The 58,976-nt window shown below is 43.0% G+C and overlaps 2 protein-coding genes across 2 annotated transcripts in view; one reads left to right on the top strand and one right to left on the bottom strand.

The window, feature by feature from the left end:
* Positions 1 to 7,728, bottom strand: part of LOC110537450 (spectrin beta chain, non-erythrocytic 4) — a 25,122-nt gene extending 17,394 nt beyond the window's left edge. The window contains exon 1 of the mRNA XM_021623508.2: positions 6,635 to 7,728. Within this exon, the coding sequence (XP_021479183.2) occupies positions 6,635 to 6,763 (129 nt within the window). The 5' untranslated portion in view covers positions 6,764 to 7,728. The remainder of the gene's footprint in view (positions 1 to 6,634) is intronic.
* A 24,315-nt stretch (positions 7,729 to 32,043) lies between these two features.
* Positions 32,044 to 34,176, top strand: LOC110539140 (class A basic helix-loop-helix protein 9-like). Its single transcript, XM_021626107.2, has one exon. The coding sequence runs from the start codon at positions 32,586 to 32,588 to the stop codon at positions 33,495 to 33,497; it is 912 nt and encodes a 303-aa protein (XP_021481782.1). The 5' UTR covers positions 32,044 to 32,585; the 3' UTR covers positions 33,498 to 34,176.
* The last annotated feature ends 24,800 nt before the right edge of the window (positions 34,177 to 58,976 follow it).

Below are 58,976 nucleotides of genomic sequence, written 5' to 3'. Positions count from 1 at the left end.
CATAGGGGAGTGTAGATGTGGAGAGAGAGATCAAAGATTGTGGCGTTTTCCTTCTCTCTCTGTGTATGTATGTATGTATGTATGTATGTATGTATGTATGTATGTATGTATGTATGTATGTGTGTGTGTGTGTGTGTGTGTGTGTGTGTGTGTGTGTGTGTGTGTGTGTGTGTTTGTGTGTTTGTGTGTATGTTGATGGAGCTCTCTCTGTGGCTCCACTCCAAGTCTCCTGAAATAGAATCCGCATGCAAAGTCTCCTCCCATGCTCCGACTGAGAGGAACAGGAGGTGTTTCCTATGACAAGCGTTCATATCAGACGTTTCCTCGTCATCTCTATCAAGGACCACTGAATGTCAGTCAGCCATAAGGAAGCAAAGGGAAAATGTGCAGTGAAACTGACAAAGTCCTGTATTGTACACACGTAGCAGACCTTCAAAACCAAAAGTCTAATAAGAGACCTGCCTAGTGCAATGTTTGTTTTCAAGTCAACCCCGTTTGAAGAAAAGCTTGGATCAAATTGGTCCTTTGTTCTGAATACCTTACTAAATGATAATAACTGGTGTTGCTATCTACTGGACTATTGCAGGGAAATGCATAGTAACCCAGAATACAACATATTTCATCCTGTAAATCTCTCTCTCTCTCTCTCTCTCTCTCTCTCTCTCTCTCTCTCTCTCTCTCTCTCTCTCTCTCTCTCTCTCTCTCTCTCTCTCTCTCTCTCTCTCTCTCTCTCTCTCTCTCTCTCTCTCTCTCTCTCTCTCTCTCTCTCTCTCTCTCTCTCTCTCTCTCTCTCTCTCTCTCTCTCTCTCTCTCTCTCTCTCTCTCTCTCTCTCTCTCATAGGTTTCTCAGAGCAAGCTGGGCCTATCCTGTGGCTTTCATAATGCAGTGCTGCATTTCTCCTCTTGGCACAGTCTCTCTGCTTAACTGCTGTTAGCGCTCTCCCTCTCTCTTTTTCTCTCTCTCCCTCGCTCTCTCTCCCTCTCTCTTTTTCTCTGCCTCTCTCTCCTCCTCTCATAATGCAGAGCCGGCAGAAAGCAGGCTAGGTCTCTTTCTCTCCCCTCTCCCTCGTCTTCACGGACACACAGGGAGAGTGAAGGAAGAAGAGACATCAGTGTGAGGGGAGAGGAAATGGAGAGGAGAGAGAAATGAGAAAGACAGAAAGATAGAAAAAGGAGGAGAGGGAGATATGAGAGGAGAGTGAGGAAGAGCAAAGGAGAGGAGGATGTCAGGGCAATACATTAGACATGGGACCAATACATTCCTACAGTACATACACATATACACCATGTGTATATGGCACGATTGATAAAGATTAGCAAAAAATAATGTATAAAACAAATAACACAAATACTAAGCAATATTGTATGCAAAAAAAAAAATGTATATATTATTTTACACTAATACAATTGCTCATATAAAGACATTTTCTTTAATAAGTAATACTTTTGTTCTCAAAAAGAGAGGTGTCCAAATGATTGGCCACCCTAAACATTATTATAAATGAAATCAAACAAAATCAAATCTCTATTAACTTAAGACATTGAATTGTGGCTTTACATGGCTTCCTGTTTCACTTAAATCAATTTAAGAAGTGTAAACCAACTGGAACAGACATAAACGTTCCTGATAGAGGATGCATGTGTATCTTGTCCCCACGGTTCTGGAGGCAAAGAAAAATCCAAGGGCCAAAGTTGGAGAATTGCAATACTTGGTCCCATCTCGGGGTCACCAAATCCCTTAATTTACAATTCGATGCCACCTCCATGCCAATATGCTCTTTGTAAGGGTTGCCAGAATTTTTTATTTATTAAGAGTGACCAACAAATGTTCACACTGGGAGTTTGCTAAACAGCATTGGATTGGAAACAGGCGCTATGGTCATATTAGACGAATGTAGAGGTTTTAGCCACATAGCAGTGGCAGGTATGTATCAAACGAAGGATGCATATACAGAAAAGAACATCATACCTACTGTAAAATATGGTGGTGGATCTTTGATGTATGGGGCTGCTGGTCCTGGAGCCCTTGTTAAGGTCAACGGCATAATGAACTCGACCAAGTTAATAGTAACTAGGACATTTTAGCCAAAAACCTGGTTGGCTCTGCCAGGAGGCTGAAGCTTGTCCACAGGTGGATCTTCCAGCAAGACAAAGACAATAACCCCAAACACACATCAAAATCCACAAAGAAATTGATAATTGACCACAAAATCAACATTTTGCAATGACCATTTCAGTCTACGAACTTGAACCCCATTGAAAACCTGTGGTTTGAAATGAAGAGGGCAGTCCATAAGGGTAGACGAAGGATATCAAGGATCTGGAAAGATTCTGTATGGAGGAATGGTCTAAGATTTCTCCAAATGTGTTCTCCAATCTAATAAAACATTGTAGAAAAGGGCTCAGTGCTGTTATCCTTGCAAGGGGAGGGTGCACAAAATATTGAAAACAGGGGTGCCAATAATTGTAAAAAAATAACTTTTTGAAATGCAAATACTACTCATGGGAAAAAACTGGTTAAATCAATGCTGTTTCCACATAATTTCAACACCAAAAAACTATGTGATGACATTGAATCAACGTAAGAAATTAATTGGATTTGCAAAAAGTCATCAACACAAGGGTCATTTAGTCTTCTATTCACCCAACCTTCAACCTAAATCCAATGGCATGGTGACATTTTTTGTTGATTTCACATTAAATTCACATTAGTTGACAACTCAACCAAATGTAAATCCAAACTAGACATTGAACTGATGTCTGTGCCCAGTGGGATATGACACTAATGTTTGCTTTGTAGCACCTACAGATGAAACACTATAGAGTATTAAAGGAGGCCTGGGTAAGGCCAAAACATAATTAATATGGCAACTTTAATAAAGTATTTCTTAATTATGCTTTGAGATACAAATGTCAAATATTTGTCAACAATCCTTTGTTTAACGGACTATTCTATGGATTCCATTTTGTGAAAATCCCCAAAATCATGGTCTTCTTTTGTCTGGGTTTCGTGAGGAATCACTCTACATGGCTTCTCAAGTGGGTGTGTAGCAGTGGAGGCTGCTGAGGGGAGAACGGCTCATAATAATGGCTGGAATGGAGTAAATGGAATGGTATCAAAGACATAGTTTTCATGTGTTTGATACCATTCCATTCACTCCATTCCATCCATTATACTCCATTCCAGACATTTTTATGCACCATTCTCCCCTCAGCAGCCTCCACTGGTGTGTAGATAGATTCTAGCTACTACTCTGAGAAACCAAAACAACACCATGACTAAAATTCAGGCTCACAAACCAATATTTAAAAAATAGCTACACCAGACCAAATCAACGGACATGAGATCCTGTCGTCTGCTTATGTTAAACAGTGTAAAATGCTCGAGATGTATAGGTATTTTTGTGTTGTCTCTATGTTTACACAGTGTTTGACCCCTGAGCCATTGGCAAAGCATTGCCACAAGGTCAGCCTTAAGTAAAAACCCAGAGTCCTCTCTTTGCTACAGACAAGCGTCCCCAGGGGACTGAAGAGGCCTCCACAGAGAGAGCTCCAGTTCAGAGGTCCGAGCTCAGTCCTAAGCCTCAGATCAGAGCTCCGAGCTCATGCCCAGCCCCAGCTCAGAGCTCCAAGCTGGGGCTCAGGCCCATCTGCTGAGTAAGTACAGTGGGAGAGCAGAGGCATGGGGCCGGGGCGGTAACCCTTCCAAAAGGACACAGAGTTTTCTAATCGCACCAGGTCGCAGCATAATCTTTTCTCCCCAGTCTCCCAGGTAACGAGAGAGGGAGAGGAAGAAGGAGAGGTGGGGGCCGATTAAGTGATGTTAGCGAGAGTAGCGAGACATGAGGGTCTCTGTAACACTCTGTGTGGGGCTATCAGAGACAGAGCCCTTGAGAAACCCCGCTAGTCAGCCTTGTGGATGCATTCACCACAGACAGAGCAGCCATCTTCTGCACTCCATGTCCACTCATTCGATGTACTGTATCTATCTGGTGTCTGGCATGAGAGGTTAAACGAATAGCCTGACGATTCCGAAGCAGAGCTGGTATCCTTTTTCACTCCATTTTCACTTTGACCAGAGCTGTTGTTCTAGAGTTAGGGCCTCTCTGTGCCACTAGTAGACGTTTCACAGCCATTTGTAGATGTATGTAAATAATAAACAATGCATACTTAATTGTAAGATGCTTTCATCCAAGATAGTAAATCTTACACAGGTATGAAATGTATGTCACTAACATCCGATACTGAATATGAAAGGGCTTTTTTATGCATGTACATATTATAGCTACTCTACAAACCAGCACCGAGTACATCCTTACTCCCAAAAATCAACCATTTAAGAACCAGCTCCAATCCCTACTCTTCAAGACAGAGAGGCATGCCTGTTCAGTAGAACGTTATGTCCTAGTGAACATGGCCCTGGCCTTTCCAAAGATTCGTCAGTGTTGGACGGATGGAGATGAACTGTTTGGTACTACAGCTCCAACTAAGGACATCTCCTCTGACTACTTTTATTCCCTTTTGGATTGATCAGTTATTTCACTGCACCTATTATAACATAATCCAATTTAATTTTACAGCCACATCTAGAATAAACAAAGACGTGCTTATGAAAAGGGCGTCAAACCTGGATCCTCTACAAAGCCCGGTTGGCTTTGGCTGCAGGACAGAATCTTGAGCAGCATCAGGCTCATGAAGGGGGGCCGACTCTTGCATGGTACACTGCATGACACATTTCATGCATGGACAAGCAAGATGGCCATGTGAGCATTCTGATACGTATGGTATGGCGAGGGGCTCTCAGTCTCAATCATTCATTCACCACTTCACGTTTAACCTCTGCTATATCATATTAACATCTTAGTGGCAAATCATTTAGATTTAAATGAAATGTGTGAACAATAACTTCTGCATTTGGATATATAGCAACAGAATCATTTTAGTAAATTAGAGATGATCGAGTTTATCATGCCATAACATTCAATGTAATTTTGGAAGTGAAAAGATAAATACTCTGCTTATGAGCTTGATGAATAAATAATTTCTGTACACCTCTACAATAACAAAACAGATTTACCAGAATGCATTGCAATCCGTTAAATATCAATCTTAAAATGTACGCCAACTGAGGTTAAATCAAGTTCTTGCAAAAAAGCTCAGAACATTTAATGTTTAACGTCAAGACATCTAACTAACTCATAGAGCTTTTAAAATACTGTTATCCACAATAATTAGTTAGCTAGATCCTACATACCATGTTGATCAAGTGCTGTTTTCACATCCAATCTATTGTATTTCTCTCTTGATGAGCCTCAATAAATTGACGCAACAGTGGTCAAGAAAGCATTCAAAAGGGTATGTGGGCTAGATAAGCTAATTCTCACAGTATTGCCTAGCCCTCAATCAAACAACTTGCACTAAAAACTTTTACAAACCACACAGACCATTTCCTGGAATGGGTACATTTATTCTAAATAGACTCTTAACCCTTGTAGATCTGAAAGGATTGGGTATGGCAATTGCTTCACCAGGCCTTCTGATTGGCTGTGTGGAATTTGTGTCATATTACTTACACCTATACCATCCTCCAGTTCCACAGGAGTGCCTTAGGTGTAGGGGCTAGGGGTCATTTTGGAATTCTGGGTTAAATCAACTGATTCAAACATGGATCACCCACATGAGCCTCCCACCAGGCCTCTCTGCAGCAGTGTGGTTCAAGTACGCTTGTTCTTATTGGACAAGTTCAGCTAGTACCTCCCAGTTTCTTCCTGTTTTGAAAAATGTTCTCTCTACTGAACACAACCCAGGTATGGGTTCTATTCACTGTTGACAGCAGTGGAGAACTGGGATGCTGGCATTGGGAATCCCATAGGGCGTTGCACAATTGGTCCAGCGTCATCTGGGTTAGGGTTTGGCCGGGGTAGGCCGTCATTGTGAATAAGAATTTGCTCTTAACTGACTTGCCTAGTTAAGTAAAGGTTAAATAAATGTTTTTGCTGTAGGCCTATCTAGTTACCATACAAACAATTTCCTATTGTACAGAACTACGCTATTAATAAAGACTGGGCGGTATATTCATAAAACAAGGCCATGAATGTTGGCAGTATCACACAGGTTTGAGAGATTGCCCACTTGCTGTTAAGTTGTTCACAGGTTTCATCCATTCTTAATAAGAAATATTTTGAGGAGGAAACACTGCGCAAATAGAATCCAATGTTAGGACGTAGCTGAAAAGGCAATGGAAAAATACCTTTCTTATGATTTACTGCACCATTCATGCAGAAAACAATACGGCTTTCACATTTCTAACCTTGAACTTGAAATTCTGGATGTCCTTAGTAGTAGCATATAAGAAAATGTGTTTACAGTTTACTCATGGCTAAGTAATCAAAATGGAGTAATGACAAAGCCCCCCCCCCCCCCCCAACACCCCATCCACCGATGTGTCTTATCGCCCATCATCCCTTTTACACGCACATACACATACACACACACACACACACTGCTACCCCCCACGCACACACCCACTACCCTCTCTCAATCATGTGCTCACACTACCCTCCCCCAGCACCTTCCATTCACCTGCCCTCTCTGACCTCCTCCCACTATCCTCTCCCCTCCCTTCTCCACTCACCTGCTCTATCTTGGCCAGCCATTCTTTGTTGCGGGCCAGCTCGGTCATGAAGGCCTGGTGCTTCAGCCATTTCCGGTGAAGCTTCTGGGCCTCATCCCGCGCCGTGTCTCGTCCCGCACCCATAAGCATCTTTCCCTTTACCGGCTGTCCCCAATCACTCAGCTAGGGGAGATAAAAATAGCCACCATCAGGGGCCCGAGCCTGAGCCAGCCCTTCTTCTTCTCTTCTCTCCTCCTTTCCCACAGGACGTCCTGCCTCCCTGCCTGGCTCCTCTATGCCAGAGCCACCCACTCCGCTATGCAGGGTCCTGAGTACCTGCACTGTCACAACCCACCCCAACCAGCCGCCCTTTCTGGAGAAAAAAAATCAAGATAAGCACCTCAGCAGCAGCAGGGGCAGCAATGGTAGCTCAAGCCCTTCCGCTGGCTCGCCCCTGGGTCCTCATGCCCTACCCTTCACGGCTCCTGCAGTCCTTCCTGGTGCTGCAGTGCCTGCTAGCCAGTCTCAGAGAAGATAAAAACAATCAAGCAAATAGAAGAAACGAATCAACTACCCAACAGCGCCGACAAAGATCGTCACAAACATCTAAGACTCCTTTTTCGTTGTTTGGGGTGGTTTTTCTTCTCCTTGTCTCCTGAGCTAGAATAGAATCCGGTTGTTAATGGAGGTAATGATGATTTAGCATCTCCACCACGACTCCTTCAGAGAGGGCAAACCTGAGCATCCAGTGATTGCCGTTGGTGATCCCGGACGGTCTGTAGTCCTGCCTAATGATGCCGTTGTTGGGAGGATGAGGAAGAGGTGGAGTGGGAGGAACAGAGTGAATGGGATGGATGCAGAGGCAGTGCAGTCAGAGGGGGAAGATAACATAAGCTGTCCGCTCTTGAAATGCACCGTTGCCACTGCTGCAGAGCAGAGACGTAGCTACCGTACGCATGGGGGTTGGGTTGTGTAAGACGCTGCTACGCTATATCCTCTTCCCAGTTCTTCTTCCTCATGTCACCACACAGATCAGACACGGCTGGTGCATGCTGCTGCAGTCCCTGTCTCTCAGCTACACTCCGCTGTGTGAGAGCGTGTGTGTGTGTGGTGTGTGACGTGTGTGTGTGCGCGTGTGTGTGCAATCACAACCAGCACTGCAGTGCCGGGGAAGAGGGAGAGGGAGGAAGAGAGAGTGAGGAGAGAGAGCGAGTGAGAGAGCAAGGAGAAAGGGAGGAGTGAGAGAGGGAGAACAAGGAGGGAGATATAGAGCTATTGGGAAAGAAGGAGAGAGAGAAAGGAAAAAGAAAGAGAGAAAGAGAGAGAGAGAGAGCCTGCGTCATCCTTCAGTGTCACCAGGGACATGTCTCTGCACTAGAAATGACTGCACTCGGAGCAGAGCAGAGCAGAGCGGGAGCAGGAGCAGGGTTTAAGAGGGAGGGGGAGGTGTTGTCGTTTGGAAACAGCTGAATGAGAGGGGAGGAGGATGCAGGGACACATGGCCGACAGTGCAGCTGACTGATTCGGATCACTGTTCACTCTCACCCATTTAAAGGGACCAGCATGCATTTGGTTCACCATCAGCAAATTGAGCTATCTCATTGGCTAGCTACAGTAACACCATTTCAAGGGGTAGAAGTGTAGTTACTTTCAACACAGGCATAACCTGTAAGCAATTCTAGACCTCTGAAATAAATATAAACCGTGAATATTTGTTCCACATGAATCACAAACAGTGATATTTTCATGAGACAAACGTTCAATGACAGTTTATGTCATGTATATGGATTAGATTTGTGTAAATGTACCCAAATTATATTGTAACATCTTTCTGTCGTACAGTATGATAAAGACTATATACAATGAAAGATCAAATGTTACACTTTACTATAAGAACATAAGAACAGGATAAGCAATTTGAGTAACTTTACCCCGAGCACTTCAGGGTATATTTTTTTCAGAATGAAATATATTCATAGCTCCCATGAATTAAAGTGCAGTCTAAAGAACATTATGGACCTGTATAAAGTTATAACTACATCACAGCTAACATTTTTGCTTTATTATGATGTTCCCTGATGCTGGCAGCATCTACAGTATTAGGTGCCATATCTTGGCCACATTGTAACGATCTATACGTACGTCATAAACATGACATTATGGCTACATAGAGCATTATTAAAGCTTAATTCATCTTGTTATGTCAAGGCCAGTTAGCCCTGAAATATGTGATTGCATTATAATATATGATATACTATAGGCCAGGCTCCAGTCCGTCATTGCCGTCACCCTCGTCTGTCTCTGTCTCCCCTGCTGCTAAGCAGTTTTATTGACAGAGGGACAAACAAATGTTTATATCTGTCCAGATTGCATAAAGGCAGTGGCACCATATAATGCCTCCTCGATGGCACCAGCTGGAACTCTGTGTTCAGTGCATGTGATGGGTTCGATACGACCTGTCTGGCCTGTCTGATGATGGTCTCCTCGAAAATGTCATGGACAAGAGGAAGAAAGTGTCATGCATATAATCTTCCCTGCTGTCTTGGTCAGTGTCAATATGTGGGCTTATCAAAACAATGCTGACACAGGAAGTGCAAGAGCAGTTGGATGCGTGAGCACACATTCTCCATATGGGTGCGCCAGCACAGCCCACTGTCAATGTGGACCCCCAAGGTATTTGTGTGAGTTCACCTGTTCAATGTTCTCTCCTTGTACCTCTATGGGGCTGTGGTCCCCAATGGACTTAGGGTCAAGGATCATCTCCTTTGTTTTTTTCTCCAGATTCAGTTGTAGGTGATGTTCATCAAACCATCTGTCTAATCCTTCAATCTCTGCCCTGTAGCCGTTGGTGTAAGAGCCTTTGTTCAAGAGCCCGAGGAAACCAATGTCGTCCGTAACTATAATGCCATGTTGCCATGTTTTTTATGTGTTTATAGTTGTGCAATGTAACCTATGCGTTATAATGTAGCCTAAAATACAATACAGTGTGTTATAGAAATCCTTATTCAAGGCTCAGAAACAAGCCTCAATCAGCATTACCACATTTTGCATTCCTGGTGCCACTAGAGGGCATTCTTTCTAAAGGTTTTAGTAAATTACTAGTAGACAATCCATATTTTGTTATCATTTGTGAAAAATAATAACAATTTGTCCATTGTCAATTTTTTTGGGGGTGTTGAATAAAAAGTTTAAAGTACATTCTAAATGTAGACTCAAGTTGAGTAGATCTTTGGGTTAACTAAATCATTTAACCTTGGCTTCTATTTACTGAACTCAAAAGTAGCAGGCCACTTAGCCACAATCATGGTTAATGTGTTTCCCCCATATAACTGAAAAACATAAATAAAGAGTCACTTTCTCATCTAGAAATCTCTTCACTGAATGGGAACTTCAACACTTTTAAGTAATGTCACACCGATGTCAACAGCCAAAGGCAACAAAAGGTCATGACCTCCACAGGAGTGACCTGGAAAGTAAAGCTGCAATTATCAATAACTGCCATGGTTAGTCAGCTAAATACATGCCTTGGTGTGCTAAAGATATACAAACAAGTTCCTAATACTTCTTCTGGTGTGTGTGAAGAGGCTGATGACTGCATGAACTGAACAACTTGCAGCAATAGCAGAATGTGTTCTGTGGTGCTTCTTTTCAAATTATGTTATACAGTTTTATACCATTTGTATATTGGGTGCAGTGGTTTGTGTGGGAACAGAGAACTGGGAACTAGCCTACAGACACTTAACCTTGACCAGTGGTTCTAACACTCCAAATGGACCACTTAATGATAACCCAGCATAATTACTGAGTAGTCCTCACAAGGAATGCACCATGAGAGCATGCTACCTCTGCCTTTGGAGTTTGTCTTCAGCTAAAATCCTCTCTTCATAAGCTGACAGACATACAGACAATGGGAGTGTTTTATAGGAGCTGTCTATGTATCATAAAGCTTATCATTGACATGACATGATACATGGATAAACTGAAAAAACAATATACTTTTTTTGTCCAAGCAATCAATCAGTAATTCACAGCACATTATTATGTTTGGAAGATCCTAGTAAATGACTTATCACATGATTTCTCATTAAGCTCATGTCGAGCTTAAATTTCACACGTGAAACCATATTTTCACATGTATTACATGTTAACTCTAGTTTTTCACAAGTGGGGAGAATAACATGTTTTCACCTCAGATGTTGCGGTTTCACATCTTCAAATCTCACTTTCACATGTGGAATTGCAAGTGCACACGTGAAATTCAAATGTGCAGGTTCACATGGAAGAGAACACTACATGTGAAAATCTCACTTTCAGATGTGGGATTGTATTTTCACATGTGAAAAACAATCATATGTGAATATCACATATGAAGTTTCATATGTGAAAAACTTCCACGGGATTGTTTTTCACACGTGAACTTGCAATTCCAAATGTGAAAATGAGATTTTTGCATGTGAAACTTTTTCACATGTGAAAATACAATTTGCAGTTTCACATGTTGAAAATCTCATTTCACACGTGGAATTGCAAGTTCACAAAAAAAAAAAATTGAAAAAATGATGTTAACATGTTGCAGAAGCAATGTTTCCACTGGTGGAATTAGGTTGAACCACATCTAAAAAGCCCAAATGCAGGGGAATGATTTTGCAGGACATTTGCGGAACAGTGGACAGAATACATTTCTGGGGGGTTTAGCGGGTTAATGGATCATGTTCAAATGGCGACATAGCTTTACTGTTTGAAGGCCTGTTAAAGTGACAATCCTTAGTTGCTTCATCCATTTTCGACTTATAAATGAATGGTATGTACCCATTGATTCTTGAAGAATATAACGTATAAATGCCTCATGAGCTCAGTTCAACTGTTGTACGCCATCAGAACCCATACTATAAGCTTGTTTTACTCCCATGTTTGGAAACAAATTAAATGTAAACATGGTTAAAACTATAATTTTGATATCATGGATGGTCAGTCCTTGCATCCATAGCGTAAACTATGGATTTGAGAGTAGTTGCATTTCACCAGCCCCTTCCCTCAGCTTTTTACTGAAATTGTGGTGAGGATGATGTTATAATTAATTAAGAATTGCCGCTTTAAACACCTTTAATAGAGTACTAGTGTTATTATATGGTGCATTAAGCTAGTGAGTAAGTAACATTTGTGCCATTAATATCAAGCAAAACTTATATATTTAAATTTGTATATCTCCTCATACAAAACATTTGATCTCAAATCCAAAATTCTGGAGTATAGAGCCAAATTGAAAGTTTTAGCTTCACTGTCCAAATAAATACGCAGGGGAGTATACATGCTGTTCCAACGATCATAAAGACACCAGTCACACAACCAGGGGACTCTGCTCTTGCAATGCAACAATAAGCAGGTAGACAAAAATGTTGGGCATCTTTAGTATTGAAAGATGTATTGAAAATTATTAGATTTTTTTTATGTAGAAGACTAATTAATTAGGCCTACCTGCTACCTGCCCAACCCTAAAGGTTTTCTTTAATACACAATGTGACCACAAATACTTATGAGATAACACTTATCATTGAGGACTCCAGCACTGTTTTCTGCCATGCCAGAAAAATCTGGTTACCATGGAGAAAAAAAAACATTGAACACAGCAGTGATATTCAAGTACAGTATTCTTAAAAATAACTCTATGATCAATAGTCAACATTTTGACAAACATCCTGAGTATGACACTTTCAGTGTTGAGTTGTGTGTGCTGAAGAAGCCACCATCTTTATTTCCACTCAACATTTCAGTTTTTATGGCCGGTGCGCTATCTGAAAGAGATTACAGCAGCTGAACTTGAGTAATTGCCAGTAATTTCAGACAGAATGATTCACAATGTTGCACATCAGTAACCTTCCAAGTTTTCACGTGTTGTTTAGAATATATTTGGAGGGACCTTTGATGTACTCACACTGTATGTATGGTATGGGGCCCTGAGCTCTGTCTTGGGAGACAAGTATATCCCTCAAGTTTGGTAGGTTCTCTCAACACGCAACTACTGCACACACAACCCCACCTCAACACTAAACTTGACAAAACTACATGATATTGAACTGATCTTTCTGAGTGTGTATACTGTATGTATGTCTCATATGCAATGTGGCTCACTCTCTCCGTTCACTAGGGAGGAAAAAGTGACACAGTAGACTGGAGGCCTGCCTGAGTCAGAAAGGGAGGGGGATCCTCCTCCCCTTCAACAACACATCTCTGATCTGGTTCAAGAAATGACACCATTGCCTGTGACAGACAGCATTCGTCAGTGTCAGCAGACATCAAGAGAGAGAGATGGGCCCAGATATGAAGGGAGATGTGGCCTGAGAAGTTATAACTCATTGCCTTACTAACGGCACTCCACTCCACAGAGCACTACAGATGAATGTTGAGTGGCTGCCATCTGAATTCTATAGTGCCAGAGGCATCAGTGGACTCTGAAGTAAATTTATGGTGTATTCAATAATCAATACTAATTTCTGCATGTGCACACATCTCTTAATTCAGAGACACGATCCAAAAGTAACTAAACGTCAATGCATATATTATACGCACATCACAGATATGGATAGGCCTATGTGCCAATTCCTTGAGCAGTGCTACAATATAATAAACAGAATAGCAACTATTAGGCTTACTAAGAAACTATCATAAAAATGACAAAAATATTGTTGAGTCTACAGGTGAAAACATCCATCATCTTTTAAGACATTAACAATTCCTCAGAAATTGTGGTGTGAGAAAAAGGAAGTGCCTAGAATAATGGGAGCCCTCTTTTTTGACTGCAGGCTTTTTATTGAGGTGAGAAAATTCCAGTGGATGCCAAAAACATGCATTAACATACCACTGCAAAGCCAAGGTTAGCGAACCCGGACCTTACTCACTTATTACCCCTTTAACTACCCCTTTGGAAATATACATCTATAACGTTTGGCACACAGACCTCTAATAACGAGCAGGTAACAACCAGTCATTATGGGGGTTTGTAGCAGGAGATTTACAAATCTCAGGTTCAGTGGCGTTGGGCAGGTTCCCGTCGCTTGAAAGTGTATATTTAGTCAAGGGCATTGTGAGGTAGGGGAGGCAGGGGCTAAAAGTAACACGGAGTCAGCTGTCACAGCTAAAAAATATATAATTTAGAAACCACTTAGAACGTTGTTATTCAATGTGATACTTCTTGATTATTGTCTCTAAACACATAGATCTTTTTTGTATTGACAAATATTGTTTTTGAGGCCTAAAGTAAATATTCTTGCCTCCTCTCTTTCTCAATTACTGACCTGTGGAACATTCCCCATGTACAGTTGCGGCCAAATATATTGGCACCCCTTGCACTTTTCTTAAATAATTCCCTGTTTCTTCTCAAATAAGTTTAATTTGAAAAAAAATGTTGTCTCCACTCCTTGTAATTGGATTTTCAACATTGCAGAACCAATTTTATTATTGTAAATTTATTTTACCAATTTAATTTAGAAAATAAAGACAAATGGCATGGACAAAATTTACAAAATTATTGTCACCCCAGACCTAATACTTGGTTGCACAGTTAGCCAATATACAGTTGAAGTCGGAAGTTTACATACACCTTAGCCAAATACATTTAAACTCAGTTTTCCTGACATTTAATCCTAGTAAAAAATCCCGGTGTTAGGTCAGTTAGGATCACCACTTTATTTTAAGAATGTGAAATGTCAGAATAATAGTACAGAGAATGATTTATTTCAGCTTTTATTTATTTCATCACATTCCCAGTGGGTCAGACGTTTACATACACTCAATTATTATTTGGTAGCATTGCCTTTAAATAGTTTTACTTGGGTCAAATGTTTCGGGTAGCCATCCACAAGCTTCCCACAATAAGTTGGGGGAATGTTGCCCCATTCCTCCTGACAGAACTGGTGTACCTGAGTCAGGTTTGTAGGCCTCCTTGCTCTCATATGCTTTTTCAGTTCTGCACACAAATTTTCTATGGGATTGAGGTCAGGGCTTTGTGATGGCCACTACAATACCTTGACTTTGATGTCCTTAAGCCATTTTGCCACAATTTTGGAAGTATGCTTGGGGTCAATGTCCATTTGGAAGAGCCATTTTCGACCAAGCTTTAACTTTTTTTAACCCCTTTTTCCTACAAACATAATGATGGTCATTATGGCCAAACAGTTCTATTTTTGCTTCATCAGACCAGAGGACAAAAAGTACAATATTTGTCCCCATGTGCAGTTGCAAACCGTAGTCTGGCATTTTTATGGCGGTTTTGGAGCAGTGGCTTCGTCCTTGCTAAGCGGCCTTTCAGGTTATGTCGATATAGGACTCTTATATAGATAGGACTTTTACTGTGGATATAAATTATTTTGTACCTGTTTCCTCCAGCATCTTCACAAGGTCATTTGCTGTTGTTCTGTGATTGATTCGCACTTTTCGCACCAAAGTACGTTCATCTCTAGGAGACAGAACGCATCTCCTTCCTGAGCGGTATGACGGCTGCGTGGTCCCTTGGTGTTCATACTTGCGTACTATTGTTTGTACAGATGAACGTGGTACCTTCAGGCGTTTGGAAATTGCTCCCAAGGATGAACCAGACTTGTGGAGGTCTACAATTTTTTTGCTGAGGTCTTGGCTGATTTATTTTGATTTTCCCATGATGTCAAGCAAAGAGACACTGAGTTTGAAGGTAGACCTTGAAATACATCCACATGTACACTGGCAATTGACTCAAATGATGTCAATGAGCCTATCAGAAACTTCTAAAGTCATGACATCTTTTTTCGGACATTTTCCAAGCTGTTTAAAGGCACAGTCAACTTAGTGTATGTAAACCTCTGACCCACTGAAATTGTGACAAAGTGAATTATAAGTGAAACAATCTGTCTGTAAACAATTGTTGGAAAAATTACTTGTGTCATGCACAAAGTAGATGTCCTAACCGACTTGGCGAAACCATAGTTTGTTAACAAGAAATTTGTGGAGTGGTTGCAAAACGATGATTAATGATTCCAACCTAAGTGTATGTAAACTTCCGACTTCAACTGTAGACAAGGGCACTCAACACTGCACTGACACAAATGACTGATGATTGGTTGAAAATTATAATAAGAAGATTATGAGAGCTGTACTGTTAGATTTCAGCGCAGCCTTTAATATTATTGACCATAACATGTTGTTGAAAAAACATATGTGTTATGTGTCTTCAACCTCTGCAATAAAGCAGTATCAGAGCTACGCTATATATACAAAAGTATGTGGACACCCCTTCAAGTTTTTGGATTTGGCAATTTCAGCCACACTCATTGCTGACATGTGTACAAAATCGAGCACACAGCCATGCAATCTCCGTAGACAAATATTGTCAATAGAATGGCCTTACGGAAGAGCTCAGTGACTTTCAAAGTGGCACTGTCGTAGGATGCCACCATTCCAAAAAGTCAGTTAGTCAGATTTCTGCCTTTCTAGAGCTGCCCCAGTCAATTGCAAGTGCTGTTATTGTGAAGTGGAAATGTCCAGGAGCAACAACGGCTCAGCCGCGAAGTGGTAGGCAACACAAGCTCATAGAACGTGACCGCTGTGTGCTGAAGTGCGTAGTGTGTAAAAATCGTATGACCCCGGTTGCAACACTCACTACCGAGTTCAAAACTGCCTCTGGAAGCAATGTCAGCACAATAACTGTTCGTCAGGAGCTTCATGAAATAGGTTTCCATGGCCGAGCAGCCGCACACAAACCTAAGATCGCCATGCGCAATGCCAAACGTCAGCTGGAGTGGTGTAAAGCTCACCGCCATTGGACTCTGGAGCAGTGGAAACGTGTTCTCTGGAGTGATGAATCTGGGTTTGGCGGATGCCAGGAGAATGCTACCTGTCCCAATGCATAGTGTCAACTGTAAAGTTTGGTGGAGGAGGAATAATGGTATAGGTGTCACGTCCTGACCTTAGTTCCTTTTTTATGTCTCTATTTTGGTTTGGTCAGGGTGTGAGTTGGGGTGGGCATTCTATGTTTTTCATTTCTATGTTTTGTTCTGTGTGTTGTATTTCTATGTGTTTGGCCTGGTATGGTTCCCAATCAGAGGCAGCTGTCAATCGTTGTCTCTGATTGAGAACCATACTTAGGTAGCCTGTTCCCACCTGTGTTTGTGGGTAGTTGTTTTCTGTTTTTGTATTCTGTACAGACAGAACTGTTTCGTTCATTCTCTTTTGTTGTTTTTTCATTCAGTGTTCAATTCATAAATAAAGATGAACACGTACCACACTGCACCTTGGTCCTCACCTTCTTCAACCCACGGCAGCCATTACAGAACTACCCACCACCAAAGGACCAAGCAGCGTGAAAGGGACCCTGGGCACAGCAGAAAGAGTATCGCCGTCCGAAAGAGGAGCTGTAGGCAGCTAGAATGGAGCGGCCACACTACGAGGAATTGGCTCGAGGTGACGTGCACGAGAGGTATCCCCAGAATTTTTGGGGGGGATCACACGGGGAGATTGGTGGAGTCAGGTAGGAGACCTGAGCCAACTCCCCGCGCTTACCATGGCAAGAGAGTGACCGGGCAGGCACCGTGTTATGCGGTGAAGTGCAAGGTGTCCCCAGTGCGCACGCATAGCCCGGTGCCCTACATCGCAGCTCCTCGAAACGGCCCGGCTAGAGTGGGCATCGAGCCAGGAGTAATGATGCCTCCTCAGCGCATCTTGTCTCCAGTGCGTCTCCTCGGCCCGGGTTATACGGCACCAACCCTACGCACGGTGTCCCCGGTTCACCAGCACAGCCCAGTGCGGCCTGTTCCAACTCTCCACACTTGCCGGGCTACAGGGGGTATCCAGCCAGGATAGGTTGTGCAGGCTCATTGCTCGAGACTTCACTCCGGAGCCGCCAGAGTCGCCCTTCACTCCGGAGCCGCCAGAGTCGCCCTTCACTCCGGAGCCGCCAGAGTCGCCCTTCACTCCGGAGCCGGCAGAGTCGCCCTTCACTCCGGCGTCGCCAGAGTCTCCCGCCTGTCCGGCGTCGCCAGAGTCTCCCGCCTGTCTGGCGCCGCCAGAGTCTCCCGTCTGTTCGGGGCCCGCTGTAAGGGTCCCCAGTTCGGGGTCAGTGGCGAGGGTCGCCACTGAGTGGGGTCTACGTCCCGCACCACAGCCGCCACAGCGATGAAATGCCCACCCAGACCCTCCCCTATAGGTTCAGGTTTTGCGGCCGGAGTCCGCACCGTTGGGGTACTGTGACATCCTGACCTTAGTTCCTTTTTTATGTCTCTATTTTGGTTTGGTCAGGGTGTGAGTTGGGGTGGGCATTCTGTGTTTTTAATTTCTATGTTTTGTTCTGTGTGTTGTATTTCTATGTGTTTGGCCTGGTATGGTTCCTAATCAGGGTCAGCTCTCAATCGTCTGATTGAGAACCATACTTAGGTAGCCTGTTCCCACCTGTGTTTGTGGGTAGGTGTTTTCTGTTTTTGTATTCTGTACCAGACAGAACTATTTTGGTTTCGTTCATTCTCTTTTGTTGTTTTTTCATTCAGTGTTCAATTCAGAAATAAAGATGAACACATACCACGCTGCACCTTGGTCCTCACCTTCTTCAACCCACGACAGCCGTTGCAATACGGCTGTTTTTCATGGTTCGGGCTAGGCCCCTTAGTTCCAGTGAAGGGAAATCTTAATGCTACAGCATTCAATGACATTCTAGACAATTCTGTGCTTCCATCTTTGTGGCAACAGTTTGGGGAAGGCCCTTTCCTGTTTCAGCATGACAATGCCCCTGTGCACAAAGTGAGGTTCATACGGAGATGGTATGTCGAGATCGGTGTGGAAGAACTTGACTGGCCTGCACAGACCCCTGACCTTAACCCCATCGAACACCTTTGGGATGAATCGGAACGCTGACTAAAAGCCAGGACTAATCGCCCAACATCAGTTCCTGGACCTCACTAATGCTCGTGGCTGAATGGAAGCAAGTCCCTGCATCAATGTTCCAACATCTAGTGGAAAGACTTCCCAGAAGAGTGGAGGCTGTTTGTGCAGAGAAGGGGGGACCAACTCTATATTAATGCCCATGATTTGAGAATAAGATGTTCAACGAGCAGGTGTCCACATACACTACATGACCAAAAGTATCTCTCTAATAGAACACAAAGGATTTTCTTTAATGGAAGCTTCTCTAATATTAAACATGTTAAGTGTGGTGTATTGCAGGGAAGCTCTCTTGGGCATCTACTATTTTCCATTTTTAACAAAGCCTGTGTGTCCATATATGCGATGAATCAACCGTATATGCATCTGCAACCACAGCTAGTGAAGTCACTACAACCCTAAACAGAGAGTTGCAGTCAGTTGTAGAATGGGTATCCAGTAATAAACTGGTCCTGAACATCTCTAAAACTAAGAGCCTTGTGTTTGATACAAATCAATCTAGACCTCAATTCTAGACCTCAGCTGAATCTGGTAATGAATGGTGTGGTTTTTGAGCAAGTTTAGGAGACTAAATTACTAGGTGTTACAGTACCTTAAATTGTCAACTGTCATGGTGAAGAAAAATATTGATTAAATGTTTGTAAAGATGGGGAGGGGTCTGTCCGTGATTAAGATATGCTCTGCTTTTTTGACACCACACTCCACAATAGGGTTAAATGGAGGGAACACAGTTACCAAGATTTACTGGGATTTACCACCCAAATCAACTGCCTTTGCCCGGGATAAATAACTGCGAGAAACAGGTAAATTATAAATAAATTATTTATATGAATAGCATGGTGTGAAATGGAACTGTTAAATTATGTCTAAATCTAGCTTCACTACGGCCTCTGCATGATGAATCTACGCTCAGGGTGGGGACAGACAGCCCATCTCAGTATGGAGTGCAGTTTACAATGCATATAAACCTATTATCTCATCATGGTGACGTTTTCCTTGTGACAGGTAGGCCTACATTTGCTGCAGCATAAATCAGTACACTCGCGAGAACTCTCTTGCAGTCTTTCTCTCTCACCATCAACTCAATTGATCAGATCCTCTTATCCAGAGTGACTTACAGTGGTATACAAATAGGCCCTATTATAATTCAAATATGTAAATATGCTAGCCTTGTAAACCGCATGTGCTGCACCAGAATTGCATGTTCTCTTCTGCTTTATCAGGGATTGAATGATGTGCGTAATTCCAGTCCATATAATACTGTATAATACAATACAGAACAGTAATACAGTTCACACTAAAAAATATTAGCCTAATGGAGCTAGTTTCATTTATTTACACAAGAGAGCATATAGCTAACTACATCTATGGGCTTTTATGTTTTTCGGTCGTAATTAATGTGCATTAACCTATATCACATATGTATTGGATAATGGCACAATCATTTGGGCTTTTTTAGGCTTGGGATCATTAAATATTGTTAATGTAGGGCTCATAAAATGTATTTAATATATGGCTCATCAGGCTTAGGTAGCATCAGGTTTGAATTTTCATTCTGATCAAAGCTATAATCAAATCCAGAAATATTGATATACTTTAAAATACTTTTGAATGACACTTCCTGTTTTGGCGGGAAATACTGGGTTACCTGGTAGAAAGTGATTTATTCTCAGGATGGAACATTTGTAAAATACCGGGAAAATATTCAACCTTACTCCACAAAGCAAGTCCTGCAGGCTCTAGTTTTATCTTATCTTGATTATTGTAATTATTGACACAATCATATGGTCAAATGTTGCAAAGAAGGACCTAGTTAAGCGGCAGCTGGCCCAGAACAGAGTGACACGTTTTTCTCTTCATTGTAATCAGAGGGCCAATATCAAATATGCCAGTCTCTCTTGGCTAAGAGTTGGAGAAAGACTGACTGCATCGCTTTTTGTTTTTATAAGAAACATTAATGTGTTGGAAATTCCAAATCGTTTGCATTGTCAACTTACACACAGCACTGACACACACTTACCCCACCAGACATGCCACCAGGGGTCTTTTCACACTCCCCAGGTCCAAAATTACTGAGGATAATAGCGAACAATATTGTCACTCCTATTTGCCATATCTTCAATCTAAGCAAAGTGTGTGCCTTTAGGCCTGGAGGAAAGCAAAAGTAATTCTGTTACCCAAGAATAGTAAAGCCCCTTTTACAGGCTCAAATAGCTGACAAATCAGCCTTTTATCAACCCTTACTAAACTTTTTCAAAAAATTGTGTTTGACCAGATACAATGCTATTCTACTGTAAACAAATTGACAACAGACTTTCAGCAAGCTTATAGGGAAGGACATTCAACAAGCACGGCACTTCAAATCAAATTGTTTGATTGGTTGAAACTTTGAAAATTGCTATACTAGAGACATAATAGATCAGAAGTAATACTATAGTATCTGAGGGGTGATAGAGAATGCTTGTAACATCAGAAGTTAATGGTTATCTGTAGGAGACAGGTGGCTTTGGAATGTGTAGGGGAGACGGGTGGAGATCTTAGAATCTAACAATGTTACTGAGGGAGAGAGGGTTGCAACTGTAGAACCTTTTGAGGATCTCAGGACCCATGCCAAATCTTTTTAGTTTCCTGGGGTGGGAATAGGCTTTTCCGTGCCCTCTTCGTGACTGTCTTGGTATGTTTGGACCATGATCATTTGTTGGTGATGTGGACACCAAGGAACTTGAAGCTCTCAACCTGCTCCACAAAAGCCGCGTCGATGAGAATGGGGGTGTGCTCGGTTCTCCTTTTCCTGTAGTCCACAATCATCTCCTTTGTCTTGATTACGTTGAGGAATAGGTTGTTATTCTGGCACCACCCGGCTAGGTCTCTGACCTCCTCCCTATAGACTGTCTCGTCATTGTCAGTGATCAGGCCTACCACTGTTGTGTCGTCTGCAAACTTAATGATGGTGTTGGAGTTGTGCCTGGCCATGCAGTAGTGGGTGAACATGGAGTACAAGGGGGACTGAGCACACACGCCTCAGGGGATCCAGGGTTGAGTATCAGCATGGCAGATGTGTTGTTACCTACCCTTACCACCTGGGGGTGGCCCGTCAGGTGGTTGGCTGAGAGAAAGTGACGATAAAAAGATTGTGGGAGCTGTTTTGTTGGACTTCAGTGCTCCTTTTGACATTATCGATCATAGTCTGCTATATTGTAGATAAAGAGTTGCCTGTCTAACAGAACATAGAGGCTGTTCTTTAGTAGAAGCCTCTCCAACACACTCAAGGTACAGTAGAATCAGGAATTCCCCAGGGATGCTGTCAAGGCTCCTTACTTTTTTCAAACTTTACTAATGACATGCCCCTGGCTTTGAGTAAAGCCAAAGTGTGTCTATGTATGTGGATGACTCAACACTATACTCGTCAGCTACTACAGTGAGTGAAATTACTGCAACACTTAACAAATAGCTGCAGATAGTTTCAGAATGGGTGGCAAGGAATAAGTAGTCCTAAATATTTCAAAAACTTAAAGCATTGTATTTGGGACAAATCATTTATTAACCCTGAATCTCAATAAAATCTTATAATAGATAATGTGGAAATTGAGCCAGTTGAGGTGACTAAACTGCTTGGAGTAACCCTGTATTGTAAATTGTCATGGTTAAAACATGTTGATACAAGAATAGCTAAGATGGGGGAGAAGTATGTTAATAATAAAGCACTGTTCTGCCTTTTTAAAAACACTATCAACAAGGCAGGTCCTACCAGCCCTAGTTTTGCCGCACCTGGACTACTGTTTAGTAGGGGCCTCGGAAAATTACAATTGGCTCAGAACAGAGCAGCATGGCTGGCCCTTAAATGTGCATGGAGAGCTAACATTAATAATATGTATGTAAATCTCTCATGGCTCAAAATGGAAGAGAGATTGACTTCATCACTACTTGTTTTCACAGTTGTAAGTTAGCCTAGTGGTTAGAGTGTGGTGCCAGTAACCAAAAGGTTGCTGAATCGAATCCCTGAGCTGACAAGCTAGAAATCTGCTGTTCTGCCCCTGAGCAAGGCAGTTAACCAACTGATCCCCGGGCGCTGAAGACATGGATGTCGATTCTGGCAGCCCCCCGCACCTCTCTGACTCAGAAGGGTTGGGTTAAATGTGGAAGACACATTTCAGTTGTACAACTGACTAGGTATCCCTTCCCAAACAAGCATGTAATGATGCATTTGGCTGCTCTACGAGTGGTCTGGATCACTCTTAGATGTGCAAAGGTTTTTAAGAGTCATGTTACTAACAAAGGTTCTGGAAAACACCTCAACGTCTGAAGATACATCGTAAGAAGATTTTAACGCACAAAGGCTTTGGGGAATGAGAACCAGATCTAAATCACATCCAAAACCTATGAAAAACAACAGTTGCTACAGGGCACCCCTTAAACATAGCAGAATTAGAGCAGTTTTTTGCTGAAGAGTGGGCCAAATTACCAGTGGAAAGGTGCAGAAAGCTCATTGATGACTACAAGAAGTGTTTGTCAGCAGTTATCTTGACCAAAACCTGTGTAAGCAAGTTTTGGAAGCCATGAAGCCCAAAACAAAATAATCTAAAATAGTTAAGACTCTTGGAAGTATCTCATTTGAATGACTTAAACATAAGGGAAGAAATAATCTCAAACTGCAGGGGTCAAATGATTTGCAAGTACCAACCAGCTTCACATGTGCACTGAGCGTGGGAAATGCGCTGTACAAATGAAATATTATTATATAGACAGAAAAATACACATGAAAATCTTAATTACATAAAGAAATATTGGTGGGTATATGGCCATAATATAAACAAGAGAAATATACTGAGATTAAGCCGTCTACGTGTGTTGATGCTATTATTTTTTTTTTGTATATTTATTGCAGTGTCTATTGTGCTATTTTCTATTTTATTTTATTGGAGAAATAAAACTAGGCTGCCAGTATTGTGCAATAAACTTTACTGAGCTATTCCACATTTTGTTGTGTTACTGTTACGTTCGTCGTTTCAATGAGGAGACCAAGGTGCAGCGTGCTAGGCGATCATCTTACTTTTATTAAAATGAACACTGAAAAAACATCAAAATACAACACAAACGTAAAGTTCTGCAGGCTACACAGCAACTAAACAAAATCAAGATCCCACAAACTGAAGTGGGAAAAAGGCTGCCTAAGTATGATCCCCAATCAGAGACAACGATAGACAGCTGCCTCTGATTGGGAACCATACCAGGCCAAACAAAGAAATAGGAAAACTAGTTGCCCACCCTAGTCACACCCTGACCTAACCAAAATAGAGAATTAAAAGGATCTAAGGTCAGGGAGTGACAGTTACAGCCTGAATTCAAAATGTATTAATTTATTATTTTTCTCACCCATCTACACACAATAACCCATAATGATGAAGTGAAAATATTATTATTTCTTTTTTTTAAGCAAATTTATTGAAAATTAAATACAGAAACATCTTATTTACATACAGTAGATATTCACACCCCTGAGTCAATACATTAGAATCACTTAGGGCAGCGATTATAGCTGTGAGTCTTTCTGGGTAAGGCTCTAATCGTCCTCATGGTGAAATCCCTGAGTGGTTTCCTTCCTCTCTGGCAATTGAGTTAGGAAGGACACCTGTATCTTTGTAGTGACTGGGTGTATGCGTTGGAAAACCTCCCTGGTCTTTGTAGTTGAATCTGTGTTTGAAATTCACTGCTTGACTGAGGGACCTTACAGATAATTGTATGTGGGGGGTACAGAGATGAGACAGTCATTCAAAAATCATTGTAAACACTATTGTTGTACACAGTGTCCATGCAACTTATTACAAGTTATGACTTGTTAAGCATATTTTTACTCTTGAACAATTACAGTGGGGAGAACAAGTATTTGATACACTGCCGATTTTGCAGGTTTTCCTACTTACAAAGCATGTAGAGGTCTGTAATTCTTATCATAGGTACACTTCAACTGTGAGAGACGGAATCTAAAACAAAAATCCTGAAAATCACATTGTATGATTTTTAAGTAATTAATTTGCATTTTATTGCATGACATAAGTATTTGATCACCTACCAACCAGTAAGAATTCCGGCTCTCACAGACATGTTTGTTTTTCTTTAAGAAGCCCTCATGTTCTCCACTCATTAACTGCACCTGTTTGAACTCGTTACACACTCAATCAAACAGACTCCAACCTCTCCACAATGACCAAGACCAGAGAGCTGTGTAAGGACATCAGGGCTAAAATTGTAGACCTGCACAAGGCTGGGATGGGCTACATGACAATAGGCAAGCAGCTTGGTGAGAAGGCAACAACTGTTGGCGCAATTATTAGAAAATGGAAGAAGTTCAAGATGACAGTCAATCACCCTCGGTCTGGGGCTCCATGCAAGATCTCACCTCGTGGGGCATCAATGATCATGAGGAAGGTGAGGGATCAGCCCAGAACTACACGGCAGGACCTGGTCAATGACCCGAAGAGAGCTGGGACCACAGTCTCAAAGAAAACCATTAGTAACACACTACGCCGTCATGGATTAAAATCCTGCAGCGCAAGCAATGTCCCCCTACTCAAGCCAGCGCATGTCCAGGCCCATCTGAAGTTTGCCAATGACCATCTGGATTATCCAGAGGAGGAATGGGAGAAGGTCATGTGGTCTGATGAGAAAAAAATAGAGCTTTTTGGTCTAAACTCCACTCGCCATGTTTGGAGGAAGAAGAAGGATGAGTACAACCAAGAACACCATCCCAACCGTGAAGCATGGAGGTGGAAACATTATTCTTTGGGGATGCTTTTCTGCAAAGGGGACAGGACGACTGCACCGTATTGAGGGGAGGATGGATGGGGCCATGTATCGCAAGATCTTGGCCAACAACCTCCTTCCCTCAGTAAGAGCATTGAAGATGGGTCGTGGCTGGGTCTTCCAGCATTACAAAGACCCGAAACACACAAGGAGTGGCTCCGTAAGAAGCATCTCAAGGTCCTGGAGTGGCCTAGCCAGTCTCCAGACCTGAACCCAATAGAACATTTTTGGAGGCAGCTGAAAGTCGATATTGCCCAGCGACAGCCCCGAAACCTGAAGGATCTGGAGAAGGTCTGCATGGAGGAGTGGGCCAAAATCCCTGCTGCAGTGTGTGCAAACCTGGTCAAGAACTACAGGAAACGTATGATCTCTGTAATTGCAAACAAAGGTTTCTGTACCAAATATTAAGTTCTGCTTTTCTGATGTATCAAATACTTATGTCATGCAATAAAATGCAAATTAATTACTTAAAAAGCATACATGATTTTTTGGATTTTTGTTTTAGATTCCGTCTCTCACAGTTGACGTCTACCTATGATAAAAATTACAGTTGAAGTGTACCTATGATAAAAATGACAGACCTCTACATGCTTTGTAAGTAGGAAAACCTGCAAAACTGGCAGTGTATCAAATACTTGTTCTCCCCACTGTAAGTCATTCTACTTCTACTCATTCTACTCAAACTACTTACGAAAATAAAATTGGTTTTGCATTGTTGAAAATCCAATAACAAGGTGTGGAGACCAAAATTATTCCAATTTCAATGTATTTAAGAAGAAAGAAACAGTTTGTCCACAACTGTATCTAATCTTATATCATTTTTTTAAGCAAGAAGAGGTCTTTTGATTGGTATAGTTAATGACAACAGTTATTGTTGTATTTCTTACAAGTCTCAGATTAGTAATGGGGGTTAGTTGTAAGGGGGTTGGTTTTAATGCAGTGTACCTATAATTGTATGGTATTTGATATGGTATTTAAACACTTGATGTCACTTCTTCACATCAAGTATCCATCCCAGGTCAAACAAAAACAGAAAAAAGTAAAGTTCATACTTTTGAATGCTATTATAAAACATTCATTTTAGTTACTCCATTTTGGTCAATATGGCATGACTGAAAGATCAAATGAAAATAGATTTTGTACATTTTGTGTATTTTCATAAAAAAATCTGTTTCAAATCATGTATGTCCTAGAAACGTAGTTGCAGTGTGTAATGGCAACTGAGAAATGTATGTTGTTTGTAAAAAATAAATAAAAATTCATCAAACTACATAACTACAGTACATCATACATAAGCAAAACATGTTACATTTAGACCCGGTCTCCCTTACACAGTAAAGGCCTGTGATTTACTCCCAGCGGCCAATAATTACTGCTGTCTTGTCACCTGTCAAATTGAATGGACTGGGAGAGTCAGAGGCTCAAGTCTCTCCATGCTCTCTCTATAACCGCAGCAGCAAATCTGATGTGCTCTTAAAGACATAAATCACATACAACTTGTGAAGAGAGGCCTAGCTTGCTGCTCACTACTTCGAGCTGCATGAGTTATGACTCCATGTTGCAAGTAGGCAGTTGGACACTTCAAACACTTTCAATTACAAATGTATGTAAAGGAGTATTGTGGTGTATCACCAGGGTAATTGTAGGTGTGTGGTGTTACTGTGTGGACAATATGGTTGCCTTAAACAGACAATTGGATCAGCAGTGGTCTATAGAATCAGCCAATCACAGGGAGAGCAGGACACATACAGTAGGCTGGGAACTATTGGCGGCTTAAATCAAAGTAAGTAATATTGCATGGCAAAGTCTGCATTCAGCTTTCTACAATCTTTAGTGAAAGTTTACACACCCCTTGCACTGTCTTCACTTTTTGTTGCCTTCAAATTGTATCTAAAAAGGGATTACTTTGGATGTGTTTCCTTCCGATCTACACAACCTACTCAATATTTTCGAAGTGAAAGAAAAATTATCAAAGATTTTCCAAACGAATAAACATTTTAACGTGAAGTTTTATTGATTGCGTATGTCTTCACACCCCAGAGTTATTACTTGGTGGATACACAGTTGGCAGCGTTTACACCTGTGAATAATTTTAAATAAGATTCTACCAACTTTGCACAACTCTTAGGGCAACATATATTACCGCTTTTTATCCACAATTTCGTAGTATCCAATTGGTAGTTACAGTTTTATCTCATCGCTGCAACTCCCGTATGGACTCTGGAGAGAAGATCGAGAGCCGTGCATCCTCCGAAACACAACCCAACCAAGCCGCACTGCTTCTTAACACAATGCCCATTTAACCCAGCCGCACCAATGTGCCGGAGGAAACACCATACACCTGGCAACTGTGTCAGTGTGCACTGCGCCTGGCCCACCACAGGAGTCTCTAGTGCGTGATGAGACAAGGACATCCCTGCCGGCCAAACACATAAATGTAGGTCGCTCTTGTGCAAAGCTCTCCTCCTATCCAAGTATATGCGCAAAGCGTACTGGACACAAACGGTGTAGCCCCTCCTCTTCAATAGAAGGGAAAGGCGGTGGGTTGAAAGCCACAAGCTCCAAGTCAAGACAATTCTAATTGCCGCTAACCTTAGGCATAAAGGTGGGGTTGGGCAACAAGGTATCCTTGGAAAAGCCCCAGGCAAACTGTAGACCCGAACGAACAGTGCATGTAGCTCACTCACTCGATTTATGAATGTAAGGGTGACCAGTAAAGCATGTAAGGGTGACCAGTAAAGCGACCTTAAAGGAGAGATATTATATCTCCAAACTTTCCAGCAGCTCAAAAGGCTGCTGTGAAATAGCCTCACGCACAATAGACAAATCCCATGATGGAAATTAAGGCTTAAGAACTGGACATAAGCGATGTGCCCCCTTCATGAAACATACATAAAAGTGGAGTTTTCCCATCGTGCTCGTGTTGGAGCCTATATTACAGGCCAAGATAGCAGCTAGATAGACCTTAACAGTGGAGAAAGCCTTCCCTCTGTTCAAAAAGTCCTGCAGGAAGCATACAACCTTGAATACAGAGCATTGGTAAGGAATTATTTGTTTTTGGTCACATCGCTTCTCAAAAACCCACCACTTATTTCCATTCAGTGATCCTGTAGAAGGGGCCCTAGCACTCTATATAGTAACAATGACTCCGAGAGGCAGGCCTGTCGCATCCAGATTTAACCTCTCACGGGCCAGGCCCAGAAGGAAAATCTATAAGTTCACTTCGGTCAGCAGATCACTGCCTAGCAGCAAGGCTTGTTGTATAGTCTTGAACGTGACAGAGTGCCCCCTGTTTACAGGGAGAGGCACTGTCGGAACGACGCGATGCGGTCTTCTGAGAGTGTTACCTTATAAGAGAGAGAATCTAGCCTTATGCCTAGGTATTCTATTGGCACCAAACAGTTATTTTTCTGATTGATCTTGAACCTTAGCTCAGAGAAGTGGGTTACAAGGGAAGTTGTGTCTGGTACCACTTGTTCTCGGGATGGGGAGCAAAGTGTCTATGTAGGCGGAGACCTCGAACCCACCTGCTGAACAGGTGAATCAGTCGCCTCCACGAATAGAGCGAGACGGCACATTGAACATAAGCATATGGAACGTGAACTTCGTCAGATAATGTTGAAGACCCTTAAGAGATGAAGGAAGAAAAGCGGTGATGCTAATTCATACCTGAAGCAGGTGAAGTGGTGAACTTAACTCTTACCTGAACCTTATGGTAAAGTCACCCAACACAAAAGACGAGAACTGATAACCCTGCGCATGAACAGTAAACAGGAAAACAGATCAAGTCATGCTGAAGAAAGCGAAGTAGAACTCTTCTGTGAGGAAGGGAAGTGAGAATGATCAAAAGCCAACTGGCATTTACTCCTGAGGTGTTGAACTGTTACACCCTCTATAACCACTGTTGTTATTATTTGACCGTGTTGGTCATCTATGAACGTTTGAATGTCTGTAACGACTTTCCTTAGAAGAAGGTGAAGACCAAGGGGCAGCGTGGTACATGTTTACATTATTTATTCTGACTGAATACAAAATAACAAAAATAATAGCCGAAACAGTTCTGACAGGTGCAACAAACATTTAACAGAAAATAACTACCCACAACTAACAGTGGGAAAACAGGCTACCTAAGTATGGTTCTCAATCAGAGACAACGAAAGACAGCTGTCCCTGATTGAGAACCATACCCGGCCAATACATAGAAATACACAACCTAGACATACAAACATAGAATGCCCACCCACATCACACCCTGACCAAACAAAAAAATAGAAACATACAAAGCAATCTACGGTCAGGGCGTGACAATGTCTTGAAGAACAATTTGACCTTATTGGCCATGTACTCTTATAATCTCCACCCGGCACAGCTAGAAGATGACTGGTCACCCCTTGGAGCCTGGCTCCTCTCTAGGGATTTTTTCCTAGACACTGTGCTTCTGCATCTGCATGGCCCTGCTCTTTGGAGTTTTAGGCTGGGTATTTGTATAGAACTCTGTGACATCTGCTGATGTAAGAAGGGCTTTATTGAAATAAATGAAATGTTGTGTCATTTTCTCACTGAAAAATAAAACTCTGTCTCAGGGTTAGATTTTCAGAAGATAATGGCAGGTTTTCCTTTAACTTTTAACCTGGGCTTTGCTCATGGATTGTGGAGTTCGTCAGGATCAAAATAAATATGAAATGAGTAAAGCCCAGGTAAATAGTTAGAGCAAAGAAAACCTGCATCAGTCTTCTGAAAACCTCATTCTTGGATAGTTGTATTTTTCAGTGGAACAATTACGCACATTTTAATGACAAAGATACACAAGAATCAAACAAATGTATTTTTAATCAATCAAATTCATTTAAAAAAGCCCTTTTCATATATATTTTTGTGATATCAAATTGGTAGTTACAGTCTAGCCCCATCGCTGCAACTCCAGTACAGGACTCAGGAGAGGCGAAGGTCGAGAGCCACCTGTCCTCCGAAACATGACCTCGCCAAGCTGCACTGCTTTTTGACACACTCCTCGCTTAACCCGAAAGCCAGCTGCACCAATGTGTCAGAGGAAACACCACACAGCTGGCACCCGGCCCGCCACAGGAGTCTCTAGTGCACGATGGGACAAGGAGATCCCTGCCGGCCAAGCTCTCCTCTAACCCGGACGACGCTGGGCCAATTGTGCACTGCCTCATGGGTCTCCCGGTTGTGGCCAACTGTGACACAGCCTGGGATCGAACCCAGGTCTGTAGTGACACCTCTACCACTGTGATGCAGTGCCTTAGACCGCTGCACCAAGCCTTATAAAGTCCTTTTTACCAAACAAGTATGTTACCATGCACCACTGATCCACAGTTGTGATTGGAAAGGACTTTGTAATTGTGCTAATGGTTGACTTCTCTCAGCTGCGACATATACCTCAAAACGAAGAGGGCAGGAAGAAAGCAATGTTTATCACCGACCTCCAGTTCTCCGTGTGAGGGCCTATCCTTAAGTTACCCAACACACACATTTGGCCAGGAGCCTTTGAAGCCTTAAAAGGTCAGGCCAATCACCTTTCACTGTGTCCACCAAAGCAACCAACACAAAGGTCAATCCTGTATATGCAGGGCTTTCCCCAACTCTAAAACATTCACCCCACACGGTTTAAACTACTGGGGGACATAATTATGTGCTCAGCTGGTCATATTCAGATAATAGTAGCTTATTGTGCCAGGTTGACCTATGAGAAAAGCTAGCAGCTAGCCATTTTAGACCACAGGTCTAAACCTCAGGTATAAGCAAAAGTTTGTGAGTATGGCCCCCTGTTGTTTTCTCTGATGAAGTGAATTAAGCACTTTTACAATTTGCTCTTTTCAATCTGTTCAATTGACATCTGATGCAGATAATCTAAATCCTTCAGAATATCGTCATCTGTATCTGTACCTGATTTGACGCATGATCAACTCCATCTTGACACAAAACACAAACTGAAACTTCCATCCAACCAGTTTGGACTAGGCCTGTCTATATACTAAAATAACAAACAAACAAAATTATTACCATAGAGAAGTCGAGTCGATGGCCCCAACCCAGCCCAGTCAGCCAAGTCTGCCCTAATTTTCCTTTGCTTTGATGTCCAGGCCGTGCTGTGTTCCTGTCCTCAGGTGCTGCCCAAGCCTGATTTATGAGGATAGGGTTCCACAGGAGCCCCCCTAAATTACATGTCTCTTAAACATAGAGCAGATAGAGAGAAGGAGAGAGAGGGGGATTGCCACTTTGGATAGCTAATTGTATGGACAATTCTAACCCAAAGTAGATAAGAGAATTCCTCTTTCCTCCTTCCCTCCCTCCTTCTCCCACATTGGTAAGACGAGGGGAAACTAGCACAACGCAGATTAGGCTGCTATCTGATAAACACAGTTTGTCACGGTCGTCCAGTGACTGATATTCATGGGACTCTCCAATTAAGATAAATATCAGAAAAATTTGCACCAGAATAAATAGCACCAGTAGAAGCAACGTGACTAGTAGGCTGCAAAATAATAGGTATTTGAGAGGAAATAAATGAGTTGTGGATTTACATTGAAGCAAGCTTCATACATTGGAGCACCCGCTCAGAGCCGAAGTGATCTATCAATGGCATAGATACGGTATGATCCAAAAATAATGAATAGGCAGAAGTCAAGAAAAAGTCAATTGTCTTGCCAAAAAGGCTGTGGAAGTGTTGAAACACTTAGAGATCCTCTAAGGGGTGAGAGGGAGTGTCTGTGGAGGAGGAGGAGGTGACAGCCCATTTGCCTTGAGGGCGCCCATAAACCAGGTAGAGAGAGAGAGCGCACCATTCCTCATAGGTGACTGAACCATGTGACTGGAGGAGAAGGGCTGGCTTTAAAATTCAGGCATTGGCCATCCCGCAGAGGCAGAGGTAATCACAGGGCGCCAGAGGAGTCGGAGACCAGGGCTGTCGGGACACAATACCCAACAACGTCCCAACTGACTGCCCCGTGAAAGACACAGCGGGACACAGCACCCAACACCAACCCAGCCGGCAGCTCCGTGAAAGACGGCGCGGGTCACAACACCCAAAACCAACCCGACCGGTAGCCCCGTGGAACAAGCCACGGATCTACAGCAGAGGAGGTCCTGGCATAGCGACGGCAGCTATAGGAACACACCAGGTACAAGGCATCTAATCTACCTCATAGCCTCCTCTACACAAGAAGAACTACACAAAGCTACAGACAGCGGCTACAGAGAAACAACTAAGTAGACAGCGGCTACAGAACAACTACAACAACAGCCAGTGGTGATGAGCTGCAGCAGTCTGGCAAGGTTAGAGGAATTTTCAGAGGAGGAGCTGGAGCTGAGCATGCTAGGTCAGGGAGAGAATGATGAGGTGAGCGACGACAGCCCCGTGGGCCCCTTGCAGGACAGCGAGGGCTCGGCCAGCAGCCCTCCCAGCGATGACACTGAGGGGGGCCAGTCCAAGAAGCGTAGCCGCCCGGTCCGCTCCAAGGCCCGCCGTGTGGCCGCCAACGTACGTGAACGCAAACGCATCCTGGACTACAACCAGGCCTTCAACGCTCTGCGTGTGGCACTCAACCACGACCTCAGCGGCAAGCGGCTCTCCAAGATTTCCACCCTGCAGAGGGCCATCAACCGCATCTCAGCCCTCTCTGTCTTCCTCAGCTCCAACCCCCTCAGTAAGCCTTGCTCCCACCGGGAGTGCCACAGGCCAGCTGGGAGGTCATTGGCGGTGGGAACGGTGGGGACGTCACGGCTGGACCCGCCCAGGGTGACAGTTGCTCATCGCCTGGAGTCCCAGAACTACGTCTCCTGTAACCACACATCACTCCCCCATCAGATCCAGCCTCAGCAGGGAACCCACCCTCACAGGCTGCCAACAGAGACACACCTCTACATTGACAGCTTGGGCTCCTCATGCCCCCCCTCGCCAGACTACCCCTGCTATCCTGCCAAGGGCCAGTTGTACCCCTCACGCGGACACTGTGGGACAGGGAACCCCTTGGAGCAGCCACCAAGCCCTATTAGGTACACCCAGGTGGGCGAAGGGCTGGGGTACCAGACTAGGGGGTGGGCCTCCTGCGCCCAGGGCTACATTGATGCCTTTATGGAGTCGTCTCCAGCCCTGGGCCTCCCCTGGCAGGTGAGCCACATCCAGGAGACAGCAGGCCCCCAGCACAGCCTGCCCCTACTCTGACACTAGGACCAGAGAAGTTATAGCCTAGGTATCCACCACAGTGGCCCCTGGAGTCTAGGGAATAGACCAGCCAACTGTCCTAATGATCTCAGGGAAAAATATGAAAAAGTGAGCTTCGTGTGCTCTCACTGTTGCAATGGATTCAGTATTACGGTGCAACTCTCTAAAGACACTGAATTAGTTTCAAGTTTTAATGTCAAAGTGAAATGCCTTTCTAAACCCAACAATGCAGTAATCAATAACAATGTAAAACTAAAAATAACATAAGGTAGAACAAAAGCACAAGAGAAATAAAAATAAGAAGAACATGAGAAAGTAAGTAAGCACACTATATACAGGGTCAGTCAGTTCCAGTACCATATTTACAATGTGCAGGGATACTGGATGTGTTATCTAACAATGTAAATATGATTGTCATATCCTGAATAGAATGGCAATGTATATTTCTGGATGTTTTAAACATGACCATTCAAGCCAATTCATGTTATTCTTATAGAGTAAAACTTTCAATTGCTCAAAACACACACCTCACTTGTCCAAAGTGTTGAGAGTCTGAATGTATTGCAGCAATCCTCTTTACAAACCCAACGAACAAACTTCTTGTAGTTTTTATATTGCATTATTGTATTAATGTATGTGAATGCTACAGTTTGTATTCTCATTTTTAAAAATGTAATAATAAAACCTTTAAAAAAATGACTCACGAGTTTGTGCAGTTTATATGAAAGCTTGCATGTGTGTGTGTGTGTGTGTGTGTGTGTGTGTGTGTGTGTGTGTGTGTGTGAGTGTGTGCATGTGTTCATTTTTGCCTTGAGGTCTGTACTATTTAGCCTCTATCTTCCAGGGTCTCAGTTGACAAGGGTCCCTATCCTAGCTGAGGAATGGGTTTGCTTGCCCATTCTTGTCATATTTCTAAGAAAAGAGAAGCCAAGGTTCTTTTTACATGCAAAATAAAAGGCAATAATGGACCAATAGCCAGTGGTGCAACATCACCTCTTCTGTTCCCAGTGTGGAATCATTGAGGAATGTTGGGACTAAAGAATGTGTTTGTTGAATTATTTGGTGTGTGCATGTGCGTATGTACTGTATATGTTCATGTGCGTATGTCTACGAGTGATGCCTATGTTCTTTCTACACTTCCAAATAAACTTAACCAAATACAACAACTATGCAATATTACAGTGGTCCACATTACTTACTTTATTTAACTTGGCAAATCAGTTAAGAACATATGCTTATTTACAATGATGGCCTAGGAACAGTGGGTTAACTGCCTTGTTCAGGGGCAGAACGACAGATTTTTACTTTGTCAGCTCGGGGATTTGATCTAGCAACATTTTAGTTACTGGTCCAATGCTCTAACCACTAGGCTACCTGCCGCCCACTATTACTAACCCTCCCTATCCTACCATCCAACCTGCACCTGCACACACAAGAGCTTCCCACTCCCCTCTCCTGCTACAGTATGTCATGGAAACAGCTTTAATATTAGACTATAGGACTGAGGCCACAGACAGATTTATGAAGGCTCAGGAAGGAAGCCCATGCCCCGTCATCAGAGCGGTGAAATCCCCTGGCTGAGGGGCTGCTCTGGCCCGCGGGTGTGATAGTGAGTGTGTGTGTGTGTGTGTGTGTGTGTGTGTGTGTGTGTGTGTGTGTGTGTGTGTGTGTGTGTGTGTGTGTGTGTGTGTGTGTGAAGGGGTGTGTTAGAACACTGTTTGAACACCATGGAGGTCTGCCAGGATGGGCCTTGGTCTGCCACTGAAAGGAACTGGCCTGAGGACAGCTACTGTACAATAGACTTATTGGAGAGCCTGTAAGTAAGTGTGTGTGTGTGTGTGTGTGTGTGTGTGTGTGTGTGTGTGTGTGTGTGTGTGTGTGTGTGTGTGTGTGTGTGTGTGTGTGTGTGTGTGTGTGTGTGTGTGTGTGTGTGTATGTGTGTGTGTGTGTGTGTGTGTGTGTGTGTGTGTGTCTTTAAAAGGGTGTCGAGTGGATAGAGGTGCTCCTTCATTCACAGACGTGAATCACTGTAAAACTTTGACTCACCAGTTCAATCTCATCATAGACACATTTGAGTGACAGATGCGGTGACGGCATGTCTTCCCGCTTACTGTGGCAAAAAGCCAAGCCAACCCTGGCTACCTGTTTACATGCTGTTCTATGTAAGTCCCTGTATATCATTGGGTGAAAGTGTCTCCACTGTCCACCATGTACTGCACCATAACACCCATACATGTATTCATTTCTCTCTATTGCAAAATACTCAATCCCAACCTAATATCATGTAGGGTATTATGGTGCAGTTCATGGTGGACAGTAGATCAACTTTCACCCAAATATATACTGTACCAATTTGTGATCTTCATGAAATTAGATTAATAAGACAGTATAACATATATCAATAGTGTTTCATATCATTGTCTAAGATGACATACAGTACACTGAGTATAACAAACATTAGGAACACTTTCCTAATATTGAGTTGTACCCCCCCCGGATGGAATCCCCGAGCTGCCCCTGAACAAGGCAGCTCCCACTGTTCTCTGGTAGGCCGTCATTGTAAATAAGAATTTGTTCTTAACTCACTTGCCTAGTTAAATAAAGGTTAAATAAAAAAACAGAACAGCCTCAATCATTGGGGCATGGTGTTGAAAGTGTTCAACAGGGATGCTGGCCCATGTTGACTCCACTGCTTCCCACAGTTATGTCAAGTTGGCTGGATGTCCTTTGGATGGTGGACCATTCTTGATACACACGGGAAACTTTTGAGTGTGAAAAACCCAGCAGCGTTGCAGTTCTTCACTCAAACTGGTGCGCCTGGCACCTACTACCATACCCTGTTCAAAGGCACTTATATATGTTGTCTTGCCCATTCACTCTCTTGAATGGAACACATACAGTACACAATCCATTTCTCAATTGTCTCAAGGCGTAACAATCCTTCTTTAACCTGTCTCCTCCCCTGCATCTACACTGATTGAAGTGGGGTTAACAAATTACATCAATAAGGGATCATAGCTTTCGCCTGGATTCACCTGATCAGTATATGTCATGGAAAGAGCAGGTGTTCTTAATGTTTTGTATACTCTGTGTATATCTCTGTATTATGCATGGGAATACCTGTGAACAGATTTCTAAAATATTAATTTGCTTTTTTTTTACAGTATTTTATGCAAACAATTAAAATATATAATTAATTTTGCTCAGAAAACCAAATAAAATCACCAACTGGCCACATTTGGGCTGTCAGCTGGGGAACCCTGCCCTAAGGTAATAGGCACACTGATTGAGGAGTCTGTATGGGTTGTTTGTGCTGGCATGGTCACTAGAGGGCAGCCTCCATTCAGTTTATGTTCAACAGAGATTTGTTGAGTTAAGGCATTTGTCTCCATCTTCTTTTCAATCTAAATCCCCACAAATGGAAGCTGAAGTTTCAAGCTATTGTAGTGAATTTCTGGAGTAGTCCGTCCGATTGGGACTCGAAACCTGCAACTTTCAGTCCAACAACTTAGCCATTACAGCAAGAGATCTAAACCTCTTCAAAAGCCCACTAGGTCACTGCAGTCTAGAATTTTCTCAGACTTCACGCAGGGAGAGCATAATTTCCAGGCCAGGCTTCTATGTTGTGACTCACCAGAGAGTTTACCTCTGTACCTGAACACGTCAACCCGTCAGCGATGATTCTCTGTCAGACAACTCCTCCTCCATGACGTCCACCGCTACCGTCCAGACGGTATAGAAAACAAGGTAAACGTGTTAGAGAAACAATGCCGGTGTGTACCCTGAGCAGTGTTAGTCACCTGCCTGGCTGCATTTTCACCAAGGAGACAGCCGGAACAACCTTACGCCCTAAACTCACCCCCACAACTAGGGCACTTCAGTTCAGGTACACACACACACATGGCTCACAAACACACACACACACACGCCACACACTGGCCTTCATATTTACAGTAGTGCAGACACCCATGTCACTACGACAGGGTGTCAGGGTAAGGTAGCTTCAGGGCATCTGACATCCTTAGCTTGTTCCCATAACATGTATAAACAACTGATAGCAGCTTACTTTCCCAGGCACAATCACATAAATAAGGCAGTAAATCAAATAAAACTGTAAATGAAATTACATGTCAGGAACACCTCTGCATAGTTTCAACATCTGAGCTCTACCAGAATAATAAACCATGATACTGAATTCCAACTATATATATATCAATGCTTAAGGTTGCTGATTAAGATGGAGAGCTTACTTGACTGTCAATGTGTTCATATAATAATTACAAAATCATATTGTCAGGATTTTTATAACAAAACATGAATATAACTTCTAGATAGTAGTGTAACTGACATGTTACATTAGCTAATGTTTCATCCCCTCTTGACTGAAGTGAATGAACTACAGTACTAGCAGCTAGTTAGCTAGCTAGTAGCTACCACATCCAGTTCATCTCTAACTAGCTATCTGTCAGATAGCAGTATTTAACAGCTGTTTGTGTATGGAAATGTTTTGTAGCCTTTGTGTTGTCTTGTTTCAACAGAAGTACATCTGTGACTCACCACCTGGATTTGGTTTTATGTAGCAAAATTTGATTTTTTTTTATTTTTACATTGTATAAAAGTAGAGACTCAGAGTTACAAAATGGTATATCATAAACATCATTTTTGAGGGAAAATGGGAAAGTAATTCTGCTTTTGAGAAAAGTGCCTTTGAATCATTTTGGTACCTACTGGAGAGCTCTCCTTTGTCTACACCCTCTCTCTCACAACCTCTTAAGCCAGCCCCACCCATCTCTTTAGGGATTCACATGAGGTCATGTGCTTAACAGTGAGTAGTGTAGTAAAGATTAAGACAAAAAGTGGTAGTAGCCTACAGGTAATGTGAAAGAAATGCTATAACCCCCAGCCACATCCAGTGATGTAAAAAGTATTCAATTGTATGAATCATATCAAATTCTTTATATTAAACCAGTCGGCACAAATTCGTTCTCTTTTTTTTTTATTGACGGATAGCAAGGAGCACACTCCAACATTCAGACATAATTTACAAACAAAGCATTTGTGTTAAGTGAGTCTGCCAGATCAGATGCAGTAGGGATGTTCTCTTGACAAGTGTGTGAATTGGAAAAATGTTCTGTCAAAATGTAACGAGTACTTTTGGATGTCAGGGAAAGTGTATGGAGTAAAAAGTACATTATTTATTTCGGAATGTAGTGAAGTAAAAGTAAAAGTTGCCAAAAATATAAATAGTAAAGTAATGTACAGATACCCCGAAAAAATATTTAGGTAAAAATTATTTTAAGTACTACTTAAGTACTTTTGACCACTGCCCAAATGCCTTCACACAAGTATCATACTTTATATACTGTTACACATGCACTTATCACATACGGTAGTATTCCATACATAAGTTAAGTCCATGCAACCTGAGTTTAAACCTGAGTGAGGTGCACATGTACGAAACAGATGCATGCACCATATATTTAGGTGGTGGACACTTGATACGGTCACATGGTATTGTTGTGGTATGTTCCAAAATCATGTTACGACCACACATATCAATATTCATTTTATATATCAATATTTTCATATTGTCTTGCTAAGTGGATGGGTTTCTACAGAAGGTGTAAACGGTACAGCCAAATGGTTACTTGCATAGTAGCAATATCAGAAATAGACTGTCAATATAAAATATTATACAGTATGTACATGAACAATATCAATAGCGATATCAGTGATAGACGAGGTAGTTATAGGCATACAACCAGGGGTAAAGTGACTGAGCAGCAGGAAAAAAGAAATAATAATAGTAACAGCAACGTATGACGTGTGTGTGTTAGGAGAGAGTCATTTGAATAGAGGCATTGCAGATAGTGCTGATGACTGGTCCGTCCGAACCACGCATGAACAAGGAATCTCTATTCGGATAGCCTGTTTCTGTCCTGCCCTTGACTTTGGTGCAGGGCATGTGATGTCCATAGCCTCTTCATCACAAAACTCCCTGATCTTCTCAAAAAGATAAGTTTGTCTAGCTGTGTCCAGTCCAGGTGGTGCTTGTACAGGCAGACCATCTATGGGAGGAAGGATGTCAGCGTTGCGCAGCAGCTGAAACCTGGTCCCGACAGTCCGAACGCTCCTTGGCGACAACACCACCAGGCCACAGAGCATCGAAGCAAAACAGGGAATAACATCACTAACATTGCAATACAAACCTATTGTCATAGCTAAACTTAACCAAAATAGTTAGGTTCAATGTTAACGTTAGCTAGCAAGCCAGCCATCGAACTCGAGCTGGCTAGCTAACAGCAAGCCTTAACTTGCAATGAAAACAAATTTCTGACAAAATTAGATACATATAATATCTGAAACTGTAGCGGGATTCTTACCCGTATACTGTACATGGATGAAAACTTCACTGCAGACTGCATCTCCTTTCATAAAATAAGATGTCCTGTCATTTTGGTTTAGTTTGCACAGCTTGTTTGGCCCGTTGTGTTGATTTCACTGATTTCAAACCTCGGTCAACTTCTTTTGTGATGACAACACTCTTGATATCAATTTCTTCCCCATCACTGTCATCAGAAGAATCCACAATGTCTTCTTCAATTAAAATGTTTTTACCTAAATCAGAAATTTCCTCATCGTCTGATTAATTTTCAGAGTCAGAGAGAGCCAGCATGGCACGATTGTCCTCCAGAATGTAGTCTATCACAACCTTTTCCCACTGACTTTTGTCGATAGCGCCTGATAAATTCAGGGCAGCAATGTTATTGAGAGCAGTAGCAACATATTTGCAATTCTCCATGGCTAATGTTATATCTTTAGAAAAAAACTGCAGTAGAAAGGATTAACTACGCATAACGAGCAGCTCATTTTATGGCTAGCGGGAAGGTTCCCAACTTTTTCTTTGGCTAAACAACTAGGCAACTTTATTCGTGTTTACGAATGGCATAAAAGTTATTAAGGTTAGATGATAGTGCACGTGTTCGAGAAGGCATTTCTGCCCCAAAAAACGCATTTTGATTTAAAAAAAAATAGTTTCACGTTGAAACGGCTCTCCTGTGAAGTCGTGACTTGCGGCATGCGCCTAGTTTCCTGAATTGGGTCACATTTGAAGATGTACCATTGTACCATTAGATTGAGCTAGCCAAAAGTTGGCTAACATTAGCTGTCTAGCTAGTTCACTAACTTATGGTACTATTTTTGCATCAATCACACTAGACCTGAATCAAACGATGAAACCAGTGGGCAAATGATTGAAGGCTGATATTCTGACTTTTTTATTTGTCAGTATAGCAATGTAACGTTATTGATCTGTCAGTTTCCCTAGGTAATTCCCTACTTTTCACACTGACATGGAATAAACAGCTCCACAGGCTTCACTGTCATGGTGCAGTCAATACTCAACACTATGCTCATCATGTCTCAGCAGGATCAGATGATGAAAGGTGTCCCTGCAGGGCCAGACAGCCAGGGAAAGCCAGTCCACATAGCTCAGGTGAATTTGGCAGTGTATTAGCTTTACCAATCAGTGAATGGATACAAAGTTCCATCTTGAGTTGATGGGTAGGCTACAGTCTTGGATCTGGGTATAATGGTCATTTCAATTACTGAACCATTGATTCTGTTCTTGGATAATGTAATGTATAAATGTACACCAAGGTAATTCTTTGCCATGCCTCATCTGAGCAGGATCAGATGGTGACAGGGGTCTCATCAGGGCCAGGCAGTCAGGGAAGACCAGTCTGTGACAGCACAGAGGTGAAGTTTTGCAGTTACAACACTTTATTATCTATGTGCAGCGAACACTGAACAAAGCAAGAAGTATGTCTACAGATTCTCGCTGTTTTTGTTTGCTAGGAAATGTTGATACTGGAGACTGTTATCAAGTTATCAAAAGAGCTCTACAGTACTATTAGGCCTATGATATGAATTATATGGAGGATGTACAGTTTCTGTGTGTTAACATGTAGGTGTGTTTTTATTAAGATTTTGTTTTCCAAACCTTTCCCTGAGACATGAAAACATATGGGAAGGAAGTTGTGTTGGGGAGAGAGTTGAGTTATTTGTGTTGGGCCTCCCGAGTGCTAGGGGTGTCACTACAGAGCCTGGTTAGTTCCCAGGTTGTGTCCCAAGTGACAGTCCCATAGGGTGGAGCACAACTGGCCCAGCATTTTTTGGGTTAGGGTTGGGTTTGGCCGGTGGGGTAGGCTGTCATTGTAAATGAGAATTTGATCTTAACTGACTTGCCTAGTTAAATAAATGTAAAAAATAACACATTTACTAGACTGGTGGGGGTCGGGCATGCAGGGAGCTCGGGCTGGCTGGACAGTCTGGCTGAAATTTGATATCGAGGATGTCTTAACAAAGCCAATCAAAAGTTACGTATTTGTACTTAATTTGTAAGAGTTGTTCATTTCTTAGGCTATTGGTTACAGTTGCAACACAATATTGATTATTGAATTATCAATGATCTAGTTTAGTCACTTAAACATATTTAATAATGATCTCTTACCTAGCTTGATGACTGTGGGCATTGTTGCCCTCTTTTTGTTAGATTGTGTAGAAATGCAGGAAATGAGCTTTAGAAGTCTCCGAAAATGGGAGGAAGCACAGAAGCCCCCCCCCCCCCCCCCCCCCCCGCCACACACATCGAAAACCAAAGTTGCGCCCCTGATTTCCACCACCAACTTGAAAGAAAAGAGTACAATATGTTGATGCCAAAATGCTGAGGAGTATGTTTTTAGCGTGTTGTTCACAGCAAATGTGTAAAATGCTAAAGTTACTTTATTTCCTACCCTCTCACTCACAGGACACCTTACTACCAGTAACTATGAGAGTTAAATTACATGACAACACTGTATGCTTCCGATTATTTTGTCACATTCACATGAGGATTCCAATGGGCAGTTTCCCTGAGGACCACTAGGTGGTGCAATAGGGCAGTAGAGTTCAATGGAATACGGCTGCAGAAGTGTTCTCAGGTAGAGAATGAGTACATTTCTCAGGTGATTACATGTGGTAACCAACTGATGGCAGCACCACACTAAGTTTGTATTTCCTTTTATTCACACATTTAAATCATGTGATTGATGGGATATAATTTAAGGGGTCTAGTTGTTCTAACAGTGTCAGTTATAATATCTATGGAAAAGGTGAAGTGGGGGGCATGGATTTGATTGAATGCCGGTGGTGAACTTTGTGTATTCTGCCATGGGGCCTGTTTCTAACCACATCTCAATGGAGCAGATTCACTCGTGGGCAACTACATAAGCATGCCTCTGTCTTGGCCTATACTCCCACATATTAGTTGCGTTCCACTTGAGACTGCACATCTCAGAAGATTTCTATATCATATTAACATGGTTCCTGACATGTTTAAACACTTTCCTGGACGTTGTGTGATCTGAGCATCTGTGCAGAGTGACTGCAATAAAGATGTTCTGCAACATCCCCATTGTCTTAGACCTTTCATCATTTTCCTCTGACCCCATCTTCACCAGTCTTTAATACATCATCACCCCTCTGGATGAGACAGTAGTGTGTGGCACTACTCTGGAGGGAGGAGGAAGGGAAAAAATAAGTATACTGTAACAGAGAACTCTTTCCGCCTTCTCTTTCCCTGTCTGTCTCTCAGACTGTGACCTCTGCCTCACTCCTGAACTCTAACAGGCAGCTGACAGACAGAAGATAAATACTTTTTCAGTGAACCCTTCAGCTCAGACATCAAGAGGACAGAACCAAGGCTATCAACTCCACTATTACTCCAGGCACAAGAATCCACATAGGGATGGGGAGCTTACCTTGCTCTCTTACTGTACCCCCACACAGAGAGTATTTACCTATACATACTGTATATCTGTGTGTGTGTGTGTGCGCGTGCGTGTGCTCGCGTTTTGGACTGTTTCGTTCCAAAACCCATTTGAACCCACTAGAATAAGTGACTTTCTATGATCTCTCTTTGCTCTGACAGACATGAGCCTGCAACTCATCTCTCCAGCGTTTCACTTCATCATGTATTTCCTTGTAGAATCATAGCCACAGGAAGGGTGCTGGAGGTAAGGCTGTCATGTACTGTCATGTTGTCTTGTCTCTGTCCTTTCCCTTCACCCTGTCTCCCTCTGCTGGTCGTGTTAGGTTACCTTTTCTCCCCCGCTTTCCCCCAGCTGTCCCTTGTCTCCTCTAACTACCCATTCACCCCGTTCCCCACCTGTTCCCTTTTTCCCTCTGATTAGGTCCCTATATCTCTCTCTGTTTCTGCTCCTGTCCTTGTCGGATTCTTGTTTGTTTGTGTCATTCATGCCTGAACCAGACTGTCGTCATGTTTGCTGTAACCTTGTCCTGTCCTGTCGGAATCTGCCGGTCCATCTGAGCCTACCTATGTTTGGTAATTAAAGAAGCTCTGTTTAAGTTGATTCGCTTTTGGGTCCTCATTCACGCACCGTAACAGAAGAATCCGACCAAGAATGGACCCAGCGACTTCGGATCCTCTCCACTCAGCCGTCGAGATCCAGGGAGCGATGCTAGGCAGACACAAGCAGGAATTGTCTGCTGCTCGACATGCCGTTGAGACCCTGGCCACCCAAGTCTCCAACCTCACAGAACAGGTTCACCATCTCCGCCTCGATCCACCGGCCACTTCCAGGGCTTTCGAATCTCCGGAGCCCAGAATCAATAACCCGCCGTGTTACTCTGGGGAGCCCACTGAATGCCGCTCGTTCCTCACCCAGTGTGATATTGTGTTTTCTCTCCAGCCCAACACTTACTCCAGGAGCACTGCTCGTGTCGCCTACGTCATATCTCTCCTTATTGGACGGGCTCGTGAGTGGGGCACGGCAATCTGGGAGGCAAGGGCTGAGTGTACTAACCAGTATCAAGACTTTAAGGAGGAGATGATACAGGTTTTTGATCGATCTGTTTTTGGGGAGGAGGCTTCCAGGGCCCTGTCTTCCCTATGTCAAGGCAATCGATCCATAACAGACTACTCTATTGAGTTTCGCACTCTTGCTGTCTCCAGTGGCTGGAACGAGCCGGCCTTGCTCGCTCGTCTTCTGGAGGGTTTCCGCGCAGAGGTAAAGGATGAGATTCTCTCCCGGGAGGTTCCTTCCAGCGTGGATTCCTTGATTGAACTCGCTATTCGCATTGAGCGACGGGTTGATCTTCGTCACCGAGCTCGTGGAAAGGAGCTCGCGCTCTCCGTCGCCTCCCTCTCCGCATCACTACCATCTTCCTCTGCCGGCTCGGGTGCTGAGTCCATGCAGCTGGGAGGTATCCGCATCTCGACTGAGGAGAGGGAACGGAGAATCACCAACCGCCTCTGTCTCTATTGCGGTTCCGCTGGTCATTTTGTCACTTCATGTCCAGTAAAAGGCCAGAGCTCGTCAGTAAGCGGAGGGCTACTGGTGAGCGCTACTACTCCTGTCTCTCCTTCAAGATCCTGCACTACCTTGTCGGTCCATCTACGCTGGACCGGTTCGTCAGCTTCCTGCAGTGCCTTAATAGACTCTGGGGCGGAGGGCTGTTTTATGGACGAGACCTGGGCTCGGGAACATGACATTCCTCTCAGACAGTTAAAGGAGCCCACGGCCTTGTTCGCCCTGGATGGTAGTCCTCTCCCCAGGATTCAGCGTGAGACGCTACCTTTAACCCTCACTGTTTCTGGTAATCATAGTGAAACCATTTCTTTTTTAATTTTTCGTTCACCTTTTACACCTGTTGTTTTGGGCCATCCCTGGCTAGTTTGTCATAATCCTTCCATTAATTGGTCTAGTAATTCTATCCTCTCCTGGAACGTCTCTTGTCATGTGAAATGTTTAATGTCTGCTATCCCTCCTGTTTCCTCTGTCTCTTCTTCACAGGAGGAGCCTGGTGATTTGACAGGGGTGCCGGAGGAATATCACGATCTGCGCACGGTGTTCAGTCGGTCCAGGGCCACCTCTCTTCCTCCACACCGGTCGTATGATTGTAGTATTGATCTCCTTCCGGGAACCACCCCCCCCCCGGGGTAGACTATACTCTCTGTCGGCTCCCGAACGTAAGGCTCTCGAAGATTATTTGTCTGTAGCTCTTGACGCCGGTACCATAGTCCCCTCCTCCTCTCCCGCCGGAGCGGGGTTTTTTTTTGTCAAGAAGAAGGACGGGTCTCTGCGCCCCTGCATAGATTATCGAGGGCTGAATGACATAACAGTGAAGAATCGTTATCCGCTTCCTCTTATGTCTTCAGCCTTCGAGATCCTGCAGGGAGCCAGGTTTTTCACTAAGTTGGACCTTCGTAACGCTTACCATCTCGTGCGCATCAGGGAGGGGGACGAGTGGAAGACGGCGTTTAACACTCCGTTAGGGCACTTTGAATACCGGGTTCTTCCTTTCGGCCTCGCTAACGCTCCAGCTGTCTTTCAGGCATTAGTCAATGATGTCCTGAGAGACATGCTGAACATCTTTGTTTTCGTTTACCTTGACGATATCCTGATTTTTTCACCGTCACTCCAGATTCATGTTCAGCACGTTCGACGTGTCCTCCAGCGCCTTTTAGAGAATTGTCTTTTTGTGAAGGCTGAGAAGTGCACTTTTCATGCCTCCTCCGTCACATTTCTCGGTTCTGTTATTTCCGCTGAAGGCATTAAGATGGATCCCGCTAAGGTCCAAGCTGTCATTGATTGGCCCGTCCCTAAGTCACGCGTCGAGCTGCAGCGCTTTCTCGGCTTCGCGAACTTCTATCGTCGTTTCATCCGTAATTTCGGTCAGGTGGCAGCTCCTCTCACAGCCCTTACTTCTGTCAAGACGTGCTTTAAGTGGTCCGTTTCCGCCCAGGGAGCTTTTGATCTCCTCAAGAATCGTTTTACATCCGCTCCTATCCTTGTTACACCTGACGTCTCTAGACAGTTCGTTGTCGAGGTTGACGCGTCAGAGGTGGGAGTGGGAGCCATCCTTTCTCAGCGCTCCCTCTCTGACGACAAGGTCCACCCATGCGCGTATTTTTCTCATCGCCTGTCGCCGTCGGAACGTAACTATGATGTGGGTAACCGCGAACTGCTCGCCATCCGGTTAGCCCTAGGCGAATGGCGACAGTGGTTGGAGGGGGCGACCGTTCCTTTTGTCGTTTGGACTGACCATAGGAACCTTGAGTACATCCGTTCTGCCAAACGACTTAATGCGCGTCAGGCGCGTTGGGCGCTGTTTTTTCGCTCGTTTCGAGTTCGTGATTTCTTATCGTCCGGGCTCTAAGAACACCAAGCCTGATGCTTTGTCTCGTCTCTTCAGTTCTTCAGTAGCCTCCACTGACCCCGAGGGGATTCTCCCTGAGGGGCGTGTTGTCGGGTTGACTGTCTGGGGAATTGAGAGGCAGGTAAAGCAAGCACTCACTCAAACTCCGTCGCCGCGCGCTTGTCCTAGGAACCTTCTTTTCGTTCCCGTTCCTACTCGTCTGGCCGTTCTTCAGTGGGCTCACTCTGCCAAGTTAGCCGGCCACCCTGGCGTTCGGGGTACGCTTGCTTCCATTCGCCAGCGTTTCTGGTGGCCCACCCGGGAGCATGACACGCGTCGTTTCGTGGCTGCTTGTTCGGTCTGCGCGCAGACTAAGTCCGGTAACTCTCCTCCTGCCGGCCGTCTCAGGCCGCTTCCTATTCCCTCTCGACCGTGGTCTCACACCGCCTTAGATTTTGTCACCGGACTGCCTTCGTCAGCGGGGAAGACTGTTATTCTTACGGTTGTCGATAGGTTCTCTAAGGCGGCTCATTTCATTCCCCTTGCTAAGCTTCCTTCTGCTAAAGAGACGGCACAAATCATCATCGAGAATGTTTTCAGAATTCATGGCCTTCCGTCAGACGTCGTTTCGGACAGAGGTCCGCAATTCACGTCTCAATTTTGGAGGGAGTTTTGCCGTTTGATTGGGGCTTCCGTCAGTCTCTCTTCCGGCTTTCACCCCCAGTCTAACGGTCAAGCAGAACGGGCCAATCAGACTATTGGTCGCATCTTACGCAGTCTTTCTTTTCGCAACCCTGCGTCTTGGTCAGAACAGCTCCCCTGGGCAGAATACGCCCACAACTCGCTTCCTTCGTCTGCGACCGGGCTATCTCCTTTTCAGAGTAGCCTCGGGTACCAGCCTCCGTTGTTCTCATCTCAGTTCGCTGAGTCCAGCGTCCCCTCCGCTCAGGCTTTTGTCCAACGTTGCGAGCGCACCTGGAAGAGGGTCAGGTCTGCACTTTGCCGTTATAGGGCGCAGACTGTGAGAGCTGCTAATAAGCGTAGAACTAAGAGCCCTAGATATTGTCGCGGTCAGAGAGTTTGGCTCTCCACTCAGAACCTTCCCCTTAAGACGGCTTCTCGCAAGTTGACCCCGCGGTTCATTGGTCCATTCCGTATCTCTCAGGTCATTAATCCTGTCGCAGTGCGACTTCTTCTTCCGCGATATCTTCGTCGCGTCCACCCGGTCTTCCATGTCTCCTGTGTTAAGCCCGTTCTTCGCGCCCCCGCTCGTCTTCCCCCCCCCCCCCCCATCCTTGTCGAGGGCGCACCTATCTACAGGGTCCGTAAAATCTTGGACATGCGTCCTCGGGGCCGTGGTCATCAGTACCTAGTTGACTGGGAGGGGTACGGTCCTGAGGAGAGGAGTTGGGTTCCCTCTCGGGACGTGCTGGACCGTGCGCTGATTGATGATTTCCTCCGTTGCCGCCAGGTTTCCTCCTCGAGTGCGCCAGGAGGCGCTCGGTGAGTGGGGGGGTACTGTCATGTACTGTCATGTTGTCTTGTCTCTGTCCTTTCCCTTCACCCTGTCTCCCTCTGCTGGTCGTGTTAGGTTACCTTTTCTCCCCCGCTTTCCCCCAGCTGTCCCTTGTCTCCTCTAACTACCCATTCACCCCGTTCCCCACCTGTTCCCTTTTTCCCTCTGATTAGGTCCCTATATCTCTCTCTGTTTCTGCTCCTGTCCTTGTCGGATTCTTGTTTGTTTGTGTCATTCATGCCTGAACCAGACTGTCGTCATGTTTGCTGTAACCTTGTCCTGTCCTGTCGGAATCTGCCGGTCCATCTGAGCCTACCTATGTTTGGTAATTAAAGAAGCTCTGTTTAAGTTGATTCGCTTTTGGGTCCTCATTCACGCACCGTAACAAAGGCAGCACCCCTGATAAATTTAAATTAATTTGCCAAAGTTATAGAATTACTGCTGTCCAGAAAGACATTAAATAATTCAGAATACTACACCAGGATTAGGCCTATAATTTAGCCACAGAGGATCAATGACTTTTCTTTTATTTTTTGACTAGCTGCGGATTGTGTGTAGCCCAATCACAAGGCATGCCTACATTCGGGAATGTGCAGCAAATCTGTCAGTCAAACGCATGCAGCCAAAACAGGCCTTTCGCAATATTTTGAAATACAATTGTGGAAAAACACAGGTTGGAAAGCAAATGGCACCTGCTGAAAAGAGAAGACTAATCTGTCGTGTAGTATATCAAATATGTTATCAACTTCCAAATAGGCCTATTGAGTGAAGAGCATTGTTTAAGAAAGTAAAACGAGAGAGAGAGAGAGAGAGAGAGAGAGAGAGAGAGGCTTTTGACGCAAGCACACTGACAATCGCTGGTGAGTGAGCTCCACGTCATTCGGTGAGTTCAGTGAAACTGGAAAGCTTTATTAGGACTATAATTATATCCTCACACTGTACAATATGTGTGTCTCCACACACACACACACACACACACACACACACACACACACACACACACACACACACACACACACACACACACACACACACACACACACACACAGGCGTAGGCTTTTGATGTATTCAAGACAAAGTCGTTGTTATTGTCAATGTAGCCTGTAATTTTGATAATTTGTAAAGTATTAAAAAATATTCTGCTGATGTAGAATTGCATGAAATGCGTTTATAAAAGGCCAACATTTTCAAGGACCCTAGGCCAGGAATGGTTCCGTATGTGTGCAACTTCTGCAAGCGCCTCTACTCTCCTGCTCTATGCCAGCATGCAAAAGCGATGATAATACATGCAATGCAGTGGTGGTCAGTGCAGTTTAAGATGAGGGAGGACAATTTTTTCATGAGCATGGCCTTATTTCTATTAACGCATATTGGACGACTCTCATTCATATTCCATTAACCCAGTTCAATGTAACAGCGATAGGTTTAGGCATGATACTCTAATTTTCCCTATACCCATCATGAGGTTGCTTCAACCTAGCCTATTTTCATAAGGTTGCTTCCAACCTAGCAAGTTTACAATGGACAGTGACATTCAATACCACCTTGTGCACTCTTGCCTGCATCTAGCTGATATAGGGTGTAATCATTAGTCCAAATGTTGCAAAGGATAGTTTCTATTGGACAAATTCAAATTCAGGTATGTTAATCCCGGTTTTGTTCTGTTTGAGAAACGTTTAACTTTATCGGCGGAACGAATACACCCCTGATCACTCGTAAACAGAGTTCACTCTCATAACAGCCACATTGTATTCCTTCTCTTCCCTTCGCTTGTGGACTTCAATGCACAACAAATCAGCTGTGTAACCAGGTGAAAAAACCTTTCCAAGCCAAACCTCTACCAACAGCCCTCATCGTTGTCACCATATTAGCTAAAGTAACATCATAGTCAGCATAGCTAATAGAACTAAAGCATTACTAAACCCACTACAATCATGCAGTAACATTAGTGTACAGTCAGTAAGTAGTTACAACCGCAGGCCCCGGTGGCAATAAATTTGTAATACCAAAAACTTACCTTGACTTGGAAGAGTTCCAGTGTTGTGTTGGAAAGTCATAGCCAGCTAGCTAACATAGCATCCCTCTGTTTAAGCAGGGTGTTTCAGTAGGCTAAACTAGCTACCGGCATTTGCTAGCTAAGTAAGTGAAACTGAAAGTTTTTTTAAAATTCTGAAATCTCTCTCTTCTATCTCTCTCTTGCTTCTCCTTCATTTTGGAAGATATCAAGTTGTTCAAAACTGTTCAACAATTGTCTCCCTCTTTGATTCAACTACTCACCACATTTTATGCACTGCAGCGCTAGCTAGCTGTATCTTATACTTTCAGTACTAGATCAATTCTCTGATCTTTTGATTGGGTGGACAACATGTCAGTTCATGCTGCAAGAGATCTGATAGGCTGGAGGACGACCTCCGGAAGTTGTCATAATTACTGTGTAAATCTATGGAAGGGGGTGAGAACCATGAGCCTCCTAGGTTTTTTGTATTGAAGTCAATGTACCCAGAGGAGGATGGAAGCTAGCTGTCCCCCGGCTACACCACGGTGCTACCTTACAGAGTGCAGTTGAGGCTACTGTAGACCTTCTTTGTTAAATAATGTTTTTTATTCAGTTATTTGGTGATAATTTCATCTATTTTTTTGTGATAATTTTATCTAAAAATGATAACTTTTTAAATGTTTTACAATTTACATTTTTTGAAATTCACTGAGGAGGATGGTCCTCCCCTTCCTCCTCTGAGGAGCCTCCACTGATGCAATGCTTTATTCTAAAAGTTTTTTTTCATGCGTTCTAGTACATCAGAGCAACATGTAAAGTGTTGGTCCCATGTTTCATGACCTGAAATAAAAGATCATAGAAATGTTCCACTTACACAAAAAGCTTCTTTCACTCAAATATTGTGCACAAAGTTGTTTACATCCCTGTTAGTGAGCATTTATCCCTTTCCAAGATAATCCATCCACCTGACAGGTGTGGCATATCAAGAGGCTGATTAAACAGCATGATCATTACACAGGTGCACCTTGTGCTGGGAACAATAAAAGGACACTCTAGAAATGTGCAGTTTTGTCACACAACACAATGCCACAGATGTCTCAAGTTTTGAGGGAGCGTGCAATTGACATGCTGACTGCAGGGCTGTTGCCAGTGAATTGAATATTAATTTCTTGACCATAATCCGCCTCCAGTGTCGTTTTAGAGAATTTGGCAGTATGCCCAACTGCCCTCACAACCACAGACCAGTATGGCGTTGTGTTGGCGAGCAGTTTGCTGATGTCAACGTTGTGAACATAGTGCCCCATGGTGGTGGGTGGGTTATGGTATTGGCAGGCATAAGCTACGGACAATGAACACAGTTGCATTTTATCAATTTCAATGCACAGACATACCCATTGTCGTGCCATTCACCCGCCGCCATCACCTCATGTTTCAGCATGATAATGCACGGCCCCATGTCGCAAGGATCTGTACACAATTCCTGGAAGCCGAAAATGTCCTAGTTCTTCCATTGCCTGCATACTCACCAGACATGTCACCCATTGAGCATGTTTAGGAGGCTCTGGATTGACGTGTACGGCAAAGTGTTCCTGTTCCCGCCATTATCAAGCAACTTCGTACAGCCATGGAAGAGGAGTGGGACACCATTCCACAGGCCACAATCAACATCTTGATCAACTCTATGCAAAGGAGATGTGTCGCGCTGCGTGAGGCAAATGGTGGTCACACTAGATACCGATTGGTTATTTTCTTTTTTCAAGGTATCTATGACCAACAGATGCTTTCATGTGAAATGCATAGATTAGGGCATAATTAATTTATATCAAATGACTAATTTTCTATATGAACTCAGTAAAATCTTTGAAATTGTTGCATTTTGAGTTATTATTTTTGTTCAGCATATATATTTTTAACGGTTATGACGGTTGTTTTATTTTCATGACAGTCTTCATCCATAATCATCTGTTACACGATTATACGGTAATTGTGCCAGCCCTATGTGTGTTTGTGTTACACTAAATAGGGGTAGGGCATTCTCCAAAGACATGCCAACCTTTCCTAACCATCTTTAAATCTGTGTGTTCTCCTCCTCTGGACACTCCCCTCATGTCGTGCGCATGCAGTACATCACTATATACAGCCAGTCAATAGCATGATACTCACTCATTTCAATGCCGTACTGTGTTGGGGATGTCCTTACAATACATGGCTGGGCTGAGGATGTGTGGACAAACCTCTGTTTTCAAATGGAACAAGGAGCAGTTATAGAGAGAGTTTTGTGCTTTAACAGGGGTCGTGTCCTTTAACTAGAGGGCGAGATACCAGTTTGCTTCAGCTTGAAGGGCAACAATAGAACATGGCATTTTTAGGTCATGATCTGACTGCAACATCAACAGGTCCTAAACCAGATGAGACAGGTACGGAGACCTGGAAGAAGGTGACACATGACATCTCCCAAGGCACCATGGTTAGACTGCTTGGCTGGTAGAACAAAGACAGAGACAGCCATATAGCTGCCCGCAGTGTGCTGTGTGAAGGTGATACCTTTGGCTTGCCTCTCTCTGTGAGTGTTCTGATTGTGTGGTTGGTCACAGCAGGGCCCCTGCTAGCAGTGTTGAATATACCAAAGCATATAACAATACTACAGCATGCTGGGCCAGTGTGCGTCGCCTCAGCAGACCAGGATCCAAACAATATGTTTTCTTTCAAATACTTTAGCTGCGCTTGATTGAACATTGCCTGGTGCAATAGAACCAATGGAATAGTCCCAAAAGTGCTAACCCTGCATATCTGGCACTCCAGGTAAGCTCAATCACATGCTGAAATGTATTTGAAAGACAGCAAATACTATTTGAACCCAGCTCTGCATCTCAGCCCTGATCCGTTTTTAACATGGTCGCTAATAATTCCCTGCTGTTTTTCTCTCATCTCGATCACTTGATATTTACTTTGATTAGGAGTCATGATTATCAAGTGACTTAGTCCAATGACTCAGTTCTATTTTGACTGCATTTGAAAACCCCTCATTGGCAGTTGGTGTTGTTGATGTTGTGGAAGAAAACAATAAGGAAATGGCAAAATGCACAAACAGAAAATGCTCCACTAGTCATTTGTTACAATTAGCAGTGTCTCTAAATCAAGGTATTGGTGGATAATAATCATGTGGGTGCTTATATTTGTCAGATTTCAGACATGTACAAGTGTGTATTAATGTGCACATTTTTCACCTTGTTGTCTCAGGCATTCAAACTTGGGACCTTTCAGTTACTGGCACAACGCTCTAACCACCAGGCTACCTGCCACACTGACGGATCAGGCCTTGCGGATGTCTTAATGGCTATGTATTTTTACCATTGGTGGTGGGGTGCTGTTTTATTACGTCCTCATTCTTCTCTTCCCCTTTTTTTCCTCTCTTTCTTGGAATTGGAAGCCTTGAGCTCACCTATTGACCGCTCATCAAAACTGATGTGAGGACAGTCTGTTCCAATTAAACACACATCACAAGTGTTGTGGAAAGAATCTGATAAAAACACTGTCTAGAAAAACATCTAGGGCATCCTTAAAAATAACTCTGTTACTGAAAGATACCAACATTACCTTGGCTAAAACCAAACACAAATACTAAGCATATTTTTTTTTAAATAGTGGTGCTACTGTACATTTAAAAGAGAGACATTTTAGTACAGCTATTTGTAAATATATTACTATATATATATATATATATTTTTTTTTTCAAGAAGGAAATGTACAATATGTAGATGAACACCGGTAGGTGTCTTATCTTCCATTAGATGAGGACAAACGGCTCTATCGCTAACAGATGAAATTACATAAATCTATACTTTTTCTCTGCCACAGTATTATCCTGAAAACAAGATGCCTTCCTACGCCACTGCCTACCACTCTGAGGAAGAGGAACCTCTGAGAGCTTCAAGTTGAGCCAAAGACAGACACTGCTGGGTATTTTTCACATAAATACTAGATGTGGTGCAGTTAATAATTTCATAACCTAGTAGTACATTTCTTCTGAAGACACCAAACCAAAGCAGTAACATGCAGTTAACCACACAGGACTTCAATTGAACTACAACATACATGTCCACATGCATGCACTGATGCACACACTCACAGTTTCGTTACACTTATGATTCACACACCCGCCTCTTCCAAGAAGGCAGACCTCTGAATGCATCAACAGAAATCTGTGATGTCTGTATAAAGCCAATCAAATTGGGTTGGACCCCAGGAGGATTAGCTAACGTTACGGCGTTAGCTAATGGGAATCCTAATAAAAATTCACAAATTCACCCTAATTACTGACTACACCAGTGGTGTAGTGGTGGGTATACACAGGTATACACTGTATACCCACTTACTTTTCAGTGGGCATTGCATATACTCACTACTTAATACCCACAATGATTATCAAAGTAGTGTAGTGGAGGTATACGTCATATCAATTAATAAGGCTGATGGAACAGATCAGAATGTTTAGCTTAAAATGTTGATAAACTATTATTTCTTCACATTTTAGGTGCAGCAATGTGCACAAGGTGGTAGGCATATGAGTAAATGTTGCAATTTGCGGGAAAACTGCGTTCAAAAATGTGCACTGCACATGCGAGCGATTTTATTGATAGAGAAGGAAATATCCATTAGAATATAGAAAGAGGGGAGATCTAAACAACTATCATGGGTTGCTAATATGACTAGGATTATGCTGCTAGACAATGGAAGAAAGTTGAAAGAAAAGCAATAGAACAGGAAAACAAATATGAGGGAGTCTTAATGAAAGAATTGCCTCCATTTTTCCATGGTAGGATTTTGTCTATAGGCTACTTTGAAGCAAGATAAGACATGTCTCATAGTATGACGTAAAATGCCCATGTTTCAAGGAATTAAGGAACAGGAAAAATGTAGCAATGCTAATAATATGCCTAACCGACTGGATAGACGCAATTTCAACGTCTTGTTTTGATTTACATTTGGTTGAGTTGTCAACTAATGTGAATTTTTTGCTAAATCACCATGTCATTGGATTTAGGTTAAAAGTTGGGTGAGAACATACAGTTCCCTAAAGTTGATTACTTTTTGCAAATCCATTCAACAATGTACACTGAAAGTCAGGAAGCAATTTCAGGAAGTAAATACATTTAATAAATTAAAGCACAAAACAAGAACCACGAACAGCGCACCGACAGTACAGGAACAATGACAACTGGGGAAGAACATATATAGGACATATATAGGGAAGGTAATCAAGAAGGTGATGGAGTCCAGGTGAGTGTCATTTTGCGCCAAACAGGTGTGCACCCTAACGAGCAGCCTGGTGACCTAGAGGCCGGAGAGGGAGCACACGTGACAATCCAATAATTTTCCAATGTTGATTCAATGTCATCTCATTACATTTTTTTGTGGAAATTACGTGGAAACCATGTTGATCCAAATACTTTTTGCACAGTGGGAACCTTCTTTTGGTAGAGGGAAAGGTTTTCCAAAAACCTTCTCAATTAAATGTCAACTGGCTACAAAGAAGCATATGCCTACCTGGCAGAATGATATCATGATTATTTGCATCAATCATGTAGCCATTTGTTTTGAAAACTCAATCTATTGTGTTACAGAAACACTGCTAACCAAAAAACAGTGGTAGGTGCATGCAATCTTGAAGTAAAGGGTAACTACACTGAAAAATCTAAATGTCTTATATTCTTCCCAGACCTCAAAAGTGGTCTCCATTGTTATGGACTTAGAAACATCCAATGTGGTTGTTTGTCTATTAAAAAGTGTGACTTTCAGAGTGAAAACCTGAAAAATAATGCATTTCTGACTCAGTTGATGGACTTATTTATCTGTTTCAATAGTAGGCCTATCATTAGCCTACAGTACTTGGACAGTAGGATTTATAATTTTAGGTCATGTCACGGTTTCTCATGTAATTTCTCACACAGGGTGCTTTCCCTACGACAGACAGGCCATTTGGGAAATGTTTGGTAAAATAAGAGTATAACCACTTTTCCAGGCACCACTACACCACTGGACTACACATAGTTCACACTCTACAGACATACTCACTGCAGCATGGTGAGCATGTACCTGCTCCCCCTACTCTTGTCCGTTGTCCTTGAAAGAGTGCTGTGGCACTCACAATCAGGGCCTTAACCAGGGTTTGAGTTTTAGTGAGGCCCCCCCCCCACTGCCTCAGTAGCCTACTCTCTGTAAAGCAAAGTTATTATTATGAGAACGTAGTTGTATATGTTCTGCTCCTGCTGTGGTAGGCTCTGTTCAACATTAGCTATAGCTTCTTACTTCATCCTTCTAGTTATCTAGAGCCATCTGACTGACTAACATGCTGTATCTACATCTTCAAACTCAGTGCTTCTTTGCTTGACATCATGGGAAAATCAAAGGAAATCAGCCAAGACCTCAATTTTTGTAGAGCTCCACAAGTCTAGTTCATCCTTGGGAGCAATTTCCAAACACCTGAAGTTACCACTTTCATCTGTACAAACAATAGTACGCAAGTATAAACACCATGGGACCACGCAGCCGTCATACCTCTCAGGAAGGAGACGCGTTCTGTCTCCTAGAGATGAATGTACTTTGGTGCAAAAAGTACAAATCAATCACAGAACAACATCAAATGACATTGTAAAGATGCTGGAGGAAACAGGTACAAAAGTATCTATATCCACAGTAAAACGAGTCCTATATCGACATAACCTGAAAGGCCGCTCAGCAAAGAAGAATCCACTGCTCCAAAACCGCCATAAAAAAGCCAGACTACGGTTTGCAACTGCACGTGGAGACAAAGATCGTACTTTTTGGAGAAATATCCTCTGGTCTGATGAAACAAAAATAGAACTGTTTAGCCATAATGACCATTGTTATGTTTGGAGGAAAAAGGGGGATGCTTGCAGGCCGAAGAACACCATCCCAACCGTGAAGCACGGGGTTGGCAGCATCATGTTGTGGGGGTGCTTTGCTGCAGGAGGGACTGGTGCACAAATAGATGGCATCATGAGGAAGGAAAAGTATGTGGATATATTGAAACAACATTACAAGACATCAGTTAGGAAGTTAAAGCTTGGTCGCAAATGGGTCTTCCAAATGGACAACAAAGTCAAGGTATTGGAGTGGCCATCACAAAGCCCTGACCTCAATCCTATAGACAATTTGTGGGCAGAACTGAAAAAACGTGTGCGAGCAAGGAGGCCTACAAACGTGACTCAGTTACACCAGCTCTGTCAGGAGGAATGGGCCAAAATTCACCCAACTTATTGTGGGAAGCTTGTCGAAGGCTATCTGAAACGTTTGACCCAAGTTTCAACAATTTCAAGGCAATGCTACCAAATAATAATTGAGTGTATGTACACTTCTGACCCACTGGGAATGTGATGAAAGAAAGCTTAAATAAATAATTCTCTCTGCTATTATTCTGACATTTCACATTCTTAAAATAAAGTGGTGATCCTAACTAACCTAAGACAGGTAATTTTTACTCTGATTAAATGTCAAGAATTGTGAAAAACTGAGTTTAAATGTATTTGGCTAAGGTGTATGTAAACTTCCTACTTCAATTGTATAAGTGACTATTTACCAGTTGTGCACTCATTGTCAGAGTCAGTTTTTGTTGGTTTGGGGATGTCTGTAGACACAGCAGGAATCGAGGGACGGTTTAAAAATGCCTCCTTGAGCCAACTGCGAGCTGGGGTAGTTCAAGAGGGCGTAGTTAGCCGTTTGAGAGAGTGGTGAATGTGATTCTAAAAAGGCAAAACTAGGGGACGAAGGCAAACATAATGAACAGACCACTTTTCATAATTCCTCACAGTCCCAAAGAGGCAGGCACGATTAGAACTCATTCAGATCAATAATATATAATATATAATATATTTCTGAACTTTAATCAACGCTGAGAGCGAAATATTTAGATGTTGACCCGTAATAGATGTTCTTTATTGTGTAAATATTTATTGTGTAAATACGTGTTTAATTAACACTACATGGTAACTACATGATTCCATGTGTTTTTTAATAGTTTTGATGTCTTCATTATTATTCAACAATGTAGGAAATAGTCAAAATAAAGAAAAACCCTTGACTGCGTAGATGTGTCCAAACTTTTGACTTATACTGTATATATAGATATAGATAGATAGGATATTATTATTATTCATTTATCTTTCAAATTAGAAAAAGCTACTGAGGTCCGAACCTTGGTGTCCTCATAGGTAGTTACGGCCATGCTCATAATTCAATCTGCTCCTTGTGTCTGCAGCTGGACAGAGAAATGAATGCCCACATTGACCCTGAAGGCAATCAAAAAAGCAACATACAGTAAGGCTGTGACCTCACTGCCCCACATCCCCCTTATAGAGCTGTTTTGGACTTAGACTTTTACAGAACAGCTTTAAAGTAACACACATATAAACAAAACTGTACCAACAGTATGTACAGAGACCCATACAGTGCTACAATTAGTAAAGCCATCAGTGAGACTAATAATATTTATTTTGCTTTCCTTGATAATACCCAATGAAAAGGGAAGAAAACACAGTACTGTTGCTTTATCGCAGAGAAATCATGGCTTTGTATGTGGGCCTAGGCTTGGGATAAATGTCTTGCAGGTTGGAGGAGTAATATTCAAATTAAAAGCCATAGGTGAAGAATTTGAGAGGAATTATGTTATTTATTGGATGATTTATTCCTTCTACCGTCTTCAGAAATGAATGTGACTGTGAATTTGTACCACGTTTCAGTGGCAGTC

The sequence above is a fragment of the Oncorhynchus mykiss genome, chromosome 12 (genome assembly GCF_013265735.2).
Source record: "Oncorhynchus mykiss isolate Arlee chromosome 12, USDA_OmykA_1.1, whole genome shotgun sequence".
Taxonomy (NCBI): Eukaryota; Metazoa; Chordata; class Actinopteri; order Salmoniformes; family Salmonidae; genus Oncorhynchus; species Oncorhynchus mykiss.
Note: the sequence above shows the minus strand (reverse complement) of the source record. Positions and strands in the feature narration are given on the sequence as shown.

Bases quoted from the DNA above. Each gene is read 5' to 3' on its own strand.
- LOC110539140 (XM_021626107.2), top strand. From the start codon at position 32,586: ATGAGCTGCAGCAGTCTGGCAAGGTTAGAGGAATTTTCAGAGGAGGAG.